This window comes from Megalobrama amblycephala, linkage group LG2, assembly GCF_018812025.1.
Source record: "Megalobrama amblycephala isolate DHTTF-2021 linkage group LG2, ASM1881202v1, whole genome shotgun sequence".
NCBI classification, from domain to species: domain Eukaryota; kingdom Metazoa; phylum Chordata; class Actinopteri; order Cypriniformes; family Xenocyprididae; genus Megalobrama; species Megalobrama amblycephala.
The window spans coordinates 43,881,935-43,954,023 of record NC_063045.1 but is presented as its reverse complement, the minus strand read 5'-3'; the positions used below and the strand labels follow the sequence as shown (position 1 = coordinate 43,954,023).

General features: G+C 37.0%; 3 protein-coding genes across 6 annotated transcripts; 1 reads left to right on the top strand and 2 right to left on the bottom strand.

Annotated features, from left to right (window-relative positions):
- The first annotated feature begins 12,248 nt into the window (after nt 1-12,248).
- tlx3b (T cell leukemia homeobox 3b) lies at nt 12,249-17,917 on the top strand. Its single transcript, XM_048177900.1, has 3 exons — nt 12,249-13,055; nt 15,187-15,424; nt 16,660-17,917. Exons 1-3 carry the CDS (start codon nt 12,614-12,616, stop codon nt 16,871-16,873), a joined length of 894 nt encoding a protein of 297 aa, XP_048033857.1. The 5' UTR covers nt 12,249-12,613; the 3' UTR covers nt 16,874-17,917.
- Nucleotides 17,918-20,093: 2,176 nt separating this feature from the next.
- On the bottom strand, nt 20,094-24,990 carry npm1a (nucleophosmin 1a). The gene is made up of 11 exons (XM_048177889.1): nt 24,838-24,990; nt 23,715-23,794; nt 23,488-23,607; nt 23,275-23,368; nt 23,051-23,157; nt 22,900-22,973; nt 22,750-22,816; nt 21,768-21,845; nt 21,525-21,665; nt 21,266-21,340; nt 20,094-20,858 (listed from the first exon to the last, which is right to left on the bottom strand). Exons 1-11 carry the CDS (start codon nt 24,875-24,877, stop codon nt 20,817-20,819), a joined length of 918 nt encoding a protein of 305 aa, XP_048033846.1. The 5' UTR covers nt 24,878-24,990; the 3' UTR covers nt 20,094-20,816.
- Nucleotides 24,991-26,257: 1,267 nt separating this feature from the next.
- On the bottom strand, nt 26,258-71,200 carry kcnip1b (Kv channel interacting protein 1 b). Of its 4 annotated transcripts, none has more exons than XM_048177848.1 (8): nt 70,318-71,200; nt 30,226-30,350; nt 29,234-29,303; nt 29,075-29,145; nt 28,861-28,968; nt 28,678-28,782; nt 27,836-27,898; nt 26,258-27,473 (listed from the first exon to the last, which is right to left on the bottom strand). In XM_048177848.1, exons 1-8 carry the CDS (start codon nt 70,403-70,405, stop codon nt 27,426-27,428), a joined length of 678 nt encoding a protein of 225 aa, XP_048033805.1. In that variant the 5' UTR covers nt 70,406-71,200; the 3' UTR covers nt 26,258-27,425. The 4 variants fall into 4 exon arrangements, with proteins under 4 accessions (XP_048033805.1, XP_048033815.1, XP_048033825.1 ...); XM_048177858.1 differs by lacking the exon at nt 70,318-71,200 and adding an exon at nt 44,931-45,158; XM_048177868.1 differs by lacking the exon at nt 70,318-71,200 and adding an exon at nt 40,279-40,651 and having other exon boundaries at nt 26,340-27,473.
- Nucleotides 71,201-72,089: the final 889 nt, after the last annotated feature.

The following is a 72,089-nucleotide window of genomic DNA, read 5'->3' as shown; positions in this document are numbered from 1 at the left end:
CTCCCATTGAGAATGGGCAAGATTTCCAGATAGAAATTTGTTGCCCATTCTCAATGGGAAAGTGCCTAAGCAACATCTTTCAGCAAAATTGCCTGGCAAATATTGCTCAAAAAGTTGCCCCTGTGAATCATCACCTTAATAGTTTGCAAGAGCGTGATTATAAACGCAACGAGGCTGTGAAAGTGGACTAGTGAGTAGATGAGTTTATACCTGTTTGTCATGGTGACGTTTAATGACAACCTCTGTAATTCCATTTACCCATTTGTTAGTAACCACCTCTTACAAGACAAGTAAAATAAATAACAGTATTTTACACCTCACAAGGAAAAACAGTCAATTTTATTACAGTTACTTTTCTTAAAGGGTTAGTTCACCCAAAAATGAAAATTCTGTAATTAATTACTCACCCATGTCGTTCCAAACCCATAAGACTTTCGTTCATCTTTAGAACGCAAATGAAGACATTTTTAATGAAATTTGAGAGATGTCTGTCAGTCTAAAAACTAATTCAGGGGACCTTTAGTCATTACTTAAATATGTATATTGTTGTGAAATAAAAAATCAAGTTCTGAAATGCTGTTAGACTTTTTACTTGTAATTGTTATTTTATTGAGCTTGGATGACACAAATTATGCCTATTGATTCGATATACTATCATGACTTGTCATAGTTTAACATTTTCAATTAATCAAAAATGTATTTAATTTTAAGTTCTGTTAATGTAAAATACAATCTGATGACGTGTAAGCGTGCTTCATTGTTCTGAGTTGTATGAACACTTCTTTTAATTTAGACGAACTTAAGTTAAGCGAAACTGGGCTGGGATTTATATTTCCCATCATGCTTTGCCCATGGCACTTGAAAGGGAGAGTAAATGCTAAAATTAAGTGTTATATAATGTTTTTTGCACAAGATTAATGGTAAGGGAGATTTAGCAGTAATTAGTGTTTTGTTATGCTAATTTAGAAGAGTTTCTGTTAATGTGTGTTTTTGGAGATTTACCATTATGGTGACAACCGGTGCTTGGTAAGTTCATGTTACAAATGCGTTTTATTGTGTCCAAAAAGCGTCTTCACCTTACTTGAAACATTTTGTTGAATCAACTTAAATAGTTGCATTCATGTTGACAATTATTAAGTTCATGTTACTTAGAAATGTGTTTTTATTGTGGCAAAAAAACCCGTCTTCACCTTATTTAAAACATTATGTTGGATCAACTTAAATAGTTGCATTCATGTTGACAATTATTAAGTTCATGTTACTTAGAAATGTGTTTTTATTGTGGCAAAAAAAAAAAAAAGTCTTCACCTTACTTAAAACATTATGTTGGATCAACTCAAAATATTGCTTTGAATTAATGTAATTCTCCCAACTGGCTTAAGTTAAAAATTCTAGTGGAAAACGTTAATATATATTTTTTTGTTGAACCAATGTTTTATTTTTTTAGAGTATAGAGAGCCTGTATGCAATTTAAATTTTGATGCTTCAAAAAGTCCATGAAGAGATCGTAAAACTAATCCATATGAACTGAGTGGCAAATTTTCTGAATAGACTTGATTGCTTTTTATGATGAAGAGATTTTAGGCTTTATAAACATTAATCAGCAAACATAAGCAGAAGCTCAACCAAACCTGAATGGTGTACAAAAACAAACCTCTTCCGGAAGCTCAAACGTGCTGCATAACACACAAGAACGAACCTCATTGGATACACAGCCTGTCTATGGAAGGACAGAAAGTTTTCAGATTTCATTAAAAAGATATTCATTTGCGTTCCAAAGATGAACGAAAGTCTTACGGGTTTGGAACGTCATGAGGGTGAGTAACAAATTACAGATTTTTCATTTTTGGGTGAACAAACCCTTTAAATAAGATATACTTGATGACATATATGCAGCCTTCAAAATGCGACCTCCAGAGGACGCAGCCTCCGAAATGAGGTGCAGCTATTTCTGGGCTGCGTTCAACCCCAACAAAGAGTTGCAAAACGTTTTTTAAATGGAAATTGTGGTGCATACGGCAAACATGTCTTTTAATATCTTCAATTGATGCGTATACCGAGCTGCAGTGGACACATTTTGTAAACGACTTAACTTGGATCAATTGTGCGAGCTGTCTCTTTAACACCGCGTGGTTTATATACATGTGGCTACTGATTAGACTGACATTTTTGACACACCCACCAAACAAGAGAAAATGTATCTCAAACCCGTTGCACACCGTTTCCAGGAAACATGTCGTTCAACCCGAAAACCATAGCAAAATGTTGCACACTGGCTTGAGCCTGAATGTGCCCCTGACTTCAGGACAAAAGAACCAGAAGTAATAAATGCTAACTTGTTTCTGGGATTTGTAATCATGCCTGCACCACTCTATTGGCCATCGCAGGCAGAAGTCAAGTTTGGGAGCAACAGTAGGCCTAAAGCTGCTTGAGTGCTTTCCATTAGAATGGTATACCGACAAAACATTCGTACAGCAATTATTTATCACTTTACATTTTACAAGTATCACAGAGTTTTGTTTAAATGGTATTTATCCAAAAGACATTTAGTTTCTGCGAGGCATTGGCTAATTATTCCTACAATTCCCATTAAACGTCGTCCCCCTTTGAAAATCAGTGAATAATTTGCGGAGTGAATACTACACACGGTATACCGTCTGTTCAGCACAGACATTTTTTAACTTCTGGATGTGTAGATATGGTGCTTCACCACCGAGACTCATCACATCAGCACATCGCAGCTTCAAGCACTTAATCTGCCAAGTACACAATAATTACTAATTACCTATTAACTAATTACTCTGCATCCAGCATCTGAAGGCAATCAAAATTACATTAAGAGTGTTGTATCGCTTGTCCACTCCCTGCCCGCCCCTCCCCTTTACTGCGATAGTACACTGCCGCACCAACAGGGGGCGTCAGTGCCGCAGGTGGGTGGTGGGGTACACACTGCTCTGGGACAGCTGGCTAAAGCCTTCAGACCCCATGAGTCCTCACACTAATCAGCTCAGAGCAGCCAGAATCAATTAGCACCAGGAGGGGGGGTAGGTGGACGGGGGGAGACCCACAGAGGACGACTGGCCCCACACCTGGCCTGTCTCTCTCTCTCGTCTAACGCACTGCTCTTGTCCATTCAGTCATCCATCCATGCGGATCCTCTTCTAACAGAGTTGTTTTTTTGCCCATCTTCCTGACTCTCTCTTTGGCTCTACATTTTAAAGATGTGTGTTAATAACTTTTAAATAGTCTGGCAGCATAGGGCCGCAGGGCTGGTTACTCACCTTATTGCTCTCCTCTTCTCTCTCTCGTGCGTTCATAAAGTAGCTCTATCTCTCCCTCCTGTTCTCATTCACCTGTACACTCCTTCCCCCTGCCCACATCAGTGTCCTTTCCTCGCTCTCTCCATACAACAATAATAGCGAAAAGATTTTAAAAAATGTTTTTAAAAGCATTATGGGATTCAAGAATCTCCCCTCTCTATTTCAACTAATCTATTCCTCAGTGCTGCTCAGAGAGTGTAAATGATATTTTAGCATGTTCATAAAATACCGTGATATATTCACAGTACAGCACGTATTCCACTTTATGGTTCACACTGTCATCGTCTCTAACTCAAATAGAAACATTACATTGAAACAAATTATTGCACTGGAATAACACACGTTCAGGCGGCAATGGAAATTTATTTTCCTCTCGCGCAGACTCTATACATCAAGCGAGGTACAGTATGATGCAGTGTGTATTATAAAAGCACATGTATCATCTACAAGACTCCTGTTGGAACACACATACACAAAGTGCAGTCGGCCCGAGAAATGCTTTATAAACACATATAATGATAAATCAATAACGCCTGTGCCTCAGAGTCGACAGAGACGCTGACCAGCAGGTGTCAGTCTGCGTTCCAACTACCGACCGCATGGAGCAGATGGACGGAGAGGGCAACTTCTCAACTCCGATCGCCGCGGACCGTTCAACCTCTCCCTCGCTCAGCTATATGAGAGAGGGGAACAACGAAACGGGAAAAGTTGAAGGAACAGAGGGATGGAGAAAGGGATGAATCGAGGAGAGGGAGTTGAAGATAGCCTTCTCCTACTCACACTAATTGCGTTTTCCCTGAGCAGAATTGAGTTCCAGAGAAAGAGAGAAAGGCCAGAGGCTTTTCATAATTGTATCGACAGGAAAATGAATATGATGAATGGCGTTCATTCAGCGCGGCCAGGATTTATTGTCTTATCCTCCGGGCGTTAATCGCTCTGAAAAGTGGGGAGGAGGGAGAGAGAGACAGGAGGAGAGGGAGAAAGAGAGAGAATAACTAAATTCCAAACCCCTGTCCTGACAGTCCTCTCCCAAACTTATGTCAACTCGCAGAGCACCTTCATTTACAAACTCTACTGGCCACACGGAGCCCCGCCCATAAGCTTTGATTGACACCTGAGGCTCACCGATCACCTGTGGGAAAATCTTCTAAATGTCATTAGTGAGTTTTTTTTTTTTTTTTCATTTAAAATTCGCAATAATTCTGAATGAAAGTTATATCTGAGATTTCAGACAATATATATATATATATATATATATATATGTACCGCAGAATGGATGAAAAGCACCCTGTGCATTTTTTCCCCCTCACTGTTTCTCTGTCGCTACCCAGTTTTTTTTCTTTCTCACATTCGGTTCACACATGCGCGTGCACACACACACACACACACACACACACTAACACACACATTCATACACGTCCCAGATAAATCTGGTTGTGGATGCTGTGAATCCAGATGAATGCTCAGCTCATAAAGTGTGTATTTGAAAGCCATCCATCATGGAGATGTCAGAAAGAAAAGAGCAGAAAGAACCGTCTCTGAGTGTAGCCTATGTGTGTGTGTCCATTGGTTTGGCTCACGAGTGCTGCTGGTTTGCTTGAGCGTTTGTGGACATTTCTAAAACTAACTATGTGGCATACATTTTTTAATTGGTGGAAATATGTAGAAGCTATTAAGGTAGTAATGAGAAAATAATCACATAATTAATTCCTGTATATACTTCAGTTCACCATATGTAGCCTACATGTTTACGTACTTGATAAGAATAATAGCCTAATAAATATCACAGTGTTTGTCCATATAAAAAGTCAGAGGGGGTCCAGTGTTGTTTTTGACCCCATTGACTTTCTTTTTCTAATATCAGTTCCTCAATTTATCTTTTGTGTGTGTGTGTGTGTGTGTGTGTCTTACATGGTTTATGAGGACACAAATGTGTATAATGACATGGGTATTACAACGTAAACATGGTTTATGAAGACACTTCCTGTTTCCTCGTAAAACAAATGGCTTAAAAAACATACTAAACGGTGTTTTTTGAAATTCAGGGGTAGCTACGGGTAGAGTAGGGGGATAGAATATACAGTTTGTACAATATAAAAACCATTACGTCTATGGAGAGTCCCCATAAACTACATATAGGCCTACAAGTGTGTGTGTGTGTGTGTGTGTGTGTGTGTGTGTGTGTGTGTGTGTGTGTGTGTGTGTGTGTGTGTGTGTGTCCACAGAAGAAAGAAAGCCATACAGTTTTGGAAGGACATGATAGTGAGTAAATTGATTTTCATTTTTGGGTGAACTATTGATATCATGAACTAACAATGAACAATACTTTTAAGGCATTTATCATTGTAGATTAATGCTAATTTGAACATTCTAATGCATTTATTTAGCATTTCTAGTTGTATAGGCTAAATTAAAATTCATGTAGTATGAACAAACATGAATAAACAATGATAAATATCTTTAATCTAGATTAATAAATGCTTTAAAACATGTTTTTCATGGTTAGTCCATGATACCTAATGCTAATGCTAATGCTAATTGAATCTCACTGTAAAATGTTTCCATTGTTTTTCAATGTCCATAACTAGCACTGTTATTCCCCAGTAGCCTGATGTTGGATGTCAGCACACAGATACTCGAGACAGCAAACAACATTAATAGAAAATCCTATAAACACCCTCAAACCAGTAGGAGAGTCTATAAACTGTGCTACAAGTATGTCACCACCTAATGTAACTTAAAACTGACAGTTAACTCTGTAAACAGATGAAAACAGCTTGGAGGGAAAAACAACTATTGCTACTAAAAGAAAATAGCACTAAAACTAAACCCCCAAAAAAGTGACAAAACATGAAATGAACGGACTGGAAGTGAGCGGAGATGGATGAGACATAAGAGGAGACAGCGAAGCCTCGGGCAATGCTGAGAGACTGTGTGTGTGTATGTATAAATGTGTGTAGGGCAGGTGGGACAGCAGGGAGACTGGTGGCTCAACAGCTTGCTCCACCCTGAGGGCCCAGCGTGCTGGGAGGAGCAGGGGCTGTAGCGGAGGCCTCTGCCAACGAGAGGGGCAGTAAGACTGGTGGCAGCTGGTCCACGCTCCCTCCCCTCCCGCCGGCAGGCAGCAGGCAGGGTGAGAAGGTCAAAAGCCAGTCGTTAGGAAGACAAAGAGAGGCACAGCGACACACTGCATAATCGCCTTTTATTGAGTGCCTCTGACACGATTCACGGCGAGGCTGACACTGACACCACACACGCACAAAACACACACACGCAGGCTCAGTGTATCAATGCATAAGCATGTACGCACAGATATAGATACATGGGAAGAGGAAAACACAATGCATATGTATTATGAGCCAAAATAAACACACTGAATGTGAATTCAGAGCAGGTAGACAATAATTGTAAAGAGTGCCATCGAGTGTCCCAACAAAAGTTGTTCTACAGGCCAAAGAAGTCAAACTCTTGCAATGGTTCCTGCAGCTGCCCCCCTCAAACATGCAACCCCCCCCACCCCCTTGTCTGCCCCGTCTCATTTTCCATTAAAGCAAAACAGAGCCTCGCACTCAACCATCAGAGCAGCGGTTCTGCTCTCCACATGCCACAGATCCAGCATCCCCTCCGGCACACACAATGTTAATCTGCTTTCCATGTACAGCGATCACTTCTGCCTGTTTTGATGATGACTTTACCTGCAAACCTGTTAGATCAATGGATTCTGTATGGGGTCTGATTTGGTAATGTTTTAGATGACATTCTGTGATCCTCAAATGACTGTCATTAATATTTTCTTTATTGATCCAGATTCCAGACGTATTATGTAATTTAAATATAAAGTAAATGTAAAATATAAAAAAATAAAATAAATGTAAATTGAGATATTAAAATGATATAAAAATATTAGATATCATAAAATACATGAATGTAAAATAAATCACTTAAAATACTTTTATAAATAAAAATAAAATAAATATTGAATATATATTAAAATATTAGATATAAAATACATTAATGATACATTTAAAAAAAATAACAATAAAAATACTATTTTTATTTGTATATTAAAATAATATTAGAACATTAAATATAATAAAATAGATAATTTAAAAGCATAATAATATATACAAATATGATATATAATAAATATCATGAAATCAATATGAATAATAATACAATATTTTATTATATAATATTAAAACAAACAAAAAAAAAACTTCAGATGGATTAGTTTGTGGATAAATTTGGATTAGATTTGCAGAACTGTTTTATGTTACTCATAAAGCTCATCAAGACAGACAGAATGTGGAAATACTAAATGGCCATAGTGAAGCATTTACAAGACCACAATCTTTGCATCACATCAAACAGGGTTCAGTCATACACACACATCGAGAGGAGCACTTCCGATTGCGGCTCATTTCTACACAGCGTGGTGTGTTAAACTCTCTCCATCTCTTCACTCAATGGAGCGTAGCTCATCTGAACACAGCAATAATGAGGCACAGAGATGCACTTGTGTGTCTGTGTGAACCAAAGCGAGTGAGCGAGAGAGCTCTGGAAAAGGAGGGGGAGAGAGAGGCTATCCATTTCCTCCCTGGGGCAACTCCTCTTTGGCTCTTTGTTGCTGAAATGCTCCCAGTGAGCAGGTTACACTAAAGCCTGCTCTATTGTCTTAAACAGCTGTGCGTTGCACACTCCCTCTCTCTCTCTCTTGCTCATTTTTTTTCAGGTTCCTCAATCAGGAGCAGTTTCTGAGATCTCTAAAAGCAAAAGCCTGTGGCAGTACCCCCACCCAAACAAACACAAAGAGATCTGCTTCTGTTTACAGTGTCCCACGGTAGGGGGTCTTTCCTGATTCAGCTGCTTTCTGATACTCCACTGTACAGATAAATAGGTTCATATTACCATACATCGCAGATTACTAATAAAAGCAACAAAAAATACAACAATAAGAAGTCGAGAAAGACAAAGAAGAAGAATAATAGCTGATTGTAAGCTGAATAAGAACAATAGTAAAAAGATGCATAAGATGCATGAAGTCAGAACTCTGGCATCTTAAAACAAATAACTGTATTAATCTGTTTTGCAGTCACAGACTGCTAAAATTATTCAGAAGAAGTGATGTGTATTACAGTAAATGGTCTTTAGTCTTAATTGATCAAGCAATGCATCTTAGTTTGACAGAATCTGCTCATTTCGTGTTGTGAAACTTGGAGAACTGTAAATCTGTCAGCTGGATATTCATGGGAACATATAGATTAAAAATGTGTGTATCTATTCTGCATTCAGAAATGTTGAAGACTCAATGATCAATTAGGGGAGAAAGGAAAGTGTTACTCTGTTACTCAGTGTTTTTTGTGCTTTATGTGTCTCAATCTTTTATATAATGTTCCCATATTTATCTGAGGCAACTGTGTCAGTTAATGTCAGGTACAAAGAATGCTGTTGTTACAGCCTATATCACTACTGGTGGATTGTAATAGCCTACTATAGAAATTGAGTTTTTTGTGTGTGTGTGTGTGCGTGTGGATTGATTTATAATTTATTGTGGTGATCAAATTTAAAATATTTTTTTTAAATAATTGTTCAAATAATTAAAATGCCATTCCCATAACAACCCACCACGCTCATTTCATTTCAAGCAGTATGTGTCAGAATATAAAAAAGAAATGGTTTAATTCTGAACAGCAAATAATACAAGTATATCAATACACATAGGCGAATCAATTCAAATAAACAAACAGTGTGTTTGCTGGCCACTTTCGCAATTGTGGGAGACAAAGATCTTAAAAGACAGAACTATTATCTTAATTAAAAGGTTCTCTTGTTTAACTCGCATATCCTCCACACAAGCTTACGTTTAATTATTAGCTATAAAAATATGATGAACAGACGAGAGGGCTTAAAAACTTTCCAATGTGTTGATACACATAACTGCACAAAATGAGTCAGTGTATGCATTCATCAATATGACTGTAAAAATCCAATAGGCTACATTTTACTTTCTTGCCACAGTTTTTAATTATATATATTTTTTTTACAGAAACTTACACGTTTTACTGTCATTTCAGGAGGATGATGCACATGTATAGTGATTCCATTTTGATTGTCATGCATGAAAAGAAAGAAAGAAAGAAAGAAAGAAAGAAAGAAAGAAAGAAAGAAAGAAAGAAAGAAAGAAAGAAAAAGAAAAAGACGCAGATGACGCACCATGTAAACTAAATTAAAAGGAGTTCTATTACAGCCCAAGAATAATAAGCAAGAACAACAAGCAGAAAAACAAAGAAAAGCCATAAAGGACATTAGGCGCTGAGCTTTATATAACATTTGAGTGAATATTTCATGGGCAGAGAGATAGAGAGAGACTCTAAACTTTCATTAAGCAGGGTATTTCGCTGGGAGGGAATTTCGGCGCCTTTCACTTTTTCTTGGCTTTTATTGCAATAATACAGATATCTCTCTGGCTCCCAGCCCCTCCTCATTCAGCCCATTTCCTTCCCGCCGTCTCTCTCACTCTATGCTTTTTAAAATATAGTAATAAAAACATACTAGATCCTTTTTAAATGCACTATTACTTATCATGGTCTTTTCATATCGTAGCATCACAGGTGTTTTAAAGCCGCTATAAAAGTGCGTCATTTATTATTCAAAAGCAGCGTCGTCTTTTTGCATATTATCTGAGCGCTTTTATACTGCGGGCTGCCAGACTCCCATTTAAAATGTTCGGCAGAATTGATAACGGCAGACACGCGCAATAAAAACAGCGCCGGGGGCAGGGTGGCACGCGCGCCCGCTCATATGCAGATCCCGGTAATTACTCCAACAATTCGCCAACCATTCCTTTATTTGCTCTTTGAGCGAGGGATTTCACGCTTTTAATTCAGTTTTCATCAATCTATTGATTCTCGGCTGCTAAATTGTTTGCACGGGTCAAAGATAAGAAGTGGGTCCGAGCTCTCCTCCGGCGCTCTGCCAGGTGAAACCGTTTGTGTCCCTCATATATCCTAGTTATGAATGGATTTTATATACCCACCCACCAAAAAAAGAAAAAGTTGAATTTAGACCATGCAAAACATTTTAATGATGTAGGCTACGAAAATGCAATTTTTGCTTTAACTTTTGAAACAAAATATAGGCCTTTTGTTTTTATTGTAGAATATAATAATAATAATAGGCTAACAACAACAATAAGAATACCTACGAATAGAAAAGTAAAATAGCCTATCGTCCTATTTTGAGAGTTTTTATGAGCGTTATTTTTATGACAGAATAGCGATCTATTTTATTCTTTACGGCTTTTTGAACACATGATAGATAGATAGATAGATAGATAGATAGATAGATAGATAGATAGATAGATAGATAGATAGATAGATAGATAGATAGATCTGAAATGTGATTTATAGCGAAACAGTGACCATGGGTCAACGACAAGCATCACGGGAATGACGTAAGCGTCTTCAGCCACTGGACGAGGGCCGAGCTCCCGGGGGAACGAGGCTTTTTAGCGTCAGCACTCACTAATGGTCTATTAAAATATCAACTACTTCAAAGTAAACGGATTTGCTCCACACCAGCTCCCACCCCCTGAAGCTAATCAAACGCGGCGGCCAGGCCAAAAGAGCATAATCATTTTTACGTGGCAGATTACAAGGAACCACTTAGATCCGCTGTCAGAAGATCGGGTGTCCCAACACTCTCGATTAAATAAGCGCATGGGAGTGCAGCTCTCCAAGCGCCAACACTTGCTCCTTTAGGCGCACAGCTGTGAAACTAACGGGTTCCGGATGCAACAGCTAAAGAAAGAGCTCATCTAAAAAGTCATTAAAATGATGCTGGTCCTATACGTGCTAATTAAAACGAGCTCGACATTCCAGAAAAATATTTAACAGAAACAAAATAATTGACGTGGCAAAAGATGCTGTCTGCAATAATAAAGTTAAAATTGCTTTAGTAACTTGTGCGATGATGTTCAATGTTGTGTTACCATTATTGTCAAATGACACTCTGTATCTCGGAAATAAACCGTTGCTAAATTGCTTCGTCAAACGTTTCTATCTCAGTTGTGTTTAATTGTAATATTTAGGAATAGCCTAATAGGCTATAAGAGAAAAACGCTGGGCTCTCCATAAACACTCAACAAAACCAAGATGTGACCAAAATCATTCATTAACATGATTAGTAAATTAAGCAGAATTTTAAATAAATCAGAAATAATTAGAATTTAAATATAACAGCGACTACAGCGAACAGCAAAAATTAAAGTCCTCTTCGTATTATTATATGTTTATAGACTATTATTATTATTATTATCATTTTTATCCTTTATATTGTCCTTTATCCTGATGTGATATAATTGTAGGCAATATGAACAATACACGACCTATTCCCACATTCCAGCTGCCCCATGGACAAAATAAATAAAGAGGATATTTAATTTGTTTTCTCTTCATCCAATAAAGCCGAGAACGAGTCTAAAGTTGATTGACATATTAGAAAAAAGGTTGAGGGCAACTTTTAGGTCAAAGGCACTCATTTGATTGCTGGAGGCGATAAACAAAATCGTTTTTTTTTTTTTTAGTTTAAAAGCGTAAATGGATAATAAGCGCACCTTGTTTTAATACAAGCAATTCGAGTTTCTCATTAGAATATATTGTTAAAAAATTAAAGTCATCAAATGATGCTTTCCTCATCTCATCTCATCTGTTTAAACTGCATTAAACGACTTTTCTTACACAGACAGGGCCATATATGGTAAATAATACAGCTGATGAGCGCTATATTTTCCACATGAGGCCACTGTAGAATCTCGATTAAAAGTCAAATATTTAAAGAGCTAGCCTAATGATGACGTGCTGATGTCAGCATGTCCATAATAAAGAGATACTTGACCAATACAGAAATTGAGAAGTAAATGATCTGCATTTTAAAGAATGATGTCACAATATTTTGTGGCTTGTAACAAAATGAAAGCCAATAAGGAGAGGGAGATTGAGCACTGTCCAATCAGTGAAAAGAAGAGCTCAACGAGCTTCTTGCGGGGATCCAGTGGAGAGAGAGAGTGCCAGAAATCTGCCAAGTCCTCGTGCCAAAAACTTTTCACCCACAGACGAATGCGTCCAAGCCGTCTTAAGTTAAGAATTGAATCTCGAGGAGTAATACATCACACAGTAGATATTACTAGGAATTCCCGTTACTCAGAGAGGTAGAGTTTTCCATAGTGCAATTCCAGGGAAGTCAGTGGAAATTGTCTGTGGAATAAACCCACTGGAAAGGTTCGGGTGGTGAGGATGGACCGAGCCCCAAGCTCCAGCCCAAGTGGCACTAGTCAAACATCACAACCTATCCAACATGAACCCATCAGCTTCGGCATTGACCAGATTCTCAGCGGCACCGATCAAGAGTCACAGCAGAACTCGACCAGGAATAGTTCCGAGAGTAGCGGCAGCGCGAGCGGAGGCAGTTACCATCTCGGCAGCCCAACGGGAGCGAGCGCGACGCCGTACACGACACTAACCGGCACATTTCACGGTATTGCGGCACCATATGAGGAATCCAGTCCATACGGAGTGAACTTGACCCTTGCACCCGGAGGAGTGATTAGGGTCCCGGCTCACAGGCCCCTGACCGCGGCCGTGCCTCCACCCATGGCCAGCGCGGTACCCGGACTTGGGAGCCTCAGTTTTCCCTGGATGGAGAGCAGTCAGCGCTTCGCAAAAGACAGGTTTGCAGGTAAATAAATACTCGCAATTTTTTCTCTCCATTTGTTCCTTTCGTTTTTCTAACAAAAAGCTCCACGTGGTTGAAATGATTAGGAATCAGGAAATGGTAAACTGACTGAAAAAAAAAAAAAAAAATCACTCAAGTTCACCATTCGCGTCGTATAACAATAAGTCAAACATAACTATAAAAAGCCCAAGCTCTAAGTGAATTATGTTTTAACATACTGATGTATTTTAAAATGGCGGTGGTTTGTAGGCTGGATGTTGTTTGACAGAGGAAAAGTCAAGCAGACATACAACTTATGAAATGTAAAACCTCTGGTGTGTGTGTTTGTGTGTTTTCTTGTTTCAAATGTATTTTTTTTATTTATTTAAATTTCATGTATAGGATGGCATCATCAAAAGCGAAGAACTAAAATAAGTATTTTTTATTCTTGGTGATAATAACATAGGCTACATTTGCGATAACATTAAGTCTATTATAATATATTACGCTTCAGTTATCATTAAAGTACATTTAAACAGGTAGGCTAATATGTTTTTATAGGCCTATATATTCATATTAACAAACTACTAAGAAAACTATTTTCTTAGTAGTTTGTTAAACGTATTTGAAGTATAGAGTTTAATTACGCAAAAATAGAAATGTAGTCCCCCAAATAGCATAAATGTGCATATTATTAAAAATCTTTATCATTTGTTATTTTAGTGTGTAAACTGTGATGCATGTTTACTTGTGAAAGAATCACAAGGATGAATTGATGGAGGTTTCAATACAATAAATAAGACAGACTGACTGGGAAACTTGATCCTGGTATTTCCATAAAGAGGCGGCAGATGAGTGGATGTTGCTGAAGAGCTCGTTTTAGTTTTATTTGACCTTGAAGAGCGTGAAACACCTGTACAGGTTATGGGCGAAATTAAAAGAAGAAGGGCGAAAGAAACACGTCAGTGTGTGTTTACAGTTTTTTATGTACTTTGTAATAGGCCTATGAATAACTAGGCTATTTAATCTTAGAGCGCCATCAGATTTTAACACATAAAGCCTATCAAAATAATTATAATCGTTAAAAAAATAATAAAAAAAAATAAATAAATAAATGATAAGGCGTCTGAAATATAGCCTGTTTTATTTGAATAAATTAAGTGAAAATATGGGCCTGTAGGGTCCCATTTTTTTCTTCCAAATATGTATTGAACATCCAAACGTACATAAATACGGGAGTAAATGAGTATTGTTGTATTTAGTTAACCGCTCTTTTGCATATGAATGTAAACTCTAGTTAAGAGCTGTCACATCACCAGCTTTCTTTATTCTGGGGTAAATGGCGAACGCTGTTCCATTAGAAAGACATATCAATATTTTACCAGCTTTAATTATTGCCACCTATAGCTGCGGGAACAGGCGCTCTCTGTTTTTTAGGTAATAAATAAATGAACAATATAAGGAATTACCGTCATTACAAGAACAGCTGCTGTTTGTATTTGATGCAACATTAATAGGATATGTTTTGTGTGATTTTATTGTGTAACCTGAGTAACAGGCCTCTCAACAAATCCTAAGAGCATCAGCAATTCATCTATTTATGAGAGTTTTTAGTATTTATCAATCAATAACATAATGTCTGATCTGACATCTAAAAGGTATAGTGCATGAAGGTATGGAGTAATTTAAAAATGATGATGAACACAGTTTTCCTTTGACTCAGCAAGAGTCAGAAGAAACTTAGGCTGGTTAATGCAGCACACAATTCACAAGCAAATGCTGTTTTACTGTGCAAAAAACGGTTTACTTCTTAACAGTCCTTCATAAAAATAATAAAAGATTAAAAGTGCATTCTTCATTTAATAGAATTAAAATTTCCTGCAATGCATCCCATTTTGGCGGGGTTTGTACAGTCTGTTTTTACATTTAAATGTATTTAAAATACACTTGAAATCATGTACAGTGTAGATGGATGTGCAAAATAATTTTTAAACATTATATTATAAAGTTGAAAAGGCAGATTGCAGTATTATTCTACTATAAAAAAAAAAATGATTCATTGTGATAAAAAGAGGTCAGTAAGCTGTGTGACAGACTCCTCATGACTTTCCCCATCTCTCACTCTGTGGCTTTTCTTGCCTTATTCATACCACAGCAGCTCTGACGCCCTTTACTGTGGCTCGGCGTATTGGTCACCCATACCAGAACCGCACACCACCTAAGAGAAAGAAGCCCCGCACATCTTTCTCCCGAGTGCAGATCTGTGAGCTGGAGAAGCGCTTCCACAGACAAAAATACCTGGCCAGTGCTGAACGAGCAGCCTTGGCCAAAACTCTGAAGATGACAGACGCCCAGGTCAAAACCTGGTTTCAAAACCGCAGGACCAAGTGGAGGTGAGACAGGGAAAGAAAGTGAGGTATATACTACTACAAGATGAAGAAATGCTAAGAATAGTGATGTAAAACTCATGTAAACATTCAGTGTGTGATCAAAGGAACAAAGGCACAAGAACTAGAATAATATTTCCCATTACATATAATTTTCTAAACATTTGTCTGGAATCTGGACATTTGACACATTTGGACACATGGTTTTAGCCAGAGTAACAATTTCAAATAAGGACATGTGAGTGGACTGAAATATTTTAACTGCCATATAAATTATTGCCCTATTTACAATTTTTAACAAACTAAAGACAGGCTAAAATTTAGGCCTTAGTTATACAGTTATAATACTATCTATCTATCTATCTATCTATCTATACTAACCAAATTAGTGTCTGTAATGTCCTGAAATCACTTTTTTTTATATATATTTGACCTACTGACGGCCGTAATATCTGTAAGATCTAATGGGAAAATAATGGGGTTGTCAGGAAGAAATATGAATTATTAATTAAGGCAAACACACTAACGACATGCCATACTTTGGAGAAGAGGAGGGGTTGTTTGAATGTTGCTCAAATTTAATATTTACAGTCAAACCAACATTCATTCAGACACCTTAAACATTTCATTCATTAATAGAGTTTATTCACTATAGATTATAAAAAATGGTAATAAAATATGACAAGATCTCAGAGTTAAACTGTGTCCAAAAATAATTAATCTTAATTATGTCAGATAACACTTAAGCAAAACATGGTCAGGTCAAAGTGTCTGAATAATTTTTGGTTCCAGATTTTTATCAATTTTATTAGTAGCCCACTGTATGAAGAATATGTCCACAGTTTACTTTATTTTGCTATCCTCACTTACATAAATGAACTATATATAGTGTCCTGCACCCACTAGTAAAAATATATCAAAAATGTCGTAATAATATTTGGTCTGACTGTAAATAATCTCTACATTTAACTTTTGGTTCGGTTGATTAATTCACATGTCCACAAAACCTTGTGCACTTCACAAAATTCTATCCAAATCTACATGTCGGTGAAATATTCTCACAATTAGTGATTTGTTCCTTCAAAGATTACCATATCTTTTTGTCTATCTTGGTGTTTGTGATTCACTTCACCCTGTAATTCAGTCTTTATACTGGAAACTGAACAGATGCAGTAAATATGTACAAGTGAGCAAGTTTGTGGCAAAAACTTCTACTCTAATTTTCTTTTCTCTCATGTCAGACGGCAGACGGCGGAGGAGAGGGAGGCAGAGCGTCAGCAGGCCAACCGGCTCATGATTCAGCTCCAGCACGATGCCTTCCAGAAGTCTTTGACTGATTCAGTTCCATCAGACCCGCTCTGCATCCACAACTCATCACTGTTCGCCCTGCAGAACCTACAGCCTTGGGCGAGCGAGGAGAGCGGCAAGCTTGGAGGAGTGACCGCGCTTGTATGAGTACCAGAACTCAAGAAGGAAATGACATTCTCATTCTTTTTTGATGGACTAGGATGTTGGTTGACCTTATCTCCGTCCCGAAAGACTGTTTCATTCGACAAAAAAAGTGAGGAACTAATTATGGCCATCCAACAGCGAGCAAACCCATATAAATAAAAAGGTTCTGCGTCGAACGAGCCTCAGCCTCTGAATAAATGATGGCCGTTTTCTATGGTGTGTCTGTGCGTACAGAGACTTTTATCCCCATTAGGGTCAGTTTCATTGACAAAGTGACCTGTAGAAAGGAACAGGCCATCTCAGCTGACCCTTTTACAGATCCACTGATCTTCTCCTTCATCCTTTCATCCCCGCTCCACCACTCAGAACTGTAGAATGCAGATTTAATGCAGAAGAGGGAAGTAATGATGATTTAATTATTTATAATGTGAGTTGCACGACCTAAAATGCCCCCAATCTGGCCATTTGTGGAAATAAAAGGACACAAACACGCACAAACAGACACACACTCTTCAGTCATCTTATTTACTTTTTTTTTCAAGCTGGGTAGTATATAAATATTCATCTTTTTAAGAGTCAAAAGGAACCAGCTAAATTTTTTTTTTTTTTTTTTTTTTTATGAAACCACATCCCAACCGTATGAGGAATCGCATGAAACGTCCAGAAGAGAGGCATATGACGTCATACGGGGCTGTTGCAATATACTTTATCGGTTAGATTTATTCAGCAGTAACTGCAGCTCAGAAACTCCTCAGAAACACGCTTCGATGGCTGAATGTTGTGTGTCAGAGAGAAAGAACAATTCAGAAGAAACAAGGGTTTGTTAGATGCCCCTATGATGTAGGTGTGCTGTTGCATTCCAAACTCTTTATTATACTTTGTATTTGATAAATATGTAAATAGCAAACAAAAAGTAATAAACATTCTGTTTTGGCATTAACACAAAACGTGTGCTTTGCTTAATTTGTTATTCCCCTAATGTTTTTGGAAGAGGCATATTCCAAATCCCTAAGCAGCACTCTTCTCTGGAGTAATGTGTTGCTTTCAGAGGTCCTACCGCCGTTCTACACAACTTGATCGACAAATAAACACTGAGTCTTGGTAGTTGGCTGCAGTCGATTATGCCTGCCACAGCAAAGAAGCACTTATGTCCTCAAGCAGATAAATGCGGGATCCTGTGGGACCATAAAAATGCCTTTATGCCCTCTGCAACCAACTCCCTCCTCCCAAAGTGCTGACTCTCAGGAACTGACCTGTTTTAAAGGCCTGGGTGGGGGGTAAATGGAGGGGTGTCCATTATAAAGTGATTTAACAGACTCCTTACATTATGATGCTGTCGAAGCCTCCGCAGGGTGAACCTGTGGAGTTCTGCCACAGCTCTTTGTGGACAGATGGTTAGTAGTGACCTGTGCCAGGGCCTCTTTGACTGGACAGGGTAAGGTGATGTGTACAGTTCAGTCAGGGTCATCTGAGAAAGCCTTCAGTAATATAGAATCAATGCTTAGGATAATTTACAAAGGATGTATTCCTGGCTCCTTCCCACATAGGCTACAGCAGTGATACCACTTCTACAGTTGCTCAACTACAAATTGATTTGTAAAGGGTGGTGTTTTACTGCCCTCTGCTGGCTATAATGTGTAAATGCATTTATGTCAGTCTACAGCAGCCTCCTAATGAGAACTTGGGCCTAAATTTAATAAACGTCTAATAAAAATATTAAAGCTATATTTAACAAATATACATTAAAATAATCTACTTGATTCAACAGCTAAAAAGTTGTAGAACAAACAGTTATGGACAAAACAGCCCGAGTATACAAAAATTATTTGAAACATTTGATAACCTTGTCTGCCAAAATGGCAAACCGTACTGTGGCACCAATGAACGACCTGATATAAACGCTAAAAAACATTTTAAAGGTGCCCTAGAATGTTTTTTCACAAGATGTAATATAAGTCTAAGGTGTCCCCTGAATGTGTCTGTGAAGTTTCAGCTCAAAATACCCCCTAGATTTTTTTAAATACATTTTTTTAACTGCCTATTTTGGGGCATCATTAACTATGTGCCGATTCAGGCTGCGGCCCCTTTAAATCCTCGTGCTCCCCGCCCCGAGCTCTCGACTATAAAACGGTGCATAAAGTTCACACAGCTAATATAACCCTCAAATGGATCTTTACAAAATGTTCGTCATGCATGCATCACATCATGTGAGTATAGTATTTATTTGGATGTTTACATTTGATTCTGAATGAGTTTGAGGCTATGCTCCATGGCTAAAGCTAACATTACACACTGTTGGATTTATAAAGAATGAAGATGTTTATGAGTTATACAGACTGCAAGTGTTTAAAAATTAAATAGCGACAGCTCTCTTGTCTCCGTGAATATTAATAAACGAACTACATTTAACAGTACATTAGCAACATGCTAACGAAACATTTAGAAAGACAATTTACAAATATCACTAAAAATATATCATAGATCATGTCAGTTATTATTGCTCCATCTGCCATTTTTCGCTATTGTCCTTGCTTGCTTACCTAGTCTGATGATTCTGCTGTGCACAGATCCAGACGTTAATCCTGCCTGCCCTTGCCCTTGAACATGAGCTGACATATGCAAATATTGGGGGCGTACATATTAATGAGTCGGGACTGTTACATAACAGTCGGTGTTGAGATTTGCCTGTTCTTAGGAGGTCTTTTATACAAATAAGATTTACGTGAGGAGGAGGAAACAATGGTGTTTGAGACTCACTGTATGTCATTTCCATGTACTGAACTCTTGTTATTCAACTACGCCAAGGTAAATTAAATTTTTGATTCTAGGGCACCTTTAATCAGGCGAAACGTTTCTGTGAAATAACAAACGCACAAAAATAACACTAATGCTATGGCGGCGGTATTCTCAGCTGTTCCTGAGGTAACTTTAGAATTGAAAAATTTACATTAGTCACTTATATTTTTAATTCAGCACGATGAATTAAGACATCTGCATATACAACACACACACAATTTTTTTTTTTTCTTCCCAAAATCGGTTTTGGAATACATGATTAAGTCAATGTCCTCTTTATGCATCCGCTGTTGAAAGATTATTCTGGAAACTAACCTAGTAATAAAAATGGTAAGTTCAAAGAGAAGTCATGTGACAGTCAGAAAAAAAAAAAAAAAAACCACCCAAAAAAATAAAACACTTATGGTCCAAAACACTGCACAGTAGCTGGGTTTAAACCGGAAATATAAACTTTATTTGCATTTAAACAGATTCAAGGAAGTCAAAGAAGGTGAACAAGAGAACCACATCTGAACTAGTCATAAATTGAGTCCTGATTCTGTTGAGATTTAGCTGCACAGACTGTGACAAACTAAAATATACATTGTTGACATTTGGATTTCTTACAGTTGACTTATCAAACCCAAACATATAATACATTCCACCTTCTAGCATGTTACAGAGTATCAACAATTACAAAAATAACACACTGCTGAAATAATGTTATTCATCATTGATACCATTCTGAAACCCACTAATGCATTGCAAACCAATTCAAGATTCAAGATTTCAATAAATCAACTTCTCCGTCGCATCTCTAATTAGAATACAATGCACATTTTCCACGTCATTTTAAATAAACCATGGACGGGTACAGTCAACAAATCTCCATATAAATTAGAGGGTTGAAATCTTCTGCTCAGAAAGTCATTTGAGCAACAAGGCTGCCAAATGAAGGCCACACTCTATGGACATGACAACACCACAGGGGTGAGGAGAGGGCAGATTGCAAAGGTCATGTTCTGAGTAAAGTCTTTTCAAGGAATGGCACGGATTTGACATAAAAACTGAAAAGTATGGGGACAAACAAACAAAATTGTGGGTAACAAAAACTAAAATCTTGGGCAAAAAAAGGCTTAATTTAAGCAAAATAAAAAGTGTTTCTGTTCTTCTACTTGACACTCTGTCTCCACTTCCAGAGCTCCTCAATGACCTTGGGAGAAAAAACAAAAACAGAAGAACATAAATTCATGCATACAATGACATTAATACACCTGTACACATACATTAATCTTCTGTGATGAATGCTTATGCTTTATATATATATATATATATATATATTTAAAAAAAGTGGGCCAAAAAACAAAAATAGACAAACAAAAACCTGGGTGTCCAGTTATGGAGAAGGAAAAAAAAAAAAAAAAAAAAAATATTAGAATCTTAAAGAAAACCTCAAAAAGTATTTTGTCAAACTTTTATTATTTCTAAAAGCAAGCAATGAAGCAGTTGTTCATTTATTTACAAATATCTGAAAAACTTTGTTACAAAAAAAAATAAAAAATAAAATATACTGTCTTTGACCTAAATATCAATGTCAAAGAAAAACAGCAATACACATACCTTTGCATCAGTGGCCTTGAAGCAGTTCTTCACATAGTTCTCAAACTTTGGCTGTAGTTTTGGTAGCGATACACCCTACAATAATAAATAAATAAAATAAACAAACATGTTTAAAGTGATGTCTTCAGGTATGATTATTTTGACAAGAATATCATGCATCAACTATACTGCATCCCATCGAGGTATGGAATGGTAATGGTTTCTTACCACACACATTAACTCATTGTGACTTATGCAGAGGATGCAAAGGAAAACACACCTTTTCTACACTTGCCATCATCTTGGCCTTGATCTCTGGGACAGTGAAAACCCGTGGCGTCTGTGGCGTTTTAGGTGACTGTGGCGTTTTAGGCGACTGTGCTTTCTTGTCACCCTTGTTGCTCTTTTCTGGAGTCTTGTTCTGTGAGAACAAAATATCAAATCAGTGAGGCTAGAGAGACTTCAGCAAATGCTGCAACTCAAGAGTGGACAGTTTTCTTTCAGGAGAAAGAGAGATGTTAACCTGTTTAGCGGGTGTACCGGGCTTGGGTCCTTTTCCATTCTGTGCAGGGGTCTGTGGTTTGGATGGGGTCTTCTTTTCCTGACAGAACAATGAGGGAAATATGAAATAAGCATTTCTGATTACACTTTTACACATCCTACAAAACTTAAAGGGTTAGTTCACCTTAAAATGAAATTTCTGTCATTAAGTACTCACCCTCATGTCGGGCTAAACCCGTAAGACCTTTGTTCATCTTCAGAACACAAATTAAGATATTTTTTGATGAAATCCAAGTTTTCTCTCTCTCCCATAGAAAGCAAAGAAATTACCACATTCAAGGTCCAGAGAAGTAACAAAGACATCGTTAAAATAGTCAACGTGACTACAGTGGTTCAACCTTAATGTTTTGAAGCGGCAAGAATACTTTGTGCGCAAAACAAAAATAACGACTTTATTCAACAATTTCCTCTCTACCCTGTCATTCTCTTACACAGTTTACCTTGAAGACTCATTGCAGAGCTTCTGTGTTCTACATCAGAACGCCAACTCTGTATTGGAAGGCTCCTGTGTCAGCATCACATGCATCGTGGTGTTCACGTGCATAGAATCGGACAATACTGAGCCGGACGTAAACACAGAAGCGCTGCACTGCGTCAACTGTGTTAAAAAACTGACAGGGTAGAGAGAAAAAAAAAAAAATTGTTGAATAAAGTTATTTGTTTTGTTTTGTTTTTTCTCATTACTTCATAACATTAAGTTTGAACCACTGTAGTCACACTGACTGTTTTAACAATGTCTTTGCTACTTCTCTGGACCTTGAATACGGTCATTTTGTTGCTTTCTATGAGAGATAAAAACACCTATCGGATTTCATCAAAAATCTCTTTATTTGTGTTCTGAAGATGAACAAAGGTTTTGCGGGTTTGGAACAACATGAGTGTAAGTAATGACAAATTTTATTTTTGGGTGAACTAACCCTTTAAGGGGCCTGAATTTGTCTCACCTTTACAGGTGACTCCTCTTCAGTTTCTTCCTCTTCATCATCATCGTCATCATCATCCTCTTCATCACTGGAAAGTAAAATGGAAATATAATTTTATGTAATAATAGCTGCTATTTCTGTAACACTAAAGATGGCAAAGACCACACTTACTCAATGTCGTCATCGTCGTCGTCATCATCATCATCATCATCATCATCCTCCTCCTCATCCAACTTCATTTTTTTCTATGAAAGTTGGTTAAAAAATGAGCTACAAAATTTAAATATCATAATGAATCCCAAAAATTAATTCAAGAACTTACTGAAGGCTTAGGAGTCAGTGATGCCGGCCTCTTCTTAGCTGTCGTCACTGTCTCTTCTTCTTCCTCCTCCTCCTCCTCTTCATCAAAGGACTGGTCTCCTCCCATGACTGAAAGAAAGATTTCAATAATAAACTTACTGAGGCTTCCTGAAGCAGTTTTCCACATGTTTATCTAAGACAACAGTAAATCATCATAGACCTCCTCAAGTATTATCAAGTACTCACTGACGAGATGCTGTCCACTAATGTGAACTGGACCAGAACCAGAACGTAGACGGAACACAACAGGTGGAGTGATCTCAAACCCACCCAAACACACCTGAGATACAAAGACATCTACAGTTAAAATCAACCAGAGCAATTCCAGGAGATCAACTCAAGCTTAACCAAAAGATGTGTGAAATGTCATTGCTCATTAGGGACGATGACTCTGCTTACACTTGGGAGGGTGGAAGGCTTGAGCGTGGCCAGAACTGCTTTGACCTTCTGACCCTCTGAATCGTGCCCTTCAATCTCCACAACGTTCAGTTCATCTTTTGTTGCAGGATCAACGCAGGCCTGCGGGAACAGGAACAAATGCCTTATGAATGACATTTAAATGTTAATACAACTTTGATGACCATTTAAAACAACCCCAGAGAGGTTAGACAGCAAATGCAACATACCATTCTGACTGATAACTGATGATCATAATCATCATCCTCTGGATTAAAACTGACATCATTGCCTGCCTTGAGCTCACAACCTGTAAACACAAACAAAAGTTTATATTAAATTAAAAGCATTAAGACACCTTTAATAAAGGGCAGTGTAACGTAACTAACTTAAGAGAACCGGTACTTTCGATCAACTCTTTCTCAAAACCAATGCAGTAATTCAATTACGTCGACACGTGGTCCCTGACACGGATCTTAGTTTAATGAATCAGTCAGTCAATCGCTCGGTTTGAATAAATCCGATTCGTCAAAGTATTATTTCTAGCCGTCATTTCGCTGCATGGCACCGGTTTTATTTGAGAATATTTCAAACAGTGTATTACCGAAACATAACTTTATGTGAAAGCAAGAACCCCCACGTGGAAAGGTTTGTGAAGTGCTCTTTTTTGGTACCAACAGTTTGCAACGCCGTTAGCACGGGTATGATTTGATCAAATAACAGGGTATGTCTGTTAAGAAAACGTACATAATAAACATCCAATTAACTTACTGGATATAACGAAGAATACAACTTTCAGTTGCAAGCTAACAAGAGAAATTGATACACTTTATGCGTTGTCTCATCTAACACGTGTAGTGCAGTGACGCCATTTTGGAGCGCCAAGGCCAATGCACGTGTTTAGAGAGCGCGTGCAGGGAGACACGAGCTGTGAAGGTTTCGTTTTCGTTACCTTAAATACATTTAATTCAGAAGTTAATTTGATCATAAAAGCTAGAACAAACATAAATAGCTGTCAGGTTAACTGCTGATTACCCTTGTGAGATTAATCTTGTGCTAATCGATTAGCTAGTGCGAATTCATACTGTACACGTGCTTTAGTTTGTCACTCCATATCGAGGCATTTAAGAAAGATAATACAGTGTAATTACGCCGGCTAAAACACCAACATTTGCTTTTAAGCAGTTTGAGTCTGATAATATAACTTGGGTTAGCTGGCAAGCTACCACAGTACGCCATCCTCAGTTTGCTTAACTTACAAGTTCATATTGCCACGTTTACGTACTATACGTATGCTCTTATAGACTGTATGACACAGAACGGATCAAGTTAAGTATTTAATGTATTACATACCGTAAAGGAAGGTTTGGGGACCCATTTGTTCGAGATCCATCTCTGCAGGCTATGTATGTGTCTGGAAGTAGGATGAACTGTATCTGCCGAGGCTAGTGCGGGATGGACACACTAACCCACATTGAGAATGTCACGCCCATTATGGGACGGTCCTCCAGTTCAGCCAATGAATGAACTCCATAGACAGAGAATCACGGAGTTTAGGGTATGATTGATATGTACTGAAGAGAGCATGAGATTTATCAGACTAAGCATGTCTTAGAAAGATTTAAATCTATTAAACTCTCGAACTCCGTGCATTAGAAAAAGAATGCACATTTATTTTACTTCTTGTTTCTGTTCGAAATTGTTCTGGAAGGATTTGGTAAATTATGTGTGGTAAAGATTAGAATTTGATGTGATATTATTACCAAGGAACAGATGAATACAAACTTCTGTAGTTTGATTAGGAAGTATTTTATTTATTTACATACTTATTTTTAATTATTGAGCTGATTTATTTTGCTATCCTTAATATAGCCTACACTATTATTTATCCTTTGTCAGGTAATTCCCTGCTGTTCGTGACATCCATTTTTGTTGGGATGCAAGCTCACAATCCACTAGTTGAGTACCACTGATCTATTCTGTTCTCCATTTCATAAAATATCAAAGTAATCACAGTGGAACATTTTCATATACATTGTTGATTGACATTAAACATTTAATGAATTTCAGATGTCATAATCCATTTTTTAAATAATAATAATAATAATAATGCACTATATAGAGATGCCATTCATGCTCTCCAGCACCTATACATAAAAATAATAACCCAGCAAAATAACTCAACAGACTGAACCCAGCATTTAAGTAAACAAATCCCAACATTTTTAGAGTATAATAATAAACAATGAAATAAGAAAACACAGCTGAATGTTATTCCACAAAAGTACATACTGTGAGGTACATGAATATTGAGTTAGTTACTGAATTATAATTATGGCTGCCTTTTCAATTATGACATACCACCTTATTGATAAATCAATCTCTGACAATGTCATAAACACTTTACAATAAGGTTCATTGGTTAAACATTAGTTTATGTATTAACTAACATTAACTAACCATGAGCAATTTGTTATTGTAATTACTAATCTTAATTAACATTAGTTTACGAAAATACAGTTGTTCATTGTTTGTTCATGTTCACAGTGCATTAACTAATGTTAACAAGATTTTAATGTATTACTAAATGTTGAAATTAACATTAACAAAGATTAATAAATGCTGTAGAAGTGCAGTTCATTATTAGTTCATTAACTAATGTAGTTAAGTAATGTTAACTAATGAACCTTTTTGTAAAGTGTTATCATGTCATTCATACTCTCCAGCACCTACATAAAAATATTAATAATACCACAGCAAAATAACCTAAAAGACTGAACCCAGCATTTCAGTAAAAACAAACAAACAAAAAAAGAATAAAATGATAAACAATGAAATAATAAAACACAGATGAATGTTATTCCACAAACGTTTTAATAAGTTTTGACTGAGATTTGAATTGCACAGCATATTTCTGATATTTCGGTTTCACAGTTTGTATTTGCCTCACTGGACATTTCTTCATGTGGCACCACACTTGCAATTATATACATAGCTTATATTTCTTATGACTCAACCTGACCACTTGACTTCTATATAAATATTTTTCCACTTTTATTTTATGTAATTTATCTGGGTTTTTGTTCCCTTAGAAATACTGTTTTGTCCTTCATGAAGGTATGCAAAGGTATCAGGGTATCCAGGGACTAGATTGTCAGTCGTGATTTTGTAATCTCTTAATCTCCTCATACTCCCACATAGACACAAACATTTTTAACTTCTGCCCCACCTTATTCACTATGATCTGGTGGGCAAAAATGGCTTGGCAAGTACTGAGACAGATAAACATAAGCGGGCAGACTGGAAACAGCAATTACTAACAAACAACGCTGACAACACAAGACACAAAATCAACATCCAATTAAGTATCCCTCAAACCCCATCTCATAGATAAATCATAAAACTATTTTTGAAGGCCAAGATATTTTTCAAGCAACTCATAGGGAACATATCTGCCGGGGTTTTTTTTTTCTTTTTCATGCAAGCTCTTTTGGCAAGAAAGCAAGCAAAGGAGGCTGCATTTCCTCCTGGATGCAGTTCCAGTACACCAAGAGTCCTGAGCTCTAGGGTCAAGCAAACGGACAAAGTTTGAGACTGGTGTTCCTTTTCACGGGGAAGAAGGGTGTTGATCGTCGCCACCCACTAGTCAGGCATTGCACAATGCCTTTCAAACATATGCAGTCTTCTGTGGCTGGATCAAGGTGGATTCTGGGCTGATAGTTTCCCAAAACACCAGCAAGAGACAACATTAAATATGTTACAATGTTTGAATAGAGAGAGAAAAATAAAGCCTACAGATTCTCATCCCTCTTAGGCCATTATATCCCTCCAGAACTCAGTCCAGTGAAGGCAAATATATATATATATTTAAACATAAAATCCCTCTTGCTTTCTTTTCCCCACTCTCTGTTTTGTTATTTTCTTCTTCTTGTTGATCTTCTCTACATCACATTTTCAAAGAGCTGCATGGATTTCATCATATTTTCATCCTGGTGAAAAAAAGAGAAACTTTTACATGTTGTTCATCTGTTTGACCACACTGTGGCAGCATAATCTTTTCAGTGAAACTGGATCACGTTACATTACATGAACACAGCAGAGGATTTTTCTTTCAGTTTTTACATGTGACAAAAAATAGCAGGAAAAAAAATTATATATTTTTAAATACAATGCATAAAATTACCCTTCTACCTGACAGATATTACTGAACCAAACAATTGGCCTCTGTAAACAGTAAGAATCGTGCTCTTTTAAGCCATAAATAATCCTTATGGTTCTGAATTCACCATAAGACTAAAGCAGATGTAAGTAAAACAGCTGAAATCACTTACAGCATGTAATGTGAACATACCTCCTGACAGGCAAGGACGAACTCCTCCAATGTTACAACTCCATCTTTGTTTTTGTCCATTTTCTGTTTGAGAGAGAAAATTTATTAGGTTTTTTTTTTTTTTTTACTGTAAAAATCACACAGGGAATTGCTATGGATGAATATCACTATTTGTTTCACCCCAAAATTGAAAGAAATGTATAAATTAATAAGCAAATGAAGCCAACATGTATTTCGAACCACATTTTACTAAAAAGAATCTAATGAGAATCATCTGGGAATAAAAAAAAAAAAAAGAGCCAAAAATCTTAATGGTCCTAAAATATGCTTATGTGTATATATATACACTACATACATACATACATACATACATACATACAGTAGTGGCCAAAAGTGATGTCTGGAGGGGATATTTGTTTTTAATGACAGATTAAATAATCAAAATATATTTATTTAATATGTTTAATTTTTTTTTAAATATGAGGGAAGAACATCTGACAAAATTATTTGGCAAAAAAGGCATACAGGATTTATTTTATTATGCAAAAAAATGCACAGAAAAACAAAAAGTTCACAGAAAAAAAAAAATCATTCATTGACTACAACATGTTATGTGTTCATAATTACTTTGTGACAGCCTGGCCAAACATTATGTCCATACAGAATGTTTCATCACAACTAAAACTGACACCAAGCACAACTACACAACTACATGCTTACAAAATCTTTAACAATAAATGAAATAGAAATAAATAAAGGGTGAAGATGTCAACTTTCCTTTAGGTCGGCCATCACTTTTGGCCACTAATATATATGACCTGGATGTTTTTGAAAGATTCACTGAATAATTACTTATTACTGACCTCAAAGAAGGTATCCACATGCTGCTTTGGTACATCCCCTTTTAAAGCTGGATATGTGTACTTCCCCATCATGTCATAAATGGCCCTCACTATCTCTGTCATTTCCTGTGAGGTACATGAATATGAGTTAGTTACTGAATTAAGTTATATTCATTTTGGCTTCCTATTTTAAATATGACATACCTCCTTATTGATAAATCCATCTTTGTTGATGTCGTAGAGATGAAATGTCCATTCTAGTTTATCTCTGACTGTCCCCCGCAGTAGAGTAGATAGTCCCATCACAAAGTCCTGAGAGAGAGAGAGAGAGCGAGGAAATAATTCCTGTGTGCAATGTCACTAAAACATATATTTTCAAGCTGTGCCAAAACTGCACACAGGCTCATAGAATTCATACCTCAAACTTTATGGATCCATTATTTCCGGTGTCAAACGCATTGAAGAGATAATGTGCATACGTGCTGGCATCTGGTACAGCAAATGAAAACATTAAACACTTCCCTGAAATATACCCATCGTAAGCATGTAATATTTAAGGATTTTGCTTTGCAAGTACCTCCATGTGGAAAAAACTGTGCGTAAATGTGCTTAAATGTCTCTTCATTCACCACTCCACTTGGACACTCCTGAGGGTGGAAAAAATACTTCATATTACTGGCTTGAGATTGATTCCTGCATATGCAAATTGGATTTGATAATTGGAGCTCAATGATAAATGATAAAAAATATATAATATAATATATAATAATGAACAATTATTTAAAAAAAATTGGTTACGTTTATATTAAGGGGTCTGTTTTACAGTGTTATTATATATTTAAATATTGAGTGATAATAATTAACTATGTACTTACTATAGGGTTAGGATTAGGGTGTGGTTTAGGGTTAGTTACATGTGTAATAATTTAGTATTTACTACAGTAACTACAGGTAACATGCAACAAGGACACTAAAAAAAGTGTTACCAAAAATTTTACTAGCCTATTACATTAATAAATGTGATTTTTATACATTTTTAATAATTATTCCACAAACAACATGCAGTTACGTAACATGTTAATGAGGATGGTGAGATATGATGGGCTTCGGTGCTCAAACATAAAAGTTGAAAAGCACTGCCATTGAATACTTACACACTATTTTTTGTCATTTTTTTTTTTTTTAACACAACAAATATGAGCTGCTGTGTGGGTGTGTTGCTGATTGTTTATGTGAGTCTAATACAGCGTGTGAATGTTGGTATTGTGAAATATGACTAGCTGACTGTTGCTTGAGGCTAGCGCACAGTGATTAGTGACACGCTGGATAATGCAAAGAGGAACAATAAGAGTTTACAGAGTTTTAAAGACAGATGAGACATGGCAAACAGAACCACAGGGACAGTATATGCAGATGAGATGCGATGATTCATAAGAGAAGATATTGAGGCATAAAGATGTATTACATAAACACCATAAGCTTGTGAAAATGTGTCAAAAGAAATTTGTGAAAAGTAAATGTGCAGATGTGGGAGTGAAGAGAATGAGTGAGAAATACCAGGCAACGTACATTTTTGAAGCCTCTGTAAAGAACTTGTAGCTCTTGCTTGGTGAAGTTCGTCTGCGCCTCGAGCTGCTCGAGACCCTCCGGCCGATGGCAGACCATTGTCATCTCTAATTCATCATCTATCTTATCTAGAGAGAGAAAGAGAGCAACATGTCAGTTTCAGGCTGATAAATAGTCACAGCTTGCTCAGAGGTTGCTCTTTCATAGCGCAAGAAGTGTCAGCTTTCTCTCTGATGTTCCTACTTAAATATGAAACAGTTGTTGACATGCTGCAAGGCTATACACTAAAAAATCTTGGGTTATTTTTTCTATCCAAGTCCTGGGTTGAGTCTTTTGGGTCATTTGTTTTGGTTATTTTTTCAGTGTTGGGTAGTTTTTGTGTTACCCAGATGAGTTGAGTTTTTTACTGCGGGATTTTGCGCCCTCTTCAGGTGAGAGCAGTGCAGCTCCATCAAATTGGTTCATGTCTTCGGTAAAATACAGGTTTGTGTATGTTTTATTTTATCTAAAAATTCGTTATTGTTCTGTATATTGTTTAATTTTATGCAAAGCAACATACAGGGGCGCGATGTGAGTCACCTAAAAAGACGTGAGTCTTTTCACGTGATGGAAACGCCTGATGCCTATTATATATATATATATATATATATATATATATATATATATATATATATATATATATATATATATATATATTTTTTTTTTTTTTTTATTCAAAAAGATACAGAATATAAATAGTTAGGATATTAAAATATGTTATCAGAATTGTACACTTATTATTTATGGCCAGGTGGTTATGGAGTCAGCCACAGCATTTTTCGGCTAGGGAGTGAAACGCAGGGCGGCAGTTCCCCCGCCAAACGCGTGCCATCTCCGGCACAAGATCCAGCACCGTTACGGTGAAACCAGGACAACAGAGACTGGTCGATTACACTTGAGTGACTTCTAAATGTTTAATTTTGACTTCTAAGATTTGTTAAATGAGCTTAAATGTAGGGAATATGTATTAAAAATTATATAAAATTTGCTATACTATAACATATGATTGAAAATAAAGGAACTATCATGCAAACCAGTGGTTGTGTGGAGTATTTAAAAAAGTTTTAGAGGATATAAGTTAAGGTGTAAAAATTAATTCATGTATGAAGTAAAAGAAAAAAAGCTAGTATTATAGTAAAAAATTATCAACACATTGCTGGGTTAAATAAACAACCCGATTTGCTGGGTAAAAATTGTTCTGTCCTATATTTACCCAACCCAAATTAGGTAGTTTTTAACCCAGTGTTTTTAGAGTGTAGAACTATATGAATGTGAATTGCATGGATCAGATAGTTTAGATCTAGAAGAATTTGATTTTGAAATGATTGACCTCATATGGAAATATCAGACTTTGGCTTTACAAGTAATGTAAATAATAATAATAATGATTACATTTCCCAGGAAGTGACAGTTTTGTTCTCCTAAACATATGGGATGGAATTTTTTTTTTTAAATCTGTACAAGCAGAAAAGATCCGAAGCCAGAATATAGATAGATAAACATCGGTACAGCAACAGAAGTTAGAACAATTTGATGATGGAGAAAATCCTGAGCAGTAATGCCCAAGTTGCTTTCTTTTTTTGTATACTGCTCTCTAAAATTCACAATTATCAGCATCATTTACATAAAACAATCATGCTGATTCATGTCAATAGATGGCAGCATCAAAGGTGTGAACACATCAGTGGAACAAAGGTCCGTTGTTTCCTGCCAATAGTATATTGATGTATCAAGCACTGCTCAAACAGAAGTCACTTCTAAACCAAGCAGTTTTTTGTTGGTCACTGTAGTGAATCCGTTGCGAAATCTGCATGAGGAATCTTTCTCCCTCACACAAAATTCCCTATGGTAATAACACCATTGTGTCGTAACACCATTTTGGTACCAGTACTTAAAATAAAACAGAGATGCTTGCTAACTATTGAATGCCCCTTTAACAACAACAACAACAACAATTAATTTAGATTAAACTAAAGGTTAATAATCTTAAGCTTGGATTTTAGTTAGCACTTCAGTTTGGATAACATTGTTACTTCTCAATGCAGTTGATGAGATTACGAAAGCATGTTGGGATTGTCGTGTTGATTAGGAACATGTGTAACAGACATAGGCTAGAAAGAGCTGTGCATGTAAACCTCACTCCCCTGAGCTCAAGAGGTGCTCTAGCGACTGACGCTAGAGACTGCGGTCTTTAGCCTCCTTGTTAGAGCGCCCACCTGACAGGCCTGGGTTTGCGTCCTGCTTGGAGCGGGCAGGTGCGAACTAGAGAGGCTACATTGGTGCCGTGACCCGGATGGGAGTGAGTGTAACGGAGGCCAGCTAGTACTCTCTGTGCAAGTAAACCTCATTCCTCTGATCTCAAGAGATGCTCTAGCTACTGACGCTAGAGGTCGCAGCCTTAAGCCTCCTTGTTAGATCATCCGACTCCCACGCCGGAGACCCAGGTTCGAGGCCTGCGCAGAGCAGGGCGAGTAGGACCTGGGCGAGGGGTTACACACGCTCACTGCGTCCCAAATCGCATACTGTAGGTACTACATTTGGTTTGAAACGTACTTTGCGCTTGTTAAAAAAGTATGTTCCATATAATATGAATGTATGTAGTTTGAATGGAATTCAGACATACTACATCCGCAATGTTGTCATTGTCATGTCATGTGACTTGCGGTGTCAGTTGTGTCACTTCATGGCTATTTATAACTCCTGTCCCGTAACCTCATGGGATAGTGAAGTGTCCATCAAATTCACATTTCAGAATCTTGCCGGAAGTAGTAGGTACTTTTTGAATACTACGTATTGTTTATACAGTACTGTTTTTTATAATATATATATAGTGGGTAAGTATTCAATTTTGGATGCAAAGGCTGTTTCCCTTCGCAAAACCCGATGTGGTCACAGAACAAACCCACAATGTACACAGCCACTTCAAGAATTTCTTTTTGGTAGGAAAGAAACTCAAATGACTCATGTCTTTCAAGATACTCCCTCTCAAACACGCACGCACACATACTCGGCCCCCTGCAGGCTCTGCTGCTGCTGCTGTGTCAGCTCTGGCGAAGTGATTGGTTGTGGGTAGAGAGGCAGATGGGGTGATGGGGGAAATAAGTAGAACGAATAAAAATGGCCAAGGGTAGCTTGGGGGAAGACCTTCATCTTTCACAGAACACTGGAGAGCCGTTGCATCTCTTTATCAATACCCCAACCATTTATAAATCCTCTTTCAGGTTTTGGTACACACACACACACACACACACACGCGCGCGCACGCACACGCTTTAACCTCCATGTCCTCAAACACAGAGATGCGCATATATACCCTCAAAGTGGTGGTGCTAACATTGAGTGAAGGTTTGTAATATTTGAGAGGTTAAATTACTTTCTCAGTTTGTTAAATGGATTGTTAAATGTGTAGAGGGATCAATAAGAAAGCCATTCATAGACTGATTTCCCTGAAGACTCAACATTGTGCTGCTTTCAAAAGCTCAGTTCATTTGAGGGATCTTTTGGCTCAACCAATAGTGTTATTTTGGGGTGTGGCTATAGTAATAAGATAATAAGAATCTTAGCTGCTAAGATTCACACAGGATTGGACCATATTGTGCCAATGAATTCATCAAAAGTTCTGTATTTGATAGGGCTCCAAACTATTTTGAATTAAACTATCAATGACAATCTATTACCTCAATTTTCCCCTTTACTCAACATATGGCCACATCAGCCCTATGATTTATAGCACAGCCAGAAACAGCTCTCAGTCACTAATGAGTTTTTTTTAAATTCTTCATTTAATGCATACAGCTCTCAACACCATCCCTCTTTCCTGAAAACATAAAAGCACCAACACAGTCACACAAGAAGATAAAGAATGATCCCATCAGCCATTTCAGACTAGTTTGGACAGTTTATGGAAAACACATTAACCAATTTCATGTTTATCACAGCTAAAGATCTGCTTTGAGCAGTATGAATTTCCAGAGTCATACAGGCTGGTTTATGCTGGTTGCAATTTTGGGACTGAACATTAGCATCCAAAATGCAACATACACCATTCAAAAGTTTGGTGTCAGTAAGATTTATTTTGGGTGTGTGATCAAAAGTGACAGTAAAAATATGTGTAATGTTACAAAAATATTTCTATTTCAAATAAATACTGTTCTTTTGAACTTTTTATTCCTCAAAGAATCCTATAAAAATGTATCATGGTTTCTGCAAAAAAAAAAAAAAAAAAAAAGCAGCACAACAGATTTCAATGTTGATAATAATAAAAAACTGTATCTTGATCACCAAATCAGAACATTGTAATGCTGGGATCATGTGACAGACTGGAGTAATGATGCTGCTAATGCTTTTCTTCCCTGCTTGTTCCATGATTACCTTGGATAAAGTAATCAGAAAGCAGTTATGTGAAAGCTATGATATGACATTTGAAGCCTTTTAAAGGTGCCCTAGAATTAAAAATTGAATTTAACTTGGCATAGTTAAATAACAAGATTTCAGTACATGGAAATGACATACAGTTAGTCTCAAACTCCATTGTTTCCTCCTTATATAAATCTCATTTGTTTAAAAGACCTCTGAAGAACAGGCGAATCTCAACATTGACTGTTACGTAACAGTCAGGGTGTACGCCCCCAATATTTGCATATGCCAGCCCATGATCGAGGCATTACACAAGGGCAGCAGTATTAACGTCTGGATGAGCACAGCTGAATCATCAGACTAGGTAAGCAAGCAAGAACAACAGCGAAAAATGGCAGATGGAGCGATAATAACTGACATAATCCATGATAACATGATATTTTAGTGATATTTGTAAACTGTCTTGCTAAATGTTTCGTTAGCATGTTGCTAATGTATTGTTAAATGTGGTTAAAGTTACCATTGTTTCTTACTGTATTCACGGAGACAAGAGCCGTCATTATTTTCATTATTAAACACTTGCAGTCTGTATAATTCATAAACACAACTTCATTCTTTATAAATCTCTCCAACAGTGTAGCATTAGCCGTTAGCCACGGAGCATAGCCTCAAACTGTGCACTGTTTAAGGCAAGCGCGAGCTCCGGGGGCGGAGAGCGCGCGATTTAAAGGGGCCGCAACCTGAATCGGTGCATTTCTAATTATGCCCCAAAATAGGCAGTTAAAAAAATGAATTAAAAAAAATCTATGGGGTATTTTGAGCTGAAACTTCACAGACACATTCAGGGGACACCTTAGACTTATATTACATCTTGTAAAAAAATGTTCGATGGCACCTTTAATATAGTGCATGAATTGTATGGACTCTATGATACTGTTGTGAAGCTTTCTATCATTTTAGGAGTTTAACAGTACCTGGTCACCATTTACTTTCACTGTATTGAAAAGAGCAGCATCAGCATTCTTATAAACATCTTCTTTTGTGTTTCCACTGATAAAGTCATAAGAATTTGGAATGACATGAAGGTGAGTTAATGATGACAGAATTCATATTTAAAGGGAACTAGCAATTTAAAACATCAATCTTAAAACACAACACACTATCCAATCATATCTCAATCTTTTCTCTGCACCAGTAATATACAAGCTGATCCTCCAGCTTGCTTTTCATTTCTTTGCCAGGCTTGTTTGCTTCAGTCTTAATCTCTCTAACAAATCTCTGACAGTTTAAAACAAATTCTATTTGTTTTAAAATATATTTTGAATGACTGCAAGCTATTATAACCAGTCTGACAAGATAGGTTTGTGATGGAGAAAATATACTTGAATCTAGACTGAATGTGTCTTGAACAACTCCCAGATATTGTCCGATCTGTCTGATAACTGTGATAAGAATAATGAATATATCTCACAGGAATGATGTGAAGCTTCTACTTGTGCAAGAACTCGACAGGGCAGCCCCTCATTTCATCAGTCTTAATTATCACCTCTCTTCTTTTTAACACATGCAGACTGATTGCAGTGCAGTGCAGTGAGAATGAAAAGGAAAGAAATCCTAAGGGGAACATATACCTAAGAAAGATGTAGAAAGGCAGAGAGAAATAGACCAACCACTGATCCCCATATTCACTGTGTGATATATTATCTGCACGATTAATGTCTATTAAAGGGTTAGTACACCTACAAATGTAAAAAATTCTGTCATTAATTACTCACCCTCATGTCGTTTCACACCCGTAAGACCTTTGTTCATCTTCGGAACACAAAATATTTGTTGAAATCTGATGGCTCAGTGAGGACTGAATTGACAGCAAGTAATTTACACTTTCACAACACCCAGAAATGTACTGAAGACGTATTTAAAACAGTTCATGTGACTACAGTGGTTCAATTTTAATGTTATGAAGCAACGAGAATACTTTTTGTGTGCCAAAAAAGCAAAATATCTAGTGATGGGTGGTTTCAAAATACTGCTTCATGAAGCTTCGAAGCTTTACAAATCTTTTGTTTCGAATCAGTGGTTCGGAGCGTGTATCAAACTGCCAAAGTCACGTTTCGAAACACTTATGACATAACGAAGCCTCGTTTACTGAAATCACATGGCTTTCGAAACAAAAGATTCGTAAAGCTTCGAAGCTTCATGAAGCAGTGTTTTGAAATTGTCCATCACTAGATATTGTTGAATAAAGTCGTTATTTTTTATTTTTTTTGGCACACAAAAAGTATTCTCATTCCTTCATAACATTAAGTTTGAACCACTGTAGTCACATGAACTGTTTGAAATACGTCTTTAGTAGCTTTCTGGCCACTGAAAGTGTAAATTAACTTGCTGTCAATGCAGGCCTTATACTGAGCCATCGGATTTTATCAAAAATATCTTAATTTGTGTTACGAAGATGAACGAAGGTCTTACGGGTGTGGAATGACATGAGGGTGAGTAATTAATGACAGAATTTTCATTTTTGTGTGAACTAACCCTTTAAGAACTTAAAAGTATTTCTTTTATTTTATTTTTGATTATTTCTGTGACTGTTTATGCTTTGTTATTGTATGCAAAAAATGGCAATAAATTACTTTGAAATTGAAATTGAAAATTGAAAAGATGAATATTATATAAAAGATAGAAGGGGTTGAAAATGTGTGATTTTAGTATGGGAAAAGATGGAGGAGAGAGATGTCACCACATGAAAAAATTGGCTGGAAGAGCAAAAGAACACAGCATGTGTCTGAAACTCTCTCTCTTCATCTGTCTATTTCTCTCTTTTCCTCTTTAATGCTTAAAACAGCAACAAAGTCCTTGAAAACAGCGGCAGTAGGAACACACTAAAATAAACTTAAAAGACACATCCTCCATTCAAGCTGCTATTAGTGCCATTAGAGTGCTTCCTCTACCACAGAGATAGAAGAAAGTTTAAAACAACAACAGTGCAAGCCATCTTGTCTTCTTGTTATGTCTTTCTTTTATTGATTTTATAACTTAGAGAGCTCTCTTATAGCTCTGAGATGAATTGAACTCATTAGGAAATCACTGCAGATTGAAATTTGTTAGCTGCAAGCAAATTGTAATGCAAATTTTTGAGCCTATAGTTATGACATGAACTAGTATACTAGTTCCTCTGATGCTGTTAAGATCATTATTCGACATGTAACTATGACACACATTAACACTAATTGCTGAATGAAAACAAGTAATTAATTATGACTATGTTGTATTTTCTTTTAATTTGCTAGTTCGGTTTCAATTATAAGCATTTTAATCAGCCAATTATAAGTAGGTTAACTCAAGTTTCCTGACATTCTTCTCAGTACAGGCAGTGTTAGAAAAAAAAAATCCTGTTCAGCTCCATGGCGCTACATATAAGAAGACTGTCATTAGAAGCCAGCCCTTGACTTCAAACTCAACTATATCCCACTAACAGGTAATTAACCAGAGCAAGCCGCCCACATTCTGCCACAAGGGAGCACACAGTCATCTAAAAGATCTATAGGGCAAGATGTCAGAGAAAAGTGACAAATAGCAAGCAAATAGTTAAACAGCAGGATGAATATTCATGAGCAGCTGCTGTAAAGGCAGTGCAAATCACTTGTTACTGCAGCTCTAAACTCCCCTCTTATTAGGACTGGGACAGGGTTACACCCCTTAGATAGAGGAGAGAAGCAAGGCATCTCAGACCTGTCAAATGTCTTGGATCACTGATCTTTAAATGGAGAGATAGTTTGCTTGGAGTCAAATGTCCCAAAGCATTTGTCATATGGAAAACTGTTTGGCTGGAGCAAAGGGAACTAAAGACCATCTGCCAGATGGCAGCAGTTGCATTTAATTTTGCATTAAACCAACTGAGGTCAGGAGATTTTTGAGAAATAATTCACACAAAAAATGATAGTTCTGTTAATTCAGATCAGATTCAAACCACCAGTCATATACTTTCTAATCACTAGGGATTGTGCAGAATTTAGAATTGAGAAATTGACTCCCCTTTAGTTCATGCGTGTATATTTGAAATCAATTTTTAAATTGAATTAGAGTGACAGGAAGTGGAATTTACTGAATTATTATTCTGAGAGATTCGACACAGGTAATGCATTTGAGAGAAATCTGTTAAAATTCTGTTTTTAATAATATATAAAGAAATTACATTATTGTTCTGTCATTCTCTCTGTCCATAAGTCTTTTAAAAGAAATTTCAAGTCTTTTTTTATACTTTCCCGCAAAAACCTTCATATTGGCTTTTCTAGTTAAAAATTACATATATAAATTAGTGTTTTCACTTCAATTTATTTAATTCCATTTTGTTACATTCAAATTTGAAATTATACTCTAAAAAATGCTGGGTTAAAAACAACCCAAGTTGGGTTAAATATGGACAAACCCAGCAGGTTGGGTTAAAGGGCACCTATTATGCCCGCTTTCACAAGATGTAATATAAGTCTCTGGTCTGGTCAAGTTTCAGCTTAAAATACCCCACAAATTTGGGGGTGAGCAAAAACATGCCTTTTACTATTACTATATTGCTGGCTAAAAAAATAAATCCAAATTTGGTTGAAAAAAATGGCTGGGAGAAAACAACCCAATCTCTGGTTTTGTCCATATTTAACCCAGCATTTTTTAGAGTGATAATGACATTGAAATTCAACATATAAATGATTTTATGATGCTTTTTTTTTTTTTTTTTTTTTTAATTGTGGAGCATTGTATGGAACAGAGCAGATTGGACATTCTACAAGATGTATTTTTGTCTGTGTTTCACAGAAGCAGGAAAATCACATATAAATAAATACAAAAATATCATTCAAAATATTTTTTGGGATTATTATTCCTTTTAAGCTTTCATAAATTATATATATATATAATATATATAATATATATGTGTGTGTGTTTATATAATATTTAAAGAGAGGTCTTGTGTTTTAATAGATTCCTGCTTATTTGCTGTGCAGTTAACCTCAGTTGATGTTTTTGTGACTGAGTGAATGAATAAACGACTGACACATAGTACGCCTATGTATAACCATGATTAAACTTGTGATCCATGTATATTGATCACAAAGAGTTGTAGTGCAGTATTCCTTGCTGTCATGTCGATCATAACATCCCATCATCTACTGTACCAAGCATTAGAAAGCTGTCTCCATGACAACTACACCATGGTGCATGTGAACAGGAAGAGGGATGATATGTGAGCAGAGTGTTAAAACAACCGCTCACGTATCAAGATGCCACACACACACACACACACACTGTCGATGATGTTTATCTGTGAGGGACGAGGTTAAACCATCATTTGTAAACAGCAGACCGTGATGTGTTGCTTGTCTACTGCACATCTTCTCTGTTACAACCTTGTATCCATTCCATTCTCTTTCAGCTCTCTAGTTTAACATTGTCTGTTTATAAATCATGTCTTATGTTATGCCATGTTATCCATCACAAATTGGGCACTCTTTTCTTTGAACGCTCTTTCAGCCCTTTCAGGGTCTGAGTTAGCTATTGATTTGACACTTCAAAACTCCTTGTTGTCTTTCACCATTACAGAGCCATGAACAAAAATGCATCATTATTTATCTGAGTAAGAGTCAGATAATCTGCCATTTGTGAACATACCTCTGGATGGTTGTCTTTGTCTTGTCTGCATAGTCAATGTGCCCACTACTGCTCCCATGTTGCCACCGCAGAGACACGCGCATTCAAACTAATAAGCGTTGAGTCCACCAGTCTGTCTTTCTTTGTTGAAGCCCGTGCTCTTGTTTCCCTCTCCACTCTTCTCTCACTTGTCAGTGAATGAAGACAAGCTGGATTTTTTTTGCTAAAAGCATATGGTTGCTTCCTTGATGCCCCTCCCACAAATTTCCCTCTCTCTCTCCTTTCATTTCTCTTTCTTTGCTCTCGCTCTTGCTGTTTCTGCTGGGTCCCGCTTGTTATTCGGTGTCAGGAACTGTTGCTCTGCATGATGGGAAGCAGTAGGAAGAGTGTGAGGATGAAATGCTCTCTATTGCACGCACACACAGCAAACGGATTTCTTCCATATGGAATTGCAATTGTTCACACTGAATGTGGCAAGATGGATGATGACTCTCATTTACACTCTGCTGCTCTTATACGCACATACACTTGCTGTTCTATCTTATGGGGACATTACATTGACCTCTATTTTTTTTTTTAATATACTGAGTTAATGATGTTTATCCTCTAATCTAAAACTCACAAAACCAATTTTAAAGGGACAATACAACCAAAAATGACAAATCTGTCATCATTTACTTACTTTCAAGTTGTTTCAAACCTGTATGGCTTATGTGAAACACAATCTTTTCAGTCATACAAAGTCATACAGATATAAAAAAAAAAAAAAAAAAAAAAAAAAAAATCAATTCTTTATGTTCATATACAATGAAAGTCACTGGTGTCCAAAACAACAGTGGATCTCATTTACTTGTATTGTAAGAAAATCAAAACAAAAGACATTTATTAAAATAAAATATTTATTAATATTAATAAATAAATATGGTGACAATGTTTCAGGTATTACGGGATGGTATAACAATATATAAAAGTATAACAATTTATAAAACTTATAACTGTATACTGTATTTCATTAAGTGATATAATGTTAATATACCAAGCTACAAAAATCTGTTTTTGCTTTAAACATATAGTAACCATTAAGCAAATAATATTTTAAACAAAACACTATTGCACATTACTGATGACAAAAATAAGAAAAAATTATTTATATAAAATGAATAATCATGTGTTATAAAGTCAAGGACTTCTTGGAATCTCCTTTACAGTTGTAAATTATATGATAATTCATATTTGCAAAAAACAAGGTGCATCCTAATTTGTGTACTTATGCACTACTCTATGACATTTTTAAGCACAAATAGTATGAGTAGTGCGTTCAGAAAATTCCAAAAAGAAAAAGTGCATTTTAAATACCCGGATAATGCACTAAATTAACGGAAAAAACTAAGTGTGGAATGTTGGACACTTCATGCACTCAACTGTCACAGCTTTAATTACGTTGCGGAGGGGTGGGGATCAGAAAACAACATTTAATGACTAAATAAACTTATAAAATTCATACACTACATGAATAGTGCATTGTGTAGGCTATAGTGCATCATTTGGGACGCAACTGACAGTATTGTACGGTAAAATCCCATATAACAAATAAAGTTAATACATACAAAATGTACAGTTATCCAATTAACAGGTTTTGACTGATGCATTTTTTTTTTGACTTGTCTTTACAAACATTTTTTACAGTGTCTCACTAGTTATTGTAAGATATTTCAGACTTTACTGCAGTTGTGGAGTCATTTAGTCCCCATAATGTTAGCAAAACACATCAACTGAGCTGCGGTACGATTGCGAGTAGTTTGTTTCATCATCCGTTGTTCATTTCCAGTTATGAGCCACTGTGCGTGACTCAGATAAGAATGTTTCATGGATCAAGTACTCTAATTTTCAGTGTGTACTATGCACAAATGTGTGTTTTTGTTTGTGTACTGTACATTTACCATTTTAATGCATTGCAAAACGACCTATATACTCTTGTTTGTTTCATACTCTCCCTCATTAGTAGGGAACCGATCCAACAAACTTTGCAGAATAAAAAGATGGAAACAGAGCTAAGAAAGACAGAAACTACAGAGGAAAAGAAATTGCCAATGGGGGTTGTCTTAGTTTCAGAACAGCAGGTCTATAACCTTATTAATAATACAAAAAAGATGAGACTTCAGACAGACAAGCTTTGGGCTGGGAGTGTATAGAGAAAAGTTGAAGGTAATGAGTAATTGCATAATATCAACCCTCATTGCTACATATTACGCAAATCCAGCAGGACTGACCTGAATATCAGGCCAAGATATTCTCTTTCTAGCATATAGACATCTGCACTCCATCACCACAACCTTGTCTGCACAAAATACCCTCTCTTTCTTTCTCAACACCCTGTGGTCACACACTGTAAATAAGAATTGTTGGTTTAACTTAAAAAAAAGTAAGTTACCTGGTTGTTCAGTGAAATGAAAAATTTGAGTTAATACAATGAAGGTGATTGGTTTAATCAGCAGAAACTAAAAATATTATGTATCTGAACTACATTAATTATTAAGTTGATTTGACAAAAGAAAAACAATGTTATGATAACAAATCATAAAAATATTTTTTTACAGCGCACCTTGTCCATGGAAGAGTAACAATGATATCCAGCAAACAACTGGCATGTGTAAGCCTCTTTTTCTTATTCAGAAGTGTCTTGGACTTTCCCTATTCAGACGCCTCAATGAATCTTGGAAACATATGCCAAGGTGCAAATAACAGCCTGAAACCTTGTATCACTGAGAACCACATATAGCCATGCGAAAAACAGTATGTGAGCCAAGTATTCATAAAACAGTAGGTGAAACCAATTGACCTACTACTAGCAAGATTCTGAAGTGCGCATTCAATGAACACTTTACTATCCCATGAGGCCACGGTAGAGGATTTGTGAATGGAAGTGAAGTGACACAACTGACTCCTAGGTCAAATGACAATGACAACATGGTGGATAAAGCGCATCCAAATTTCATTAATACATTCATACTACGTAGAACATACTTGGTTGTGATTGAAATAAGTTTCAAACCAAATGTAGTACAATATAGTATGCAATTTTGGACGCAGCAAGGGTGACAGCTATTTAAAGCTACAATTCTGGTGTTCCCAGCATGCACCGGGGCATAAATAATTAATAAGGCTGTATTTTTTCACTGTTTATCAGCTTTATTTACACTGTTGTTATTAATTTAGTTTAGTTTAGCTTTTTTGTTGCATTTTTGTGCTAAAACCTAAAATGACCTGTTCATTGTTACCATTATCATGTTTTGTATGTTAAGTATTGGGTGTGCCTTTAATAAAGTTTCACCATGGATTAGATATCTTCTTAGTCACTCACATTACTGGGCTGTCTGAAATGTATCATAAAGGAAAGTCCGCCATGTACAAACTATTCATAAGTGAGTTAAACCTCCGGGTTTAACACATACACAAATACAAACATATAAACAGTACAGTTGCAATGCTTTATAGGCCATTCCTACAAACTAACAGTATTTAAAGTTGAAACTGAAATCTCCTAGTTCTCATCCTCACAGTTTTTATCCCCAACACATGAACCTGAAGCAGCGCCGTTCAGAAATCCAGCAGAAGTTATAGTCCGTCAGGGCTGAGTGCCAAATCTGACACACAATTTGTGTCTCTAGTTAGAAACTCACAGGCAGCTCCTGTAACTCCTAGGGATTTTAGTGAAGACTTCAAACAAGCTTTCTGTCTTTCTGCCCAGAATTCATAATCCTCTTGGCTCCATAGTCTTTCTTCAGGTCTCCGGTGTGTGTATACGTGTGTGTTTGTGTATATGATGTGTGGCTCTCTCAATTACTCTTAAAAGTGAGTGTAAACACATGCTCACACATGTGAGTGCAGCAGTACTGATGTTGTGTTGATTTGTTTCAGTATTGTTTTAGCATTTTCTGCAGCGCATTAAAGCCGTGGAGAATCGGAAATGGTAAATTTGCATACAGTGTAGGTTAATTAACCTTCAAGGCATAAATAATCACTAACAAACCGCCTTCACTTTTTCCGCTTGTTATGCATTTTCTTATCACATAGTTGCAGCCTGATCGCTCTGCTTTTCAAAAACCTTCAAATCGCCTCCTCCAACCTCTCAGCTCCGAGCGTTACAGGAGGTAATAATTTTGGAATAAATGGCCATGTAATAGTTTCATAACCCATAAAGCCTTGTATGGAGCCCATGCCAGCATATGCCAAAACATTCAATTCATTGACTTCATCGAAACTAAATTCGGCTAATTAAAATAGCTGTTTGCTAGCTCTTTGAGATACAAATTCTGGCACTTGTGGACGTGTATAAAAATTATTTAGTGTCTTTATGAACCATTTTTCCTTTTTAACACAGCCCCAATAGATTTTCTGTTTTATCCAACTTCAAGGGGCAATTTTGTTCTCCAAAAATTATCTAGGTTAGAAACACACATGCAGACATTCAAGTTTCACACTAAGTAGAACAAGATTGATGCATGTAAAAAAAATAATTAAAAAAGTCAATTAAAAATCAATTAAAAATCATCAAAATGACACTGAAACTAATATCTTCTCATTTTTCTCATCTACCTGTCCTTCTTTCTCACAAACCAATAACTCATTAATGAAAGTATTTCTAGCTAGTTAATGCGTAAATTAGATCCTACCTGTCCTGTAGGAGACCTGTTTGGTGTGCATAGAAAAGGTCCCCAGCACTACACCCATCTTCATCAGTTCTTCACTTTTTCACTTTCCTCACTTTAGATCTTGGTTTGAAAAAAATCACTATTCCCTGTTTTTGTATTTTATCTCCTGATCTTTCAACCCTCTTTTGTTCTCAGAGTTGTTGGTTACTTGCTCTCGCTGTCTCTGACTTTCCTCCGCGTTCTGTCTGTCTATCATGTGGACTCTGAAGGCTGCTCATCATTTCCTGAGCTTTTATGGGGCTGAGAGAGAGGAGGGGGATGAGGAGAGGATGAGAGATGGTGAGTGGTTCATATAGGAACACTAGTGAAGAATGAGGGAGTGATAAAACTGAGTAGTTAATAGGTTCATTCAGCAGTGTGTAAGAACAGACTCGTGGGTGCAGATATCTCTAATATCTTTGTCCAGCAGGTATGAAAAGATCATTCTCTTCTGTCAGAGATTTTAAAAGTGAAGTGTGTAATTTCTGTGGCATCATCAAACAAAACTGTAAAAGTAACGAATGTTTTCCAAACAGGTTTCCGACCTAAACATTCCTTGTCTTCTATTGGTCGGTCAAACGTATTGCCTCGCCCATTGGTTGAGCCAGTGCTGCTGTTGTCGGGCTGGTCAGGATGCTCAAACAAAGAGCTTGTTTTGACAAATGTTCACACATTTTGGGGAGATCAGCCTACGAATAGCTTATTTATAGTTGATTTAGTATATTAAGCTGCATCTTATAATTTAACATTAAGAAAAGTATTTTACCGTCGAAAAAAGTACTTTCCCCCCCATGACATTAATAGGTTAAAATTAGAAATGAAATACTATTCATACATGTTAAAATGTTAGTGGTTTGGTTTGTAAGACTACAGCTCTTTAAGACACATATTTAACATATAGTATAACTATAGCGAAGCGATCCTATTAAGATGATGTAATGTTTGGATATACAGTACAATATCAATCAAAAGTATGGCATCGGTATGATTTTTTATGTTTTTGAGTCCATTATGCTCACCAAGACAGCATTTAATTAATCAAAAACACAGTAAAACAGTAATATTATCAAATAATATAACAATTTGAAAATAACAGTTTTCTATTTTAAGGGGAGAAACTACAGGCAAAAACAATGTTTTTTCAGGCACCTGTCAATTTTGAGATTTTGCACTTTTTGGCTTTTCATAAAGTGTTTTTTCAGACTGGTGGAAAGAAAACATTCAAAATACACTTTTAAGTGTATATTTTATAGCACTTTATCTATTTGCATCTATAGATTTCAATTACAGTAAATATCTTTAAAGGCCGTTTTCTCAAAATGAGTTTTTTCTTCTGCTCTGAGTCAGAAATCTCCACTTCAGCAGAACTTATATACACCAAACTTTACAGTTTTATTCCTATCTATATTCTGAAGGTTTTTACAGAGGGATTTGTTGATATATAATTTGCCTGATTTTATACAACATTTTATTCCTAAAAAAATGGTGAAAATATTTTTTTTTTCTGGCTGTTGATAGTAATTTCTGATTTATGGAGTGATAAAAAGAGATATCCAAAATGTCCTCTGTAAAAGCCTTTGAATTTAATATGTCCAAAAAATTAAACAAGAATTTTGAACTTGACATCATCCAATATTCAGATTTTTGTTCTAGAAATGTATGCAAGTTAGCGCATATTTAATTAGATAACAGCTCATTTGCATATTTAAACATAACATTTTAGAAAACTTGTAATACAAAAAATGTTTGCAATTTTTAATGTAATCAATCAGCTGGGGTAGTATGGTGATATCTATAAGTTAATTTTTTTACCCTATTCACCTTAAAGGATTAGTTCACTTCGAAATTAAAATTTCCTGATAATTTACTTACCCCTACGTTATAAGATGTTCATGTCTTTCTTTCTTCAGTCGAAAAGAAATTAAGGTTTTTGAAAACATTCCAGGATTTTTCTCCATATAGTGGACTTCAAAGGGGATAGACAATTTGAAGGTCCAAATTGCAGTTTCAATGTAGCTTCAAAGGGCTCTACAAGATCCCAGGTGAGAAATAAGGGTCTTGTCTAGTGAAACGATCGGTCATTTTCTAAAAACAAAATGAATATACTTTTTAACCACAAATGTTTGGCTTGCACTGCTCTGCGATCCCCCACGCATTACGTAATCACGTTGGAAAGGTCACGTGTGATGTAGGTGGAAGTACTGCGGTACTCCATCTCATTTTCTACTCCAACTTCAAAATCATCTGACATTATTTTTCCTTTTTTTGTAAAGGGCGTTTGGCTTAGTCTTTGCACATTTGCTTTGTAAACACTAGGTCGGTACTCCTGCTTACATCACGCTTGACCTTTCCAACGTGATTACGCAATGTGTGGGGGATCGCAGAGCAGTGCAAGACGAGCATTTGTGGTTAAAAAGTATATAAATTTGTATTTTTAGAAAATGACAGATCGTTTCACTATAAGACCCTTATTCCTTGGCTGGGATCGTGTAAAGCCCTTTGAAGCTGCGTGAAACTGCAATTTGGACCTTCTACCTGTTGATCCCCGTTGAAGTCCACTATGGAGAAAAATCCTGGAATGTTTTCCTCAAAAACCTTAACTTCTTTTCGACTTAAGAAAGAAAGACATGAACATCTTGGATAATGTGGGGGTTAGTAAATTATCAGAAAATTTTAATTCTGAAGTGAACTAATGCTTTAATATATTAGGCCTACATGATGTCAAAGCTGAATTTTCAGCAGCCATTACTCCAGTCTTTAATGATCCAGTCACATGATCCTTTAGAAATCATTCTAATATGCTGATTTGGTGTTCAAAAAAAAAACATTTATTATTATTCGTATTATCAATGTTAAACAGTTGTGCTGCTTAATATTTTTTTGAAAACTATGATGCATTTGCTGAATAAAAGTTCTTTCAAAAACCAAAGAACTTACTAATCCCAAGTTGTTTGTTGAATAAAATATCTAATATTGTTTGATATATCTGTCTTCATATTTAGATTTTGATTAAAATAATTTTACATTTCTAGTGGATTTTGAAAATATACATTTGATTTGCACCATTGGATTTCTCACTCAGATATATGGTTTTATCAGTGGTTAGAGTATCACAGTGTGAGGATTAAAATAATCACTTTAACTGAAATGCTCTCGCTCTCTCTCTAGAACATGCTGGACTGGACTCTTATCTATCTGGGCCACTTAAACATTGACATCTTTTAGTTCAGTGCTCCATATTGACTCGTTCACAAGTAGAGGGAAAAAAACTAGGGATTCAATTACACCCTGCAATTTAAAAACACGTACTTGGGCTATTAAACAGAGAGATTTAAGAGCATCAAATCCTTGAGCTGAAACAACCACAGGATAAACACAAAGCAGTACTAAAGCATGTGTTCAGGAGGGGGATCGAAAACAGAAAAAAAAGTCTTAGATGAGGATAGAAAGAACAGGGATGATGTGAGGATGATGAAGTATTGTGAGGACGAGGCTTTGCACCCTTGATCTTTTCACAAATCTCTCTTCTCCTCTGTCATTTCTCTCTGCGTGCGGAGGAAAATGTGTGACAGAAGTGAATGAATGTGAAGCCGGATAAAAGACAAAGGAAATAGAAGGAAATGTTGATGGGAAAGAGAGGGTGAGCTTCTTCTTTTAAGTAAACTCTTGTTCTGTCGAGAGCTGAAACATTTCTCACCAATGTGCTTGCACAGCATTCTGTGTCCTTTCATCTGCCCATCCCTTTCTTCTTCTTCTCCTTAATCTTCTACCCAATCATCCCCATTTCCACCCTCCCTGCTCGTCTCTGCTTCTGTCAGATGAAACTGCTAGTGCAGTGGAGGATCTGGAGCAGGTGAGGTTAGGACACAGGATTGATCTGTGTGTTCTCAGTTCAATATCAGATACTGTTTTGCTAGGAAAGAGAAATCACAAAGGAGATCTCTTTATATTTTTTCACAACTGTTTCTTTTAGACAGCAGTGAGATTAAATGGAAACAAATTGAGACTTTTTCTTTAAGTCAGCATGAAACTGTGCTAACAACTTATTTTACTTCCATAATGACAGCAGCTGGGAAAAAAAAGAGAGGGGGGGGGGGGGGGGGGGGGACAAGTTTAAGAGGCAGAGCCAGTTATTACATTTTGATGAAAGATTAATGAGAATGGACATGCATATTAACCCTAGTATGCTAAAATTATATACATTCCTAGAAAAAAAAAAAAGAAGGTTAAATGGGGTTCAATATCCTTTAGGGTTTTTGACTCAATTTTAAAGAAACATTTATGCCAAAAACATTCTATTTATGGAGAAATGTCTTAAATGAGACCTGTAATGCCCCATTTACAAGACGTAATATAAGTCTCTGGTGTCCCCAGAATGTGTCTGTGAAGTCTCAACTCAAAATACCCCACAGATCATTTATTAAAGCTTGTCAAATTTGCCCCTATTTGGGTGTGAGCAAAACCACACCATCTTTGTGTGGTTCCCTTTAAATGCAAATGAGCTGCTGCTCCCAGCCCACTTTCCAGAAGAGGGCGGAGCTTTAACAGCTCACACTTTGGTTGCTCAACAACAACAAAGCTGGAGAATCTCACGCAGCCAAAATGACGATTGTCAGTAACGGTGTTCAGCCTTAAATTGTTCAAACTGGAGTCAAATACTGTTGGAGAGACTCAGGAAGAAATTACAACTTATAGAATCTGGACGTTTCTGAACGGTTAGTGGATAAATTTATGTAGTTGCTGAGTTCATTCAGCTCATCGACTAACATGTGCCATCATGTTAATCCAGCGTTGAATTGACCTGTTTATGAAGCAGTCCAGTGTAAAATGACGGCATGGCAACAACACTCTACTAAAACAACACTTCTCTAAAGCAGCCCAACATGGCCTCGCACCCTTTGCTGCATGTTCTCGGGGGCAAGGTTTATGTACATTTTAGGGTTAGTGATGTCACTAACCCAGGAAGAAGCTTGTTGTAGTCCCTACCAGCTGTTTGTTGTATTACTTAAACAGCAAATTCTTTAAAAGAAAATGTCTCCCTTTGCATTGAACTTTGAGTGTAACTGTTTATGCTCTAACAGCAACATTACACACTAACTAAAGGTAAAGGGTTAGTTCACCCAAAAATTAAAATAATGTCATTTATTACTCACCCTCATGTCGTTCTACACCCGTAAGGCCTTCGTTCATCTTCGTTCGAACACAAATTAAGTTATTTTTGATGAAATCCAATGGCTCAGTGATGCCTCTATTGCCAGCAATGCCATTGAACTTCTCAAGATCCAGAAAGGTACTCAAAACATATTTAAAACAGTTCATGTGAGTTCAGTGGTTCAATCTTAATATTATAAAGCGTCCAGAAAAAATTTTGTGCGGCAATAAAACAAAAGGTAACGCTTTAGATTACAGCCCATAAAATACTGCGTAATTACAAAGAATTAATAAATATAAATAATTTGTTATTTTTCTGGTTGTTACCCCTTTATTCCCAATACTTTACATATTGTTCCCCTATACTTACACGTACTTACTGTATAGGTACACTATAATTATCAAAAGTTACACTGTAAATTCTTTGTAATTACACAGTACTTTCCGGGCTGTAATCTAAAGCATTACCAAACAAAATAACGACTTTTCAACAATATCTAGTGATGGCTGATTTCAAAACACTGCTTTGAATCTTTTGTTTCAAATCAGTGATTCAGAGTGCCAAAGTCATGTGATTTCAGCAGTTTGATATCATTGAAAAATCGCACTAGATATTGTTGAAAAGTTATTTTGTTTTTTGGGAAGTTCAATTGCATTGCGCTCTATAGAGGCTTAGAGAATGGATTTCATCAAAAATAACATTTTAACAAATAACATAAATAACATTATTTTCATTTTTAGGTGAACTAACCTTTTAAAAAAGTGAAATCATAATCAACCACCCCTTTAAATGATTGCAAAGTACTTTATTGTTTAACGGGTTATTTAAAATTTTTGTACTAATAAAGTATGCTTACAAGCTGTTTAATTCATAAAATTTAAGCAATGTTAAAAATTAATAAAAAAAAATTTAAAATAAATCCATAAAATGATCCTATGATGTGAACCTATAAATGGTTCTATATATAAAGCACCTGACAGAACCCTTTAAAGTTTTACAGAACCTTCACATCAACAAAAATGTTTGGCACAAAAATTCGGTCCTATTTTCGCATACAGTTTGTCTTCTGCTTGTCACAGAGTATAAAGGAAGTTAAATAGTATTTACATGCTTCCAAACAGCCAAGCAGATTTTTGTATTCACTATATTATATGATAAACACCATATATAATATATGGTGTTTATCAAACAACACCAGATATAAGTACAGAGTACAGAGACAAGAGAGCTGGAGTTTTATATAACAGCAGCATCTCAGGGTATGTGACCAAAAGTTACATTTTATTGGTTGATCAGTTTTCTGCCCAGTTGAAAAGAGATCAGAACACTCTGTTTAAAAAAAATTCTGTCACATGCAATCGTGTCGGTCTGAACAGACAACAGTTTGCATGTGAAAATTGGACTGCATTTTTGTGCCAAACATTCATGTTGGTGGGAACAGGCCTTCAGTCAGTTTGGACTAATTGTGTCCACATTTATTAAGGAATATACAAACTTTTGAATTGTATGGTATATATGTGATTAAAGTGATGAAATCTCTTATTTGATAAAGATGGAAAGAGTAAACAACAACAACAAACAACAGCAACAACAACAACAATTTATGTAGTAAATGGTAAATAAAATTGTCATTTTTCAACACAAAATATGAAAAATTTCTTCCGTGAAAAAGTAATTTAGCATGTCGAGATCTCAACAATGTCACAATGTTGTGACTCACTACAAGTCAATCAAAATGCAGAGACCTCAATATGAACTCATAATGAATTTATCAGAAAACCAATGCTATTTACATTACCTTTATAGCACTATACTCCTTCTGTTTGTGAATTGTCTCATTTGTTTCTATTTGTATTCCTGCTAAGGATTAGATGAAACATCTGAGCCAAAATCGATACTTAAACGAAACAAGCTTTGAAAGAGCAACCATTTCGTTAGAGGCGAATTTTCCTCTGGGTATGTGCTATACTCTGCACTGTAATACTAATAAGAAAGAAAGAAAGAAAAAAAAAAATGCACCATACCAGCTTAATATTGTTAAACTGAGGTTTCTTAGCTCATTATATGGTATTTTTCAAAGCTAATGTATCAGTTGCTCGACAGCGGCAGCTGCAGCTCACAGTATGTGAGTTACTGCCTGGGGTAGATCATCAGCCCGTGCCCCCTCATATACCCACAGTTCACAGTCAGCTTCTGCTCCAGGCCTGCTGTCGACTGTATGTAAACACAGTCCCTCGCGACCGTGCGAGGACTGCAGTATGGTTTGCGAGTGTGATACGATTAAGATTACAAATGCTACAAATAGCCTACATGGCATGCTGTTTATGCCATGGAAAATAAACTTACAGACTTGAATATTCAGTTGTGCAGTTCCTAACATGTGTTTTATAGGTTTCTAACTTGTCAGTTTCTTTATGAATAACTGTTACACATGTTTTTGCCTTGTAGGCAATTTTTTGAGCCTGTTGGCTGCACATGTATTTTCTTTTTATCATATCTAATTTTACCAGCCACCCTCAGAATGCTTAGAGAGGCATTAAATCATCTTAGTTCAGGGATTTTTCTTCCAGTGCTTTTATGTTGGAAATATACTGCCCTCTTGTGGTTACTGGTGGGACCAAAGAAAAGCTGTCAGACAATAATGGTTAATGCTACACTATGTAGGCTAACTTTTGGTCCTCTAGAGGTTGAAGCATATAACTACAAGTTACTTGCAGAGGAACATTGTTTTGTTATTAGGTGTGTTGTGCTTCTGCTCTTTTATTTCGCGCTGGTGAATATGATGGCTTTATGCATAAACATTGTTTTGTGAACATTGCCAATGCACAGAAAGTGTGATCGTATGCAAACAACTTATTTTTTAAACTCCAGTGTAGAGAGCCAGTGTTGATTCATGTTTTATGGGCACTATTGCTTACATTTTTGGCTGGGAAACTTGTTAGTTCCAGGTAGGCCTATATTTGTTTGGCTTCAAGCTATTAGGACACATTCTACTGCATATTAGTAGCATTTATTTATGGATATGACGTAAACACGGATGAATGACGGAAGTATTAAGTTTTCCGCGAAAACCATCCCTTGTCCTGACAGCTCTAAAATATAAATAATTATTAAAGGCTTAGGCCTACTTTTTTTAGGTGGTAAGGCAAAAACACATCATGGAAGATGGATGTACTCAGTCATTATTTACAGTTTGTTAAATTAGAAACAAAAAATACTGCATAGTTAATGTGTAACTCAAAAACACAATGAAGTGACTAATCATAGGCTAGTTCAAGATAGCGCTTTTCACATGGCACTTAACCCCAGGTTATCGTGCTCTAAAGGTCGCGTGCTACATTCGTCCAATCATTGGCAATGACTCCGCAAATATTTATGAATACCCAGGTTTAATTGTTAACTTATGAGCAGTGTGAAATATGAAGGAAGACAACACAGGATTTTGTTTACTGGGGTTTAAAATGACCCACTTTAAACAAAAGTGCATTTCACCGTACATAGTTAACGGTAAATATTGATAATTAAAAAAAAAAAAGAAAAAAAAAGATGTGCACTGATAAATCATTTATAATAAATACTGCAACATTCCATAAAAAAATAAAAATGATCAATCTTGATTTTATGGTTACTTTAACAGGTGTACATAGTTCTTCCATGAACCAGAAGGGGGCAGCATTTTACAGATAATCTCCCATCTAACCTCTGTGATGTCAGGCAGTGATGCTGTGCAGCTGTAAGCAACTTTTATCCACAGCTGTGCATCTTGATATAAAATAAGTCAACTAATCTTGATAACTAAATTCCTCTCTGTCCAGTACAATGAGCAGTCATGCTCTTGTTATGTTACCCAAGAGCTTCTTTACATTACAGATATCTCTATTGTCTACAGTTTTGATCTATAAGAAGTTCTTTATTGTAATTTATAGACTTTTGTGTGAACATAGAAGCATAACTATACTTATAAAGTAACTATTTATAAACTTATAAAGTAACTTGAAAAAGATTAAATCGCATATATGTAGGAAGAACATCAGTATCTTTCTGCCTAAAAATACCACATGCCACATTTATCTCCATGGAAACAATCTGTGCACCCTTAACACAGATGATATATATAAAATCTCAAATGAGCTTTGCTGAAAATAAAAATGTGCCTATAATCATTGATGCACAGAATTGTTTTGATGCAGTATCATAGATGCCATATTCATTTCACATCCAGTTTTGTTTGGTCCAGCACATTCTGTCTCCATTTAAGGAGTGTACCTCCTCCAAAAAACCTTTAAAGTTCATTATACTCAGCATTATGCTTCCCTCTAGTCAGTGGCAGACCCTGTTAGAGGTCACATCTCCACCTAGAGCGGTAAAGAGTCGCCCACATTTCTCTAATGCACGCTTCTCCTCAATTTCAGGGAAATCACACAAAAAAAAGTAAAAAAAAACAAAAAAACAAAAAACAAATCTTATGTACATGGATATGCAACTTTTAGTGTTCCCCCACATTCAAAGTCCCAGGTAAAGAACATTCACATTGACAGTGATATGAAGCGATAAAGCTACCAGAGTAAAGTCATTCATTTTAAATGTAACTTGGCAATAATGATAATAATAATGTCAGTCTATTGGTTTAAAGTTATTAACATTGATTGTAAGCTACTCGTTGCAAATAAACTGCAAATTGGGGACCCACTTTTCCCAAAGCACATGCTCTGTCACTCCTGAGGTATTGCTAGAAAGCTTCCTAGCGATAGTATAGTGCCTAGCAGGGACAAAATCGCTGTCAGCATGAACGACACTTATTCTGCAGCCGTTCTGATATAATGCACTGATCTCATAACTAAATGACTAACTAAAACTAACTATAACTAAATCTAAGCTAACCATGATTGTCTTAGTAAGAGCCGTGCAGCATCGACTCAATGGAAGGACTCATGCTCTGGGTCAGCGCGCATAAGACGAGAGAAGGACATGATGGATGAGGAAACAAACAGCAGAGAAAGAGGGAAAGCGAGAGAGAATGGGGGAAGTGTCATGAAAATGGAGGAATGATGGGTAAATGAGGTAAGAGATGGAGAGGAAGAGTGCAAGAGATGGATAGAGATGCTGGGGATAAAAATAAACTGCAGGAGGAAGTAGATTACGTAAAACGGGACGAGTGATTTAAAAATTAAAGGTGGAGACGTGCACTGTCAGCTTCGATCTGCTGTTAGAGAGAGAGAGAGTGAGGGCAAGACAGAGAGAGATAACGTAAGTTAGAGTATCGTAGTAGACGTTTATGTTCACTCTGCAGGGGAGAGAAAGAACTACTGCCAACCAGACAGAGTCTCTGTCTTCACTCCAGTGAGTTTAACATCTGGCCTCTGCAGCAGTACATCTGGACACGCAGCATTTTAACAGCTGTTTCTTAGTCTTTAGTCTATGTGGATACTATGAGACTACTGAGTCTCATATGAACATATTCTTGCTTTAGGAAAGGATTGATTTTTGTGTGTTTGTAATTTTTAACAAATTTGATGGAAAAATGTCCCTGAATGGTAGCAAACTTGTCATTTTGGTGTTATCCTCAAAGAATTTTCAGCAGCCATTACTTCAGTCTTTAAAGGAGACCTTTAATGCCCCTTTTACAAAATGTAATATAAGTCTCTGGTGTCCCCAGAATGTGCCTGTGAAGTTTCAGCTCAAAATACCCCACAGATCATTTATTATAGCTTGTCAAATTTGCCCCTATTTGGGTGTGAGCAAAAACACAGCGTTTTTGTGTGTGTCCCTTTAAATGCAAATGAACTGCTGCTTCCGACCCGCAGCTTTACCAGCTCGCGCCTCTGTTGCCTAACATCAACAAAGCTGGAGAATCTCACACAGCCAAAATGACAATTGTCAGTAATGGTCTTCAGCCTTACATTGTTCAAACTGGAGTCAGATACTGAGAGACTCAGGAAGAAGTTAAAACTTATAGAATGCATCTGGACATTTCTTAATGGGTAGTTGATTAATTTTTTGTAGTTGCTGCGTGTCACGGTGCATGGTTGTAGATAAAGCGCACAATGAAGTAGAATCCAATAAACAAACTTTAATCATAGGAACCGGGAGAAAACAACATACACCAGACGCAAACGAGAACCAACAAAAACTGAGGGAGAACACAGGGAATATATACAGGGCAAACAGAGGAGCAAATGAGACTAATTAACAAGACACACCTGAACTAAGGACACTAATCAAATAAGTAACCAAGGATACTAATGAGTACTAATTAACAAACTAGAATACAACTAATGCCGAGTTCAGACTGCACGATTTTAGCCCAGATTTTGGCTCGCCGACTGGTTTTGAGAAATCGTCGACAAATGCCCGAAATCACAGGCAAATCGGTGCTCGTTCACGCGAGTGACAATCACGCAGTGTGAATGAGCAAAGACGCGATCTGAGAGAATCGCCGCCGAGTCGCCGGCGCCCGTGAGATATTTGGCATGCTAAATATCTGGACCTGTTGGCGATTCAAAATCCTGCTGTGTGAAAAGTGTTCTGACTGAAAACTACATCGGCGATGACCGACAGCCAATGAGAGAGCAAGATACAGAGCAGCGGGGAGTTCGACGAGGAGTTATAAACCAAAATATCAGCAAGCATGGCTTCATACACATAAACATTACAATTCTATCAAACGGAAACAAAACACAAACATTTGCTTGACTATCCGCAACAGCAGCACATTGAAAAGTTATGTACCTCCAACTCTCGTTGCAGAACACACAATCCACAGTCTCCCCAACCATTTCCTCCTCCATATTTTTTTTTTTCTTTTTCTTATATTCGCTGCAAATCAGCGCACAGGCAACTCGTATTGTAATAATAATAATAATAATAACTCCGGTCCTGCACGCGTGATATCGCGTTGTATCCTTGTCACATCTCGTGTGTGTTTGGTTGTGAAACGTAGTTTGCGTGCCAGACACAGTTGTCGCCGATTCTTCCTATTGTAAAGTCATGCAGTGTGAAACCTTCTATCGCCGATCCATCATGCAGTTTGAACACAGCAGCGACTGAATGCTGGCCAAGATAGTCATGCAGTGTGAAAAGATCAGTGACCCGACTACTTTGAAAATCGTGCAGTCTGAACTCGGCTGAAGAAGCACAGACTAGAACTAAACAGGCAAACAGAAAAAACAGACATAACCCTGACATTATTTGCGCCACAAGGAGTCCAACCAGGGAGGGAGGCGGATACCCTGGAGGTCGTGGGCAGGTGCTGACAGGTTAGTAGGTCTCCAGGTTGGAGACGGGAGCCATGGCGGATCGGGCAGTTCAGGGGGCCATGGCAGTTTTGGCCCTTTGGGAAGCCATGGCGGATCAGGACATTCGGGGTGCCATGGTGGTGTGGCCTCAGCCCGAACCCCAGGCTTGGCCACTATGGCCATGGGTATATGCCATGTATAGGAGCCACGGGTTTCTGGGCTGGAGCGGGCTCGGGGACTGGAGCAGAGTCGGGAGCTGACTCAGGGACTGAAGCGGAGTCAGGGGCTGGAGCCATCTCTAGGCTCCAAGACATCCCCTCATACTCCACCAAAATGCCTAAGGGCACAAGTGTGGCGGCCATAATGGCAAAGGGCTCAGGCGTGGCTGTGGCTATCTTGACTGAGGGCTCAGGTGTGCCGGGGCCATCTTTTTGGTTCATTTGGTCCGGATCAAAAAATAAAAATAAAAAACATTTAGACCTGGTCCGATTAGCGTTCAGATTGGCAATTTTATCACTGAACCAAAAGATACTGAACCTAAAGGCATAAGGACACATTCACAACCTGATTGGTCGGATTTTATGGCATAGGCCTAATGCTTTTTTTGAGACAGAACATCCAAAACAATGCTATGTGCTGAGGTAAATGCGCTTGTTGTGTGTGCTAAACAGGCAAACAGCACTAAACAGGCAAACAGAAAAACAACAAACAGACATAACCCTGACACTGTGGAGTTGTTTCAACTTATTGACTAGTATGTCCCATTATGTTAATCTTTTGTGCAAATCCAGCGTTGAATTAACCAGTTTATGAAGCAGTCCGGCATAAATGACGGCATGGTAACAACACTCTACTACAACAACACTTCCTCTTCTCTAAAGCAGCCCAACATGGCCTCACCCCCTTTGTTGCATGTTCTTGGGGGTAGGGTTTGTGTAAATTTTAGGGTTAGTGGTGTCACTAACTAGTCTGGGTAAACCCAGCCTGATCTGCCGGCGATTTGATTTCGCTCGGCAACTCAGTCTGGAAACCCGTGCATTCACTTCTGCTGCGCTGTTACACTTTTGCGGGAACCAATCACAGACGGGCTTATCCACCTTGCTCGCTATTGGCCGGTATAACACGATGACGACGAGAAGCAACGGCAAACAGCTTTCAAACTCTATCTGATCTACCTGTCTCTCGCACGACCGTCACTCCAAAATAACAATGCACAATCACAGTGACGCCGACTGTGTTAAGCATTTACCTTATCTGAGAGAAATGTAGCAGAGCGTTGATCCGACAGTCTCTTCATAGGAAGATTACAAACAGCGATTAATGACACACAGTGATTCTCTGCTGTTATTTTGGTGGTTTGCTTCACGATGTGAGTACAGGACTCTTTTACTTCAATGCCCCTTGATGGTAGACAATATTTTTATTATTTGCTCTATATGTTTCGTCTTCCTGCTTCTTGAATCTCGCGCCGCCTGAGCTGACTGGAATTCTTTTTGGTTGTCATGACAATGACGTAGTTTAGGGCGGCTATATTCCGCGTTCATTTATGCTGAACCAGAACAGTATCAGAGTCGCCTTTTAAACTCTCGACGATGCTGAATGACTTCTTTAGTTAGCAAAAAAAAATTGCTCGAGTGGGTGTAAATACCGATCACTTTCATGTTTTTTTGCACAACCTGCAAAAATCGCTCGATGCTGATTGAGACACGGTAAACCTGTCTGGAGTTTTCGCATCGCTCGCAAAGTACGTCACCCGGATCGTTGATCTGATTGGTTGAAGGACTATCCAATTGCGTGACTAATGCTCGTTGATCACGCCTCTTGTGCAGTAGGAAATACATAGCAAACTCCCCAGACCAATGTTCAATTTTAAATTGAGCTTGGTCTGGTGATAGCCAGACTAGTCACTAACCCAAGAAGCTCATTGTAGCAATTTGTTGTAGTCCTCAAACAGCTCCCTTTACATTGAACTTTGAGCGTTGTAAATTTGCAGATGTTGTTTATGCTTTAACAGCAACATTACACAGTAACTAAAGTTAAAAAAAGTGAAATCATAATCAACCACCCCTTTAATGTTACCAATGTTGCCAGAGTTGTGATACTTTTTAAACCGTGATCATTTTTTTCAGGTTCCTTTGATGAATAGAAAATTCAAAAGAGCAGAATTTATTTGAAAAAACCTTTTTTTGTTACTAAATGTCCTTACTGTCACTTTTAATTAATTTAATATGTCATTGCTGAATTAACTAATAATTACTGACTCCAAATTTTTGAATATGTGTTTTTTTTTAAGCATATTGGTTTGCTGTGCTGTGCTAAACATTGCTATTGTAAATTCTGCTCACCAACATAAAGGTCATGCTTTTGCCGAATTTGTGAGAAGCAACAGTAAGAATAATTTATGATTATTATTGATACTATTAATGTAAATTGTAAACCTTGTAATTCTTATAATTTTTATGCACTATATATATATATATATATATATATATATATATATATATATATATATATATATATATAGTGCAGGCTGATAGCAAAGTCCCTTTCAAGGAAGTCTGCTCACTTGGCGGCCATATTTGCAACACCTCCAGGCTATTTCGGGCATCCAAGACCAAGTCCTAACTATTTGAATGGGGGAAACCTGAAATCTAAAAAACTGCTTGCCAAACTCACAATTTCAAATCAGCAACAAAATCTGACATAAACTGCCCCATAAATGTTTCTTGTGCTCAAATAGTATTAAAAAAGCTTATTTTTCAGGCTAGATGAGCCAACGTGCATGTGCAGTCCTAATCGCGAGTCTCAGGTTTCTATGGGAACCGGAGCTTCTAACGGCAGCTGCAGTGACGCATTGAGTTTACCAATCAGCAATTGACTCTTTTACTTAGAAGGTGATGCGTATTCCGCCATATTGCACGTTGCAGTTTCTCTGCATAAGTAATAGGAGTGAACCATCTTTCTATCTAGAGTCTTTGCTGATAGGACCTATACATGCAGTCTGTAAGCAATCACATCATTATCACATGGCACAAGCTGATTGGCCTCAGCTGAACGTAGTTCTGCAGTGTGCTGAAACCCTCCACCTCCCCCAGCTTCACCTGCCTAGATCTGCTGCAGGATTTATTTATGTCTATTCATGCAGCAACAGCATATCTTACATGCTCACAGCAGCGTGTCTGTGTATCTATTGGCAGTAGAAAGTTCTAAGATATATATTTGCTGGGGTAGAGCCAATCTGACCCAACCAGGCCAGCAGCAATCAATGCTGAGCTCTTGAAAGAAAGGGAAAAACACATCCCTTATGTGTTCATAGCTAAATGTTTCTATTTGCGTGTTTGTTCTTGTGTGCAAAGAAAAGGACAGAAAGGACGGCAAAAGAGAGAGGACATATGGTAGGAAGATAGCTGACTGCTATCTCTAGAGATAGTTCAATCCAGGTGTTTCTGAAAGTGCGTCCAAGTGTGTGCCAATGTGCGTGTGTGACCCTTGAAAAGTGCTGAATGCCTCTGCGTCTGTGTGTGTGTCTGTGCGGTTGCCTCTCTCCACTCAAGCTCACATAGACTCAAACACACCTCCGGGACGCTGCAGTCAGGTGGACTTTGCTTTCATACACATGCAGTGCTGTTCCGCTCTGGTCTCTCCTGGTCCCAGCTTATCTCTCCATTAAAAGTCAATTAAAATGCCTCTGTTAAACAGCCAGGGTAACCATGGTTACATATGCATATGCCTGTACAAAGTCTGGTGTCAGAAGTGTGAAACCAGGTTTTCAGATATGTTTTATGAAACATGCTGTTTCATGAACGTTGAAACAAACCGAAAGCTACATAAACTCTCTGACATACTGCAGTTCTTCATTGTGATACAGAATTTGCATTAAAATGTACAAGAATCTATGATAAATTATAATTGTACTCCAAAAAATGTTTTGTTGTTGTTTTTTTTTTTAAATCATCAAAACATGTGGTGCTTTTTCTTGCTCATTCTGCAGTTGTCTTACATGTTTGTAACTGCATAAAGAATAAATTATGACAGGATTACAGAAATACAAATCCACCTTGTGGCTATTCATATTTCACAGAGCGCGTTTGAATGTGCCCAAGTGTGTGCATGTGAAACAGGAAAATTTTGAAAATAGCACACAATTTGTGTGGACTACTGGTCACTGTCTTACATTGTATTTAAAAAAAAAATATTCAAAACATCTACTTTTCATGTTACGAGATAAAAAGTAACTGATACAGTGTTCCAAAGACACAATAGTGAATAGCCATCCTGATGTATTCAGGTTAACTGGGACACTTTTTACCACTGAGATGACTGGGAAAAAGTGTCCCATTTAACCTGAATTCACCCTATAACTGGTTCAGACTGCAATTTATTTTTCCAGTGCACAGTTATAGACTATTGAATGATAACTATAATGATCACACCAAGAATGATGACTACAAAAAGATAATGATAACTATATTAGCGTTCACACCAGTGGATGATATCATGCTGCTTTTTACAAGAATGGATGGATTCAGTTTGGCAGTCAATGTTTTGCCAAAAAAAAAAAAAAAAAAAAAACGTTCTGTAAGTGATTACAACAATATAATTTCTCTGTGACATTATGAGTTGTGGTGTGGACTATTGCTATTCTATGCTATTCTTTTATATTTAGAACAATTCTTAGAACTTTATATTTATAATTTTCATTATAGTTACTGTCCTTAGTGTGAACATCCATAATGCACAGATCAATGCAAGCACACAGGACCTGAGTTCACTCTCCCACACACATATAAACATGCTAATTCAGACATATTCTTTTAAAGGTCAAGAAAAGGCCATTAGGATGTATGATGTGCCCCCCTCCCCCTCTCTTTCTCACTCTTTCTCTCTCGCTCTCTCGGTGTGTTTCTTTCTCTCTGTTTAATTACTTTTCTCCTTCTTTAGATAAAAGCAAATATGTTAGAGGTTGGGTCCTGCTGGCATTGCCTGTGTTATTGCCGCAAGTGATTATGAACCTCAGATACACGCACACATACACTATCAACAGCTCAGCAGGAGCAGGAGGCCGAGGTGGAGGAGGAGGACGTGAACAGTCCTGAATAAATTTGAGATGTGAACGTTTCACATCTAATGTTACATTTACATAAGATGATGGTGAGGAACATTTGGCACCTCCACAGCTGCTTAAGCCAAAATGAAACAGAACAGTGGAGAAAATGCCGGAGTCTGAAAAGAGATTGAAATTCAGCAAGTGACAGAGAAGGAAATAGAAGATAAGGAGAAAATGTGCGAAGGAGGGAAAGAGTGTGGGGGAGAGTTAAATTGCATTGGCATTGTAGCTGTCAGACAGATGGTAACAAACTAGTATCAACTAAAGAGTTTGAAACCAGATGGAGAATGAAAAAAACTTTTTTTGAAAATAAAGGAAATATATTAAATTAGTTCAGTGCATATAAAGCACCTTGACTCCCCATTGCAATTTATTTATCCAATTTCAAAGACATTATCATTTACATGAGCTCATTAAAAACCTCTCAATCATTTCTCTGTTTACTAACATAACCTGTCATTTAGACTATCTTTATTTATTGTATCTTGAATAGGTAATCTCTTTTGGGGTTATATCTTGAAAAAATGTATGATCTTTTGAAATAACAGTTCAATGTTTTGAATTGAAACTAAGCTGCAAACATGTATTTTCGTTTTGTAATTTGAAGTTCTGGATATGTGTAGCGCTATCCACTATGCATATCAGAGGGGATGATAATCAGTAAATAACTTGCATTTTGGTCAGTTTCCCACACAAAGCTACTGTATGGTTTTGAAGACTTGGAATATAAACTGTAAGTCATATTATCTTTTTATTAGATAGCCTACTTTAATGGAGCTTTTTTTCATTTTGGAGCTTGACAGAACCAGGTCCTTTCACTTTTATCATAATGAAAAGAGGAGTGCAGGACCCCTTCAAAAATTCACCTTTTTTGTTTAACAGAAGAAAGAAAGTCATACAGGTTTGCAACTAGGGTTGTCATGGGTACTAGAATGACCCAATACTCAGTATTACCGGTACTGCAGAAAAGTTGGTACCGTTAAGTTTTTTTTAATTTATTTTTTATTTTTTTATTTAAAGGTGCTAAAGAGGATGTTTTGTTTTATACATTTTTGCAATATTACTTGAAAGTGTCTTTACTAACTGATAAAAGACTATTTATTAGGTGCACTGAAAGTAATAATATTAATATACATCATCTGTGCAGGAGATAGGGCCTTAAAAACATCAGCCAATCGTTTACGCGATCATCGTGTAAACGATTGGCCCTCTGGCTTGTCAATCACTGCCGTGACGTTCCTTGTGAGAGACGTGCGCGAATTGGCCCTCTGGCTTGTCAATCACTGCCATGACGTTCCTTGTGAGAGACGAGCGCGGCTGCGCGCTCCAGTAACTTTCCACACTCCACAGGCGCCGCATGCAATGTTTTTGTCCGGAGACAGGAGTAACAACTACAGATTATGAGTTACCTGCGGTGAGTCCGACATAATGAATCCACTAACACAACACAGCGAATGCTGGTGGTAAACAAACACTCGTGTTCCAATACGAGTGTTTACGAAGTTTTGGGAGGCGTTCCTTCGAAGGAGGGGGGTTGTTCTTACGCATGCGTTCATTTCAAAAACTCAGTAACAGTTTTTGTTTTCTCAGTCAACGAAAAGATCCTCTTTAGCACCTTTAAGTATCAACTTGGTACTGAAGTATCAGTGACAACCCTATTTGGAGGGAGTAAATAATGACAGAATTTTCTTTTTTGGATGAACTATCCTTTTACTGTAATGAGACACTAAATCACTTAGTTAATCTCTGTATCTCCTTCTCTGTTTCTCTCTTTGTGAGTGTGTGTGGTACAACTTGTTCTGCACTGTTCTAAAATGTTCTGGTTTAGAGTCCTCAGGCAATTGGGCTGAACATTGCATCAGCACTTCAGACGTGATAGCCTATATAATTCATAAAAATCTATTAAAGGCACACAAAATGAGAGAGGTTGAGCTTTAGATCTATAATCAGAGCCCTAAAGGTTCACCCAAAATGCCATTATTTATTCACCCTCATCCAAACCTGTATGACTTTTGTGGAACAAAAGAACAGTTATAGATTAATAGATGTTATATATTTTCCTATAAAATATAGATTTATAGATGTTATAGATTTTCCCCCACAGAAGACATGAAACCACAGGAGGGTTAATAATGATAGAATTTTAAATTTTTCTGTCAAAAATGAGTCGCAATGAGCGTTATTGTTATTCTCACATTCTCTATAAAAAACCTTCAAAAAAAAAAAAAAGTCTATTTTGAGAAAAATAAAGTTACACCTTACAAGTTTTCACCTTGCAAAAGCCTATATCTATGAAAAAATAAATTCAACTTTTTTCCCATGATTTCACAATTGTTTGATTAACATTATTGAAACAGACAGCCTATACAGTGCCCTCCACAATTATTGACACCCTTAGTAAATATGAGCAAAGGCTGTCAAAATAAATCTGCATTGTTTATCCTTTTGATCTTTCATAAAAAATAAAAATAAAAAAATCACAAAATTCTAACCTTTCATCGAAGTAATACAGTTGAAAGTGGGGGGATATGAACATTATGAAAATCATGAAATTATGACATTATGAAAATGTTTTTCTCCAATACATGTTGGCCACAATTATTGGCATCCCTAGAAATTCTTATGAGTAAAATATCTCTGAAGTATATTCCCATTCATATTTACATTTTTTAGCATACCAGGGTTAAATCCAGCCATGTCTTCCTGTTCCACAGGAGTATAAATATGAGGAAACACAAAGGACAAATCCCCTTAATCATTCATCGCAATGAGTAAAACCAAAGAATATAGATCTGATGTGCAGCAAAAGATTGTTGAGCTTCACAAAATAGAAAATGGCTATAAGAAAAAAGCTAAAGCATTGAAAATCCCCATTTTCACCATCAGGGCAATAATAAAGAAGTTTCAATCAACTAAAGATGTTACAAATCTGCCCGGAAGAGGACGTGTGTCTAAATCGTCCGAATGTGCAGATAGGAGGAAAGTTTGAGTGGCCAAAGACTCTCCAAGGATCACAGCTGGAGAACTGCAGAGATTAGTTGAGTCTTGAGTCTCAGAAGGCCTAAAAAAAATTACCAAACAGCACCTACATCCCCACAAGTTGTTCGGGAGGGTTTCAAGAAAAATCCTTCTTTGCTCATCCAGAAACAATCTCCAGCATATTCAATTGTCAGACATGACTGGAACTTCAAACGGGACTAGCTTCTATGGTCAGAAGAAACTAAGAAAGAGCTTGGATAAAAAGTACCCCATGCCCATCCCCATGCTGGATCTTTTATGTTGTGGGCCTGTTTTTCTGCTGGAGGTCCTGGACATCTTGTTCAGATACATGGTATCATGGATCAACAGAAAAAAAAAAAAAACCCTGATTGCTTCTGCTAGAAATCCTATAATGGGCTGTAGTTGGATCTTCCATCAGGACAATGATCCAATCTTCCATCAGGACAATGATCCAAAACAAACATCAAAATCAAAACAAAAATGTGCCACTGAGCACAAAATTAAGCTTCTGCCATGGTCGTCCTAGTTTCCTGACCAGAACCTTATAGAAAATGAGTGGAGTGAACTGAAGAGAAACACCACCAACATGGATCTGGGAATCTGAAGGACCTGGAGAGATTCTGTATGGAGGAATGGTCTCTGATCTCTTGTCAGGTGCTCTCCAAACTCATCAGGCATTTTAGAAGAAGACTCAGAGCTCTTATCTTGGGAAAGGGACGTTGCAATAATTGGATGCCAATAATTGTGGCCGACGTGAACTAGAGAAAAACATTTATTTCATAATGCGAGTTTACCCCCACTTTCAATTGTTTTACTTAAATGAAAGGTTATAATTTTGTGAATTTTTTTAATGAAAGATCAAAAGGATAAACAATGCAGATTTATTTTCGCAGCCACCCTTGCTTATATTTACTAAGGGTGCCAATATTTGTGGAGAGCACTGTAAATTAAGACCTGCTGTACCAAACGGATCAAATATGATGTTACTGATCAGATGTTTTCCCCCAGCAGTTAACCAAACATTCACTTAAGACATAACAGATAATGTTTGTGTGAATACTCGCCAAGACAATTTTTTTGAAATACTGTAATTCTGTGTATATGTGTATATCGGGATAGCGAGCTGTCTGAGGCGTCTTTGTGTGTGCGCTTCAGATCTGTCAATCAGCGCGAGTAGTTTGAAAATCACATTTCATTGGTTCAGAGTTGTATATATATATATATATATATATATACAGTGCCCTCCACAAATATTGGCACCCTTAGTAAATATGAGCGAAGGTGGCTGTGAAAAAAAAAATCTGCATTGTTTATCTTTTTGATCTTTCAATTAAAAAAATTCACAAAATTCTAACCTTTCATTGAAGGAAAAGAATTGAAAATGGGGGAAAAAGCTCATTATGAAATAAATGTTTTTCTCCAATACATGTTTGCCACAATTATTGGCATCCCTAGAAATTCTTCTGAGTAAAATATCTCTGAAGTATATTCCCATTCACATTTACATTTTTGTTGTCAGACAAGACTGGAACTTCAAATGAGGACTGGCTTCTGTGGTAAGATGAAACTAAAAAAATAGCTTTTTGGCAGCAAACCCACCAGATGGGTTTGGTGCACACATGGATAAAAAGTACCCCATGCCCATGGTTAAATATGCTGCTGGATCTTTAATGCTGTGAGCCTATTTTTCTGCTGGAGGTCCTGGACATCTTGTTCAGATACATGGCATCATGGATTCTATCAAATACTAACAGATAAAAAATCAAAACCTGACCACTTCTGCTAGAAATCCAATAATGGGCAGTGGTTGGATCGTCCATCAGGACACTGATCCAAAACAAACATCAAAACCAACACAAAAATGTGTCACTGAGCACAAAATGAAGCTTCTGCCATGGCCATCCCAGTTCCCTGACCTGAAACCTAAAGAAAATGAGTGGAGTGAACTGAAGAGAAGAAGCACCAACATGGAGCTGGAATCTGAAGGATCTGGAGAGATTCTGTATGGAGGAATGATCTCTGATCTCTCCTCAGGTGTTCTCCAAACTCATCAGACATTACAGAAGAAGACTCAGAGCTGTTATCTTGGGAAAAGGACATTGCAATAATTGGGTGCCAATAATTGTGGCCAACATGAACTAGAGAAAAACATTTATTTCATAATGAGCTTTTCCACACATTTTCAATTCTTTTCCTTCAATGAAAGGTTAGAATTTTGTGAATTTTTGAATGAAAGATCAAAAAGATAAACAATGCAGATTTATTTTCACAGCCGCCTTTGCTCATATATACTAAGGGTGCCAATATTTGTGGAGGACACTGTGTGTGTGTATATATATATATATATATATATATATATATATATATATATATATATATATATATATATATATATATAGTATAATGTGTCTATATAGGAATGTCGTCTCTCTTTCATAGAAACATTCAACCTGGTGCAAAACTCTGAGTTTGCATCAGTATTGATTCCACCAATCAGAAGGGTTCACAGTAAGTGTTATGGATATACCCTACACTCTCATGTGCGTTACATTTCCTCTACAGAAAACATGTAAAATTTGCAGCATGTCAAGGGAAGTTTGCTGGATCGATCGACCCTGTACTCTTTTAAAATGTCAAGTGCTCTTTGTCTTCCCACAAGAGGCTCATTCTACTGGAGCTGTAAAACTGCAGTAACACCAGCATAGCCATGTTGTCACCCATACACACACACACACACACACGCACACACACACACACACCCCACTTAAACAGAACACCTTGCCATGTGCTTGACTGACCTGTTCACTCGTACTCATGGTTGCGAATGTAATAATGAAACAGCTTCTGACTGGGTGTATGTGGACAACAATATTTCTAGAATAACTAGAATAACCATGATGAACGTATACAGACTCTCTCACACTCTATTCACTGAACTTTCATTACAAATTCACACAAATTATCATCTCTAAAACAAGGCTGATTAGCAGATCAAACTATTCTAATCAGTTGTAATAAAGACTCTATAGAGAAGAATAGAAGTCTTGCTATAAATTCCATTTTATTAAAGATTTTATTCTACTCTATTATGTTATTCTGTTATACTTTGTTAAATATTCTATTGTATTCTTTTCTATTTTACTAAAGTATAAGTATATTGTTTATTAGTGTTGTCAAAACTACCGACTTCAGTACCAGGTCGGGACCAATCGAATTCTTCTCTGATTGGCTACTGTGTTCACATGCTCAACAGATATGTCTGTGATTGGCAATAATGGTCAACGCTTCAAAAAAAAAAAAAATGTTGTAAATAGACATCTTTGATGCTCTTCGCTATAAGTGCTTACACAGATACACACGGGAGCGTTTGAAACAGGTGTCTATCAGAGGATATATTAAGTATCGTCACATTTTTAAAATGTCAGTACTGACTTGGTACAAAAGTTGGTACTTTGACAACACTATTGTATATTATTGAATTGCCTCTAACTGAACTTTTAGCAGTTCCGTTGGGGGTGAAGGATTATTTTCTGCTTCTATATTTTATTCACACAACCTAAGATAGTAACACTAAGATAAAGTCAGCTCATGCAAGTACAAAGTCACAGCTTCCTTTCATAGCTTTAGCGCTCTTTGTGTTTATTGCCTCACTGTGTTGCTATAGTAGTCTAGAGAGAGTGGATTAGATTCTATACTGTCCCTTCAAATCCTCAATATCCTCTTTAAATTAACTTCCTACTCCCCTGTGTATGGGAAGAGTATCTATCAGTGAGGAAGATATAATGAAGGAGTCGAGAGATAGCGGGTTCATCATGCAGTGTGCAGCCAGGTTCCGGCTCTCCGCACTCAGTGACAGCAGATAAACAGCCACTGCTTGGTTCCTGCATCTCCACGGGCACCGTCGGCATGGAGACGAACCATGCAGTGCTTTTCTGCTGACACAGTGCTATGATACTCGAAAAAAAGAAGAGATAAAGGAGATGAAAGAGAGAAAAGAGTATCACTGCCAAACAATGTGGTCAGAGTTGTTTAAAGTAAAAAAAAAAAGTGATTACAAAGGACGTTGAAAAGTGTGCTGAAGAAAGAATCCTGGTGAAGCATGAAAAGAGTGGGGCATTGGAACTCCATCCTAACATTGGTGTATTTATCTATTTGGCACTACTATACAAGCTTTATATATATATATATATATATATATATATATATATATATATATATATATATATATATATATATATATATATATATATAACAAAACAAACAAACAAAAAAACCCCCCAGACAAATACATTATAATGAATACAGGTAAATTGGGACACATTACAAAATTCTGTAGTTGCTGTTGTTTTAAAATATAATGCCAAATGGCTTGTGCCCTATAAATAATACCATCTTAAATCTTAAAAACAAAAACTTTAAATATAATATATAAAAACATTAAATATAATATATAAAAACATTTTACAATAAATATATTAAAAGCATTATATTGAAAATAATACTAAATCAAAATTTTTATATTAAATTTCCTAAAAACAAAAACTTTACATATATTAAAATACAATTTTAATAAGTATAATAGTAATTTTAATAACAAATACTTTCTAATAAAATACTAAAAACTTTTATAATATTAAAAATAAAATGATATTGATATGGAGTATATTAAAACACTTTATGAAATATAATATTAAAAACAAATACTTTAATAGAATTTTTTTTTTAATTGCATTGAATCTAATATTACATTAAAATCTTTAAAATTACATATAATATAAAAAACGTTACCATTTGTCCCAAATTACCTCTACTCAAGCTTTTAAGCAAGCTAATTTCCCTTTTTCTTTGAGCTTTATATTAATGCAGGTGTCTTACCTTTACTGAGGGTTCCCGAGACAAGCCTCCGAAGGGATTGAATGAGCTTTAGCACCCCCTGTCTGCAGCGACTGGTACAGCCAGCCATGATAAGGGAGAATCCGAGGGTGCACAGACAGCCCCTACAACAGCTTTAAGACAGCACAGAGCTGCTTTCACCAGAAGAGCTCACAGATGAGGCGTACGTCCCATATGAGCCTCTCTGTGGACTCCAGAGTGCTTCTCACGTCACAGTCTTGCACGTTTAGTCCCACAAGAGCTGCAGTTTAACAAATGGGTACCAAGTCCAAGAATGAGATGAAAATAAAGAGGATGCCCTCCGTCCAGATAACACACACACACACACACACACACACACACACACACACACACACACACACACACACACACACACACACACAAACACAAACACAAACACACACAGACACACAACTTTTGCCCACTCTCCCCACACCCTCTCAAACACACACACAAGACGCTCACAAAGTGCCTGAACCTGTTTTCCTCTGCGCCAACTGTTTGAAGTATAAAAGGAGAGTTGCTGAAACAGCCGACTGCTGCTGTACGAAAGTTAGAGAAGGAAAAGTTGGTGAGCGCTGCAGGCTCAAAGCTCAGAGACAGACCTGATGAATTATTAAGCGGATGGCAAGAGCCCGATGCTGCGCTACAAGGACTATGAAGTGCTCGGAGGAAGTTGAGTGTCCATGGAGACAAAAGAGTGGCTTTCCTTTTCCTTCACGATGCTTCTCCTGGTTACGCCTCTGTCTCTTTCTTCCTCTAGTTGTATGTGTGTTTGAGCGTGTGTGAGTGTGTGGTGTGTGTTGTGGCGAGAAGTCGGTGGTCTGCTGCGGTGTTTCTGACTGCTCTGTGCTGCTGGACAGATCCCTGCAGCATAAAAGAGGAGACTACTGTGCTCTCTCTCTCTCTCTCTCTCTCTCGAAGCATTTCTTGCACATCTCTCTCACTCTTGCTTTGTCATAGCTGAGCTTAAATTTAGATTAGATAGAGAATAGATTCTAGTCTTCTCTATTCTGTTCTAATCAGTTAAACTAGATTCTATGACAATTTCTATTATATTTATTGTACAAACCCAATTCCAAAAAAGTTGGGACACTGTACAAATTGTGAATAAAAACGATGCAATGATGTGGAAGTTTCAAATTTCAATATTTTATTCAGAATACAACATAGATGACATATCAAATGTTTAAACTGAGAAAATGTATCATTTTAAGGGAAAAATAAGTTGATTTTAAATTTCATGGCATCAACACATCTCAAAAAAGTTAGGAAAAGGCCATGTTTACCACTGTGTGGCATCCCCTCTTCTTTTTATAAAAGTCTGCATATGTCTGGGGACTGAGGAGACTCAAGTTGCTCAAGTTTAGGAATAGGAATGTTGTCCCATTCTTGTCTAATACAGGCTTCTAGTTGCTCAACTGTCTTAGGTCTTCTTTGTGGCATCTTCCTCTGTATGATGCGCCAAATGTTTTCTATGGGTGTAAGATCTGGACTGCAGGCTGCCATTTCAGTACCCGGATCCTTCTTCTACGCAGCCATGATGTTGTAATTGATGCAGTATGTGGACTGGCATTGTCATGTTGGAAAATGCAAGGTCCTCCCTGAAAGAGACGACGTCTGGATGGGAGCATATGTTGTTCTAGAACTTTGATATACCTTTCAGCATTGATGGTGCCTTTCCTGATGTGTAAGCTGCCCATGCCACACGCACTCATGCAACCCCATACCATCAGAGATGCAGGCTTCTGAAC

Bases quoted from the DNA above. Each gene is read 5' to 3' on its own strand.
- tlx3b (XM_048177900.1), top strand. From the start codon at position 12,614: ATGGACCGAGCCCCAAGCTCCAGCCCAAGTGGCACTAGTCAAACATCA. The intron at 13,056-15,186 runs GTAAATAAATAC...TTCATACCACAG, and splicing joins CGCAAAAGACAGGTTTGCAG to CAGCTCTGACGCCCTTTACT. The intron at 15,425-16,659 runs GTGAGACAGGGA...CTCTCATGTCAG, and splicing joins AACCGCAGGACCAAGTGGAG to ACGGCAGACGGCGGAGGAGA.
- npm1a (XM_048177889.1), bottom strand. From the start codon at position 24,877: ATGGATCTCGAACAAATGGGTCCCCAAACCTTCCTTTACG. The intron at 21,666-21,767 runs GTTAACATCTCT...TTGTTCTCACAG, and splicing joins CCGGTACACCCGCTAAACAG to AACAAGACTCCAGAAAAGAG. The intron at 21,341-21,524 runs GTGTGTTTTCCT...TTATTATTGTAG, and splicing joins TGATGGCAAGTGTAGAAAAG to GGTGTATCGCTACCAAAACT.
- kcnip1b (XM_048177848.1), bottom strand. From the start codon at position 70,405: ATGGCTGGCTGTACCAGTCGCTGCAGACAGGGGGTGCTAAAGCTCATT. The intron at 27,899-28,677 runs GTCAGTAATAAG...TCTCTCAAACAG, and splicing joins ATGTGGATACCTTCTTTGAG to AAAATGGACAAAAACAAAGA. The intron at 27,474-27,835 runs GTATGTTCACAT...TTTTTTCACCAG, and splicing joins TCGTCCTTGCCTGTCAGGAG to GATGAAAATATGATGAAATC.